At 43.5% G+C, this 69,848-nt stretch overlaps 2 protein-coding genes across 2 annotated transcripts in view; one reads left to right on the top strand and one right to left on the bottom strand.

Annotated features, from left to right (window-relative positions):
- Window positions 1–14,493: 14,493 nt before the first annotated feature.
- On the bottom strand, window positions 14,494–48,074 carry arhgef7a (Rho guanine nucleotide exchange factor (GEF) 7a). Its single transcript, XM_048238427.1, has 22 exons — window positions 47,624–48,074; window positions 46,038–46,121; window positions 33,843–33,967; window positions 33,388–33,484; window positions 32,073–32,268; window positions 31,381–31,469; window positions 28,492–28,586; window positions 27,646–27,741; window positions 26,866–26,988; window positions 25,606–25,744; window positions 25,121–25,180; window positions 24,658–24,804; window positions 24,282–24,368; window positions 23,899–23,977; window positions 23,570–23,709; window positions 22,162–22,377; window positions 21,620–21,697; window positions 20,098–20,218; window positions 19,260–19,430; window positions 16,648–16,741; window positions 16,337–16,391; window positions 14,494–15,672 (listed from the first exon to the last, which is right to left on the bottom strand). Exons 1-22 carry the CDS (start codon window positions 47,786–47,788, stop codon window positions 15,550–15,552), a joined length of 2,580 nt encoding a protein of 859 aa, XP_048094384.1. The 5' UTR covers window positions 47,789–48,074; the 3' UTR covers window positions 14,494–15,549.
- A 6,880-nt stretch (window positions 48,075–54,954) lies between these two features.
- Window positions 54,955–69,848, top strand: part of aff3 (AF4/FMR2 family, member 3) — a 36,487-nt gene continuing 21,593 nt past the window's right edge. The window contains 5 exon segments of the mRNA XM_048238426.1: window positions 54,955–55,157; window positions 58,793–58,837; window positions 67,593–67,667; window positions 67,939–67,972; window positions 68,606–68,660. Of these exon segments, the coding sequence (XP_048094383.1) occupies window positions 55,089–55,157; window positions 58,793–58,837; window positions 67,593–67,667; window positions 67,939–67,972; window positions 68,606–68,660 (278 nt within the window). The 5' untranslated portion in view covers window positions 54,955–55,088.

Genomic DNA, 69,848 nt, shown 5'->3' with positions numbered 1-69,848 from the left:
GCTGCTACTGCTGTGTGTGTGTGTGTGTGTGTGTGTGTGTGTGTGTGTGTGTGTGTGTGTGTGTGTGTGTGTGTGTGTTTTGTGTGTGTGTGTGTGACTATCTGCCTGGCCCTGACTGGGTGTTTCTGGGTCCTAAGTGCCGCACAGAAATGAAGGGACATGTTGTTGTTAAGTTACCTAGTTATTGGAAAACACACGATTGTACACACACACACACACACACACACACACACACACACACACACACATACAGAAAGACATTAAAAACTCATGCACACATATCCAAACACATATACGCACACACACACACGCAGGGAAACACACACACACACACACACACACACACACACACACACACACACACACACACACACACACACAGAGTCTTGTATGCACAGAGGGTGTAAGACAAATTCTAAACAAATCCGCAGTGTCCTACATTTCACCACACTGGGAAGCGACTAACAGGTCTATCCACAGGGACACACACATTTCCACACCTTTTTCCCTTTTGAAGAAATATCCCTCTCTCTCTTACTCCCTCTCTCTTTCTCTCTCATCCCACTAAAAAAATCTCCCAAGTGATTCAAAATCATTTTACAAAATCATTCCGATTTCCAGCAGTTGGCGTGTTCTAGGATTGGCTTTGCAGCCTTGGAGTAATTATGGGATGTTTAAAAGCGGGACCCGGTGTTTTGTGTGGCGGGCCAGGGATCCCCAGCATCTGCATTGCTTGCGTTGCCATGGCACCTTTGTCTCCATGACCCACATAATAGGTGTCACATTATGCACAATAATCAAACCCTACGGCTGTCGGCCATATTGTGACAACACAGCAATTGATATGATAAGTAATGCCTATTAGGAGGCGTGTCTGAATCTTTTTTTTTTTTTTTTAAACCCTCCCCCAAACACCACACACACACACACACACACACACACACACACACACACACCCCCCATAATACCCTGGTGGTGGCAGAGAAGCGGGGCTCTTCTAAAGCGAGAGTGAATGTTAAATTGTGTGTGTGTGTGTGTGTGTGTGTGTGTGTGTGTGTGTGTGTGTGTGTGTGTGTGTGTGTGTGTGACTATCTGCCCTGACTGAGTGTTTCTGGGTCTAAGTGCCACACAGAAATGAAGAGACATGTTGTTGTTAAGTTACCTAGTTATTGAAATACACACGTTACACACACATTATTGTACACACACACACACACACACACACACACACACACACACAGAAAGACATTAAAAACTCATGCACACATATCCAAACACATATACGCACACACACACACACAGGGAAACACACACACACACACACACACACACACACACACACACACACACAGGGAAACACACACACACACAGAGTCTTGTATGCACAGAAGAGGAGTGTAAGACAAATTCTAAACAAATCACCAGTGTCCTACATTCACCACTCTGGGAAACGACTAACAGGTCTATCACAGGGACACACACATTTCACACCTTTTCCCTTTTGAAGAAATATCCCTCTCTCTCTTACTCCCTCTCTCTTTCTCTCTCATCCCACTAAAAATCTCCCAAGTGATTCAAAATCATTTTACAAAATCATTCCGATTTCCAGCAGTTGGCGTGTTCTAGGGTGGCGCGCACGCGCGCGCGGGGGGTAATTATGGGATGTTTAAGCGGGACCCCGGTGTTTGTGTGGCAGGCCGCGGATCCCCAGCATCTGCATTAGCACGTTGCCATGGCACTTTGTCTCACGCTGACCCACATAATGAGTGTCACATTAGCAACACAACCAATCAAACCCTACAGCTGTCGGCCATATTGTGACAGCACAGCTTAATTGATATGATAAGTAATGCCTATTAGGAGACGTGTCTGAATCTTTTTTTTTTAAAAAACCCTCCCCCAAACACCACACACACACACACACACACACACACACACACACACACACACCCCATAATACCCTGGTGGTGGCAGAGAAAAGCGGGGGCTCTTCTAAAGCGAGAGTGAATGTTAAATTGATCTCTGACACGACCCATCATCAGTGGCCTTTTTTGGGGCGGCATAGAGAGACTTTTGGGGAAAACTGCAACACTTGCTCACTTCCCCCCTCCAACTTCCTGCTAGCGTACAGTCAATGAAATTGGCATTGGTCCCGCTCCGAGCAGCGCATACTGTATACTCACTCCTGATGTTTGGTAGAAAGAGAACATCACGCTAATCTATTCCCCCTTTTCTCTCTATTGCCCCCACTCTCTTTCACTCTTTTTTGGGGGGATGGCATTCTGAAGTATGCGGAGGCAACGGAAATATAATCACTGGCCTTGTGTCAGTCACCTTGAGCTTTCAGTGAGCCTTGAGGCCCTTCCTGTCACCACAGTGGGGAGAGGAGACTTGAGGAGAGGAGAGGAGGTTGTGACTCTCACAGCTGACTCTCAGGGTGTGTGAGTTTATGAGTGTGTGTGAGTGTGTGTGTGTGTGTGTGTGTGAGCAAGGAGCGATGATTAGCTCAGATGCCGCTAATCAATGAAACATTCACACGGTTTCCTGAACAGAGGTTTTCTCTTTGCTCAGTGCCGAGAGCTCTAATTGGTCTATTCTTTGCGCAAATATGAAGAGTTTTGAATGTCTCTCTCTCTCTCTCTCTCTCTCACACACACACACACACACACACACACCACCACCATCACCACCACCGATACATACACATGCACAACCACACATACAAATACAGACATAGCACACACAAACACACACATACACACACAGACACACTAACAGTCTTAATCACACATATCTAACAGACAGGGCCCAGTGCATTTTCTTAAGAAGGTCAAATCAAGTTACGAGGACCATTGGAAAATAACCCACCCTGCAACAATAGAGAATATGATCCAGGGTCAACCTCACTGACACACACATATAATAGTAAAAAAAAAAAAAAGATTGCCTAATTATATTTATATTTATAATTATATTAAGGGCTTTTGCTAATGCAAGTGCAAGAAGTACTGGCTCAAGATATGGCTACAGCGCCCCCACTGTTTGGTCAGGGGAGGTGCAGTGTGTCTGAGAGAACTAAATGTTTTTTTCCCCCATTCTCTGAAGGCTACTTTGTAATCACGGCACATCATGAGCTGTACAAAGTAAGCAGTCTCCATCCACTGTGTCAGTGACTGAGGTGGCTTCAAGTGTGTGTGCTGTCAGATGTAATATTTCTCTGCCATGTGGTCTTCAAATACATGTAAGTAAGGCCACTGAATTGTCATTATTTTCCAAATAAGATTAAGTTAAGTAGTTAATGTTTTGATATGGATCGTTGATCAGTCAATAGACTTAGGTGACACTTGACTTTAATCAAGAATTCATTTTTAAAGGTTTATAAGGTATTTATCATTATTTATGTGTTTGTAAGGCATTAGCATCAACATTTTCATCCTACGTCCCATGTAATGAACAATGAACACAGGAGATATATGCACTGTACATGCTCTGTATGTGTCCTGTGTGTGTGTGTGTGTGTGTGTGTGTGTGTGTGTGTGTGTGTGTGTGTGTAATATACACATGCAGGTGTAGTGTGATATGTGTACGTAAGCCTGTGCAGACAGTAAATTATTTGTAAGCAGGATAATGGTCAGCCTTCAAAGGTCACCACCTTAACCCAAACTCTCCTGATTAGTTACATTTTAAATATCTGACTCCACACGGATCTGACTGATTTGACTGTCACCAGATGTCTCTGCTCAAAGTTAACACTACACGCCCCCCATGTTGCCCCTATTCACATCCGCAGCGTCGGTGATGTCAGGCTGTGGAATGACGCAGTGAAGCTTTTACCGCCACCGCTGCTGTACTTCAACTTCACACCTTTGCACGAGCACTTGGCAAAATCACTCTACCACTCATGGGGAGGAGGGAAAAAACCGCCATGACAACCGTTAAAACGCCCGCCGCTTAAAGGTCAACCGATGCTGTCGCTCCAGCTGTGTTTGCATCATTATTTTCCTTTTCCATTCCAGTGAAAATTGCCCGTGTTGTGCATGCCAGGTTCAACAAGCGTTTAAGTGTAAGACAGTGGACAACAAACAAACAACATTTAGCCGTTTGAACTTTTAGTTTAAACACATCTCCTTACTGTTGGCTACTCAGGCCCAGTGTGTGCAGATACATCATGAATGTGTGTATGTGTGACTGTGTGTGTGTGTGTGTGACTGTGTGTGTGTGTGTGTGTGATTGTGTGTGTGTGTGTGTGTGTGTGTGTGTGTGTGTGTGTGTGTGTGTGTGTGTGTGTGTGTGTGTGTGTGTGGAAAAAAAACTATTGCGTGTAATAGGAAATTCAAGGCTACATAGCCTGGAAGAAGGTTTGATGTTGTGCAAAGAAAGCAAAATGAGATTTGTGCTAAGCCCAGATAAGAACACAAAGAGGAAGTGACATTTACAACAAAGTAAAAAAAAAAGTTTAAATAAAAGAAAACAAAGGAAAGGAAAAAAGGCTCAGCAGGCAGATTAACCTGTGGCCTATTGTGCAAGAGAGCTCCAGCTCATTCATTAGCCTCAGCCCATATTGAGAGCCCTGACCAGTGACAAATTAGCAGCTAATCACATAAACACACAGTGGCTAATAATGCTATCACACCACATCACCACCTCAGCTAATGGCTAATACTCCTCCTTTACAAACACACAAATATTCAAGTTTCTCTGGCAAACTAAAACACACACACACACACACACACACACACACACACACACACACCTACACACACAAAGAAAGAGAGAGAGACACACACACGGAGAGAGAGAGAGAGAGAGAGAGAGAGAGAAAAAGAGACACACACACACACAAACACACACAGAGACACACAAACAAACATATTTACAAAGGAATAGGAGATGTTCCTCAATATCACACAAAGCAAATACTCCAAAAGTACAGGAAAGATAGAGATGGATATTGTGAACAAATTCACATTCTTCAACTACACTGCACACACACACACACACACACACACACACACACACACACACACACACACACACACACACACACACACACACACACACACACACACACACACACACACACACACACACACACACACTGAATACCCCACCCACAAATTCACACACATACTGTAATTTCTGTCAGCAGGCTGGTAAGGTCGCAGCACTAATCACACATGTTAGATAAAACAGTGGAGGTTAATGGCCCGCATCATTCTGGAGGATCTAGATAAGGCTGAGACTCCTACATCAGTCTGCTGAGCATATCCATTACTCTCTTCTCTCTTCTTCTTCTCTTTTCTCTCTCTCTCCCTTATTCCTCCTCTTTGTCTCTCCCCTCGTTCTCTCTCTTTCCCTTTCGCTGTCTCTGCATCTTCTACTTTCCTTTCACTCTCCCCCCACCTCTTGCATCTTACCGTCTCTATTCAAAAAGAAAGGATTGAGTAGAAGGGGGGAGATCAATATGTTTTTTAGAGGGGGGACTCCCTCATACCCCTACATTCAGACCTACTGTGTTGCCACTGGACACACACACACACACACACACACACACACACACACACAAAAAACCCAGCGCTTTGTTCCTCTGCCACCTCCACTCTGGATTTATGATGTCGGGCTACAAAGGAGCACGACCCGGACCCTTTTTTCCATTAGCCTATCAAATCTTTAATGGCCCAACGGTGAATGGGTTATCAGGCCTGTCCTGCAGACATAGGATTTACAGCAGTCACTCCCCTATTGTTTAAAACCTGTGTTAAAATGCATGCATGTGTTTTGTGTATGTGCGTGCTTGCCTGTGTGTGTGTGTGTGTGTGTGTGTGTGTGTTTGGCCGTTTGCATGGTTGAGCATGTATTGAAAAGCAATTACACATAGTTACACAAGAGTATGTGTTTTGTGTAGACATGGTGGTCCACCTGCTTTGTGTAGTCATGCACACATCACACACACACACACACACACACACACACACACACACACACACAAAATATGCTACAGAATTAGATTCAAGACATATATATGTGTACTTAACTTCACTTGGTATTCAGATCTATGCTCTGAATTTTTGAATGACAAATAGACTGTGGCGACCAGAAAATAGCACTCGATTTCCTTTGCACTAATGCGGCCGATACGCGGTCACCCCGATCGATAGCCAGGGCCTGTGTGACTCTGACCATTACCCTGATTGAATCTACTGATGCAACTCGCATAACACACACACACACACACACACACACACACACACACACAATCCACAGAAACATATTGACACACACACAAGCACAGGTACAAAGCCACATAAACATACTGATACTGACACACATACACACACACACACACACACACACACCAGGACAGGTGGTCATCTTCTGGTAACAACTGAAGAGTTGGACCAGTGCACTGCAATGCAGTAAGTAATGGCCTCTTACCAAAACTCCATCTGCTGATTTAGGGTCCGAGCAGTATTGAGATGCTTTAGGCACAAAGCGCTGTGTCACAAAGAGTAGATGGATTATATATGAATTGAATTTCAGATGACTGGCAGTCAGATACACAAGGTTGAATCCATCAGAGGATGTGCAACACACACCGATCTCTCACTCACGCACGCATTCTGTCAATGTCCTCGTGGATAAACACGATCATTGTGTGTGTGCTTGTGTGTGAGTGGGAGTGACAGAGAAAAAATACAAAAAAGAGAAGAGACTGAGCGTGAGAGGATAGAGAGAGAGAGAGAATGAGAGAGAGAGAGCAAGGAAGACAGAAAGAGAACAAACATTCAAGGAAAAGGGATATAAAGGGGGAAAACAGACCATCAAAATGAATTCACAAAATGAAATAAATGCCTTTGGCACAGACTGGTCTCTCCTTTCGCACTCGGTGTTTGGGGCAGTGGGGTGGGGGTGTGGAGGTTGACATTTAGACACCTGTCAATCAAGCATTCAATAGGTGAGCCGCGCATGGGAGGCATTGTGTGGCCTGTCGTCGTGGCAACGGCCACATTTTCTCCAAAAGGAAAGAGGGGGGAATAGCAGCCTGCTGGGTCATGCTTTCTTCCCTACAAATGGTTCCTCAGGGTCCCCTTGGCGACTGTGGTCGAGTGGCAGTTTGAGGCTGCTTCGCCCTTTCCCCGTCGCTGCCTGCCAATTCCTCCCTCCCACCCGCCTCAAGCCTGGACGGCCACAGAGCTGCCAGGAGAGAGCCAGACTGGGGCACAAGCCTGAGACAGAGGCACTTGAACCCCAGAGAGCCGCCTCTCTCCTGGGTGCCCTCCGGTCCTCCTGCTCCAGACGGCAGCGTGTGCCATTTCCGCTGCACTAATGTTGCCCTCATGCCTAACCCCTTCCATCAGTACTTGCTGGCAGAGGACAGCATGGCAGAAGAGTGTGCTTAGACCTCCACCACCAAAAAAAAAGAGAGGAGGGGGAAAATGAGAGAGAAGGGGGGAAACTAGGCCAGTATGTGCACGCACATATGGTTGCTGAGCGGATAATTAGGCTGAGAGAAGTGGTCTGTTTAGTTCCCGCTGTGTTTCGTTCTCTGCAAAGTTCTACCTGTACCTGGCCACTGCTTGCACTCAAAAAATGGCTGAACAGTGGTCAGGAAATCACAAAAGAGCACCGCCGGGACCTCCCGCTGCCGTCTGAATGGAAGTTAACGCGAGAAGGGGGTGATTTGATATTCGGAAACAATTACGGAAACTACCTGCGGACGGCAAATACACAAAACTATTTAGTCATTTGTGTATCCCCATTTTATGTTTTGTGCAATGATAAAATCTAGGGTCTGCACGGGGAACTGTCGTCATAACGTGACAAATAAATACGGGGAACTTATGCGCAATTATTTTCAGACTAAATTTCTCAAATTTATCGCTAAATGTTTATTATTATTATTATTATTATTATTATTATTATTATTATACAAGCTGTAGCCAATACAATTGTAGGTGTATCAGTAGCGCAGGATATGTGTGGATGTCTGCAAACTGTCATTCTTTACTTTCCCCCAATAGGCTATTACCCGAATCAATTTAATGACTGTTTTATGTGATATAACACGCTTTATTACCCCGATGTTTCAGCTTCGCCAGCGCATTTCTCCACACTGGAGTGGGCCCGTCTGTCTCTCCGGCAGCATTTGTGTCATTTCGGGGATAATCTCCGATCAAATTGCTCGGATTGCTGCCACCCTGTTTGCTGAGCGCCCGATTACCAGGGTCCAACGTGCCAGAGAGACATGCTGACCGCCGTCCGCACTGTTTGCACAGCTGCTGCATGCGTCGCGCGCACCAGCGCATGGCCATTATTCTATAGGCGCTTTTATTCAGCAGTTGCTCACGGGTGGAACTGGGCCCCTGTGGTCCGCGAACACTTGCGCTTCATGACCTTCCACAAGTTACAACAAAGTTGACCACTCACCCAAACAGCTTCAATGATACTAGTAGCCTTGTTTCCTCGCTTACAACACATTTTGCTAAAACAGTTGCAAATAATTGACTACAATATTGTCAAGAAAATAACCTAACTTAATTATGATGAGAATAAATTGCTAAAAAGGGGTTGTTTCTATTAAAGCCAAAGACATAATCCTGAGCTCGACACTCAAATTTGTCATTGAATGTAGCCTACACATCATAAATATACTTAAACCATATTTGTGTAATTTTCACTTATAATACATGTATAGGCTACTTATTTCATTACATACAGCATTAGATACATCCTTATATTTTGTGTTGCACAAATGTGCAAATGTAAAACCAAACGAGAAACAAAAAGCAGGCATTTTGATTAACCAAATAGATCTTAATGCAGCCGTCGGATATTTGTTTTGTGCAGAGCCCCCTAAGGTTTACAGTGATGACTTTCTCTAAACTGCTTTATTTTCCTTCGCAATACTGTTGTATCACCTTACAGTATTTCTGCATTCCACACTGTTGTGTTGCCACGCAATTCACTTTGAGGTACTTGCAATAAGCCTAGGCCTTGTTTTACGCTCAGTCGCAATGTTTTGCGTAACCTGGACAACACTTAAGTATTACTAATAAATGCAAAAGTACTGTGTAACGCAAAAAATAAATAAATAAATAAATAAAAAATAAAGTGAAGTAATACAAACGTTTTGCTATGGAGCGCACGAATTGCTCATTTTATCATAATCAGTATGGTTTTTGCTACTCGACGTGTTTTGAAAATATTTATTTTTTTACATTTCTCTTTACAGTAACAGCTAATTCCTCAAGCATGTCCCTCTTGTTAGTAAAGCACGCCCTCAAGCGGAACGCCAGTGTCTTGCACCAGTCGTCTCAGGTGCTGAATCAACACTTGCCACTAAATGATGTCCGCCTCAAATCACCATAGTGATATCCCAAGTTTAGGGTAAATCCGTTATTACAATTTCTCGCCTGGCGAAAATACAAAACTGGCGACAAATGTAGGCTATATATTTCTAAAGGTGGAAGTATTTCACGAATAGGCAGTTTGTGATTAATTTCCTTTTGGGTCATTTACAAGTCTACGTTAAAAAAAAAAAAAAACTGACGTCCTATGAATTTGAAAATCTTTAAAACACCATTTAATATGACTTATTTTCCAAAGAAAGACCCTTGATTAATAGCTTACACACACATATATGTGTATTATATTACACTATAGGTGGTCAATTTATGCGTCAAATCGCACACCTGACCTATATTCCTTGTCCAACACTGACATCTGCTGATGCATTCTATCCATTTCTGTTCGTGTGGGAGAAGTCTAAAGTATTGAAACAGTCATGCTATTTGGCTAATTATTGGGGTTAACAAAGCTTTGCAACTCTCGAAAAAGTGGTGTATGCATATTTCATTCAATGTGTTCAGTGATCTGGTCGACCACATCACATTAGCCTACTTTTACATTAGAGTAGGCTAACATCTTCTCGTACTGAAATCATATAGGCTACTTAGGTCACAGTGCTGTGATGAAGCATGGTTTCTTTACCTACAGTTTATACATTCAGGGATGATTTGTCGCCGTGAAGCACACAACACAGAGCTCCAGTTGTGGTTGTAGGCCTACCCATTGCATGGCAATTCGAAAATACATGGAAACTCTGCTGATGGAGACAATCATTGTGGTACAAAGTGTTTATGTTAGTTCATTTCTTTAGAAATCTGAAATGTCCGGCAATGTTTCTAATAGTGCGGACGGATCTTAAGTCTTTGATGTTAACTTTAATGATAGACAGTCTATCAACCTCATCTAAATCTTTGCTTTAATCAATGGGGAGGGTGGTGGCAGCCAAATTTGATTGGCTGTTGAGCTCACATATCAACAGTCTTTCACGTAAACCGAAAATGAATCGCATAGAAGACTGACCTCTAATGGCAATGTCAATTTTTAATATTTTGTTTCTGAACCAGTTTGTCAGCTATGATAAAATGATCAACTTCTTTGTCACATGGCGTTGATAAATCAAATCCATCGGTTCAGACCATTTCTGTCCTCCCTTATCTGCAGCACAGGTGACGTAGGCTACATCAAACTTGTGAAGTTCGCTTGCACTCCCCATTGGTCTATCGCAGCGAGATAAAATGAAAAACTAGCACACATATCGGTTCTCCGTCACACCCTCCAATCTTGCTTTCAGCCTCTTACACACACATGTCCTGAGTAAAAATGTTTACTTACTGTTCATGGTCGTTGTGTGTGTCCTCGGGCATCAATTCACTAAGGTCCTCAAGATACCCGGTACATCCTTGGTAGGCTATCTCCCGCAGGTAAATGTGTTTGATACTGAAATGAACCGAGGAGCTATTGATCGTCAGCACAAATATAAGTCCAGAACGTTGTACCGCAGGATTTCGTCAAAAGAAAGGTAAAGGTTGTTTGTTGAAGATGAGCTAATCAATGCTGCATAACCTTTACAATAGAAAACAAAACAAAACAATTCCCTCATGAGTAATGCAACTCCTCAGTGTGGACATCAGAGACAAGGTAATATATCTTTGTAAGCTCTAGACTATAGACAGCTAAAATGTTTGCTTGTTTTGCAGTACATCAAATATCCAATGAAATATCCAAATAGCAGCTGTAGAATCAGGTTCAGGGAAGGGTGACACCAAAAGGACTCAGGCATGCCACTGCTTTAAAAAAAAAAGGCAGGTGTAGGTCACACCAAAGTTCAAGAAGGAATCCTGTCCAACAGTGTAAGGACTGGAACTATATGACAGATGTAAGACATTCCCATCATGCACTCTGCTTCAGGTCATGTCACTGCCAAATGCAATATCCTCCTGATGATATCTTAAAATCTAGCCCCAATAATCTGCAAAAAGTCTTCCGTTTAAGAATCACAAAAGCAAAAAAAACAACAACAAAAAACACTCTCCTCCGGACCTTTCTCTCACCCATGGGACTCCAGGTTCACATCCAGTGACTGTGGTCCAAAAGGTGAGCAGGCAAAAGGGAGACTCCGCTGAGAGGAAGTTCTGCAAGAGGCACGGCAGGTATGATGAAAAGGATCAGCGCAGGAGGAGGAGTTGAGAAGAATAGAATGAGACTCAGAGAGAAAAGTGACAGTTTCAAAAAAGCGAGGCAAAGAGCAAAAAGTGAAGGTGAGATAGACAGCATACAGAAGAATAAAGAGAGAGAGAGAGGATGAGTGAATGCCATAGCAAGCCAGCCAATGTCTGACTAACCTGGCAACTGAAAAGGCTTCGGATCCAGCCCCTACCTCCCATGGTCTGCAAAAAAAAGCCATAGTTCTCCTCTTGCCTTCCAGCCTCTCCTAAGCATGAATACATTACTATCCACACAATAACACTGCTTATTGTTTATGAATTACCAGCCTTCCGGCCAACAAAGGATATTTTCATAAGAAAACTAATTCATTTCAGCTCCTATTTGATTAGGGGAGAAGAAAGGAAGCCCTTTGGTCAAAGCCCCTGAGGACTCAATGTTTTTATTCATTCCTGTTCAATAGGGCTTTATTGCTTCCCCTTTCAGAACCTGACGGTGGAAAGCTTTTAGAGTTAAACATTGACAAAAAATTATTGGGTGGCTGTTTTTTTTTTCTCCTCCGCTGTCGTCGTGCAATAACAAACCCCTTCAAAAGGACACCGAGTCCCTATCCATCCATCCATCCCCCCCTCTCTCTCTCTTTTCTGTCTTTTCTTCAGCCAAATTGTAAAGGCTGGAAATTAATGACAGACAGTAGAAAGAAAGGATGGAACGGGCGAGAGAGGGAGAGAAAGGCAGAGCGCGCTGCTCAGCCACAATACATGTCAAATCTAAATGATCACTGGCCACTGAAAGGGACCTAAGAGGGGTGAAAAAGAGGGAGGAAGGGAAGAAAAGGACGAGCTCAGAGGTGTGTGGTGTGTGTGTGTGTGTGTGTGTGTCCACTTTTTCATATAGTAATCAATAGGTGATGTCCTAAATACCTGGCTACTCTCTCTTTCAAGGACAAGTTTCTCAGCCTAACAAAGTCAAGTGATTAACATTGAGGACATGGAGAAGGGCACCAACAGGTGTGTCTGTCTCACCTGGGCAAGTTGGACACGTGCTTCTAAGGCACCCACTCAAGTCTCTCTCAACACACACACACACACACAGCTATCCCTTGGTAGTGGACTACATACATGAAAAAGTGTGTGAGTGTGTGTGTGTGTGGGTAATTTCATACCCTTTGTTAAAGCTAAGATGGACAGAGTTGAAACACAAGCCTGAACACACAACGTGGCTGCCCCCAAGTAATGCGACTGTGACAGCCCGTTTCTCTCTCCCAAACTACACAAGAGAAACGGGACGAAAGAAAGGGAGAGAGGGAGGTAAAAAAAGAGAGAGAGAGGGAGGGGGGGGGAGAAAGAGAGGGAGTAAAAATGAAAGGCCAACCTGGCATTTATCTCCAGGTTTTATCTATACGGCAAAGGATAAATCAGGATAAATCAGGGCGTCTTTTTTTCCACAGGGCTCGGTTCCCCATTGTATTTATGCAGGAATATTTAACAGTAGACAAAAGGTGACTTTCTCCTTATTCATCGGCGAACAAGGCGACGCTGGCATTCTGAAAAGGGTGACATTTGAGCTTTTTGCCAACACTAGCAAAATTATATCCTTTCCATTGTAAATCAATGAAGTAGAATCATCGCCCACAAAAGGAGTAGATTGCCTTGTCACTGTAATAAGGCCTGCATGGTGAATACACAACCTTCAGACACACACACACACACACACACACAGTGCCAGCGCATCAGGAGGAAGAAAGGCACAGATCACAGCGACATCATCATTATCATCATCAGTACCCCACCCAACAATATAAAACTCTTTTAAGAGCTGGACTCCACTATGGCCTTTTATTACAGTTGTTCCCATTCTCATAACAGGAATGTGACCAGGGCAGGGTGGAGTTTGGAGACAAACCCTAAGTCAAGATCATCCACTCAAGTGCTGTTGCCATCTAGGTGAAGCCCTGTGCAGTAACAAAAAGATATTTTCTTTCTGTTCATGAGGTGACGGTATAATCACGCAGAAAATACTTCATTGTTGCAGAGACAACAATTATACTCTGTGAGGCGTCACAATGAAGTCTCTTCTCAGCAATATAATACATCTTCTCACTTCTTGTATTTTGATGGGTTCATTGGGAGTTGAGCCGCTACACTGCTCCCACACACAGGTATTGCATGACCACAGCACTAACACAGCACCAAGGCTGCAGGTTTCATACCTAAAGAGAACACACACTGAAAACAAATGCGTCGCTGCACTGTGCTATGAGCCATTTCCATAAAAGCGCCAGTCAAATGGAAACACACAATGATGAGCTCAGTTTCTGCACAACTATAGCCTGAACATGGACGGCATATATATATATATATACACTATATGTATCTGGAAATACAACCAAACCAGTTGGCACCAGTATGTGTACAGAATAGGCAATATCTAGCCAGTTAAAACAGACAGAAAAATTAAGACAGAAATTGTTTAAAATTGTTCCTGTGTGACTTAATTTATCATCTGACTGCCGTGTCATAGGATCAAGCGTTTCTAATCGACTTGACTTGAAATGTTAATGTAACAACAATTGTAAATGCCTGCAAGTCATTGGCCTTTGGAGACAAAAGATCAGGTCATAATTACATAGATTTGTGCTTACAAGCAGCTCCTTTGGATTATCTGATGAAGCGGTGGTAATTAATGTTAATAAGGGTACAACAGGGGCAGTCACAATCTGTCAGGGCGTATTGGTGCTCACTTGCTCACAGGTACCAGGGCATCAAAACACAGTTGTCATGGAAATATCTGCAGTGCGTGTCTTATTGTCTCGTTCCAAATGTCACGGTGACAGAGAGTGTCCTGCAATGTGCAGGGGTATTACCAGGTCCCCAGAGTCTGAGTAATAGTGACCGGTTTATTTGTTTGCCAGTCTTGAAGTAAAATGGAACTACAACAGAATGACTATAGAGGGAGGAAAAACATATAAGGAACAAAGTGTTTAGTTTGAAGTTTTAATAGAACCCATCTTGGAATGGTTTGAAAAACAGTAGAGGTCTTTATTTACAGTTTTGTATGTACAGAGGTTGGTGTTTTCAGAAACATAGTGCGAGACTGAAAAATAAATAAGCTTTTTGACTGAATGGTCTAAGACTCAGGATCACACCTCTTGGCTTTGTCAGCTGCAAGTTTCACAAATAAAATGAAGGAAAAAAAAACTACAATTAAAAAACATGTTGTTCATTCAAGGCATTGAGCTTTTCCTGCACATTGTACCTCAGGGGTCACATAAAACATAAGATTGTACCTTTTTGAGTACAAGGGGAGAGTCGCAGGGGAGAAGGCGAAACAAGTTTAAAGCCACTGAAAGTTTAATTTGAAAGAGTGGAAATGGAAGGAGAACATGCTGAGGACGGCATGTGTTTGCATTATATATATATTTACATTATTTTTTAAAAAGTCAGTTATAGAAATTTAGTACCTCTTCACCGCATCTCTCTCGACCACAAACACACACACAAAAACACACACTTGTCTACGGTTCACGCCCTAGAGTGGTTAAGACCCATCCTGAAGGTTTTGCATAAAAATCCTGTTTGGAATCAAACTGAGGTCCATAACTTGGCATAATTACTTAAGTCAGGTAATCCAGCCTGATTGAATGATGTTTATTCCTGAAAACAGAATGCGGTTGCAAGTCCCCATAGTGATGCATGGTTGTGTCCTTTCCCCTGCATTGATTGGTCAGTGAGGCTGGAATGAGAGGCACAGGGGGTGGGGCAATAGACCGCTGGCATCACTGTGGACGGTACCCTTGGTCAGTACATCAGCAGGACGGCAAGTTTAGAATTCTCACTCGCCTTAACCACATAGCACACGCACACACAAACATACTTGAATTTGCAGGCATGTACAGTTACACACACACACTTTACATGCTCACCTGTATGTTTGTGTTACCATATGCTTGCAGACACACATCCCTTCAACAGGGAAAGACACATGCAAGCAGATCAAATGTACCAAAAATGTCACACACACACACACACGAAAAACTCATAAGTTGGTCTCATCCCAGGATGGGTCATTCAGGTTCTTTAAGACTTTCCTTACAATCTTCTCCAGATCTTTTCGTGCTCTCTGCTCCTCCTCCAGAGATCGTTTCATCTTTTTATTGTCCTTCAGAGAGGAGACAACAGGCCATTAGAGGTCATCACAACAATAATGTGCAATAAAGCTAGACAGCAAACATGTAGAAAAAGCTTTTGAACTACCAGGCTGCTCCTAGTACTGACTTAACCTCATCTATAGAATTGTGCTGATTTCTCCACCTATAGATCTGGACAGTACTACCATGTGCTACCTTATTAGACTGCCAAGTAGTACACAGTCGCTGACCCTACTACTGGTTTAGTGAGACACTCTGGATGGTCTGAGAGAACATAGTTCTGGAACCTCTCAGACTTCCAGAGGAACCAGCTTGGAATTCTGGGTCTTCCAGAGGGAACATTGTTCTACTAGAACTTACTTAACAAACTAACTTAACTGTTAGAACTTACTTAACTACTAACTTAACTGTTAGAACTTACTTAACTAACTAACTTAACTGTTAGAACTTACTTAACTAACTAACTTAACTGTTAGAACTTACTTAACTAACTAACTTAACTGTTAGAACTTACTTAACTAACTAACTTAACTGTTAGAACTTGCTTAACTAATTAACCTGTTGAGTTAACCAATTAACCTGACCAGACACTTTGTGCTCCCTTTCAGGCTACGAGACGCTAGATGAGGAGAACGTCTCTGCCAGCTCTCAACAGCACACTCCACCATCTGTTACCTGCGTCAGCTCCCGCACCTCGTCTCTTAAGGCGTACACTACGTCCACCAGGCTCCTTGAAGAAAATAAGAAGGGCAAGTGAAGTTAAAACAAAAAGATCACCCCCAAGCTTTCGTCCTCAACCTGGAAGAGCATGACTGAGTGAAATGAAATGAACATGTGCATGTGTACACCTGGGATATGCTGTGTGTGCCTGAATAAAGGGATAATCAGCTAAAGTGTAATACAACCCAACTGCATAAGTGTCCCTTCAGGTGAGACTAATCAAACAGTGTCCTAGCTTCTCTGCGAAGTCTGATCAGAGGTCTTACTTCTCCTCGGAGACGGTCTGACCGTTGCTCTTGGTCTCCTCGACGATGATCCTCTCTGGAAACAGTGCGGACGGTCCCGTGTCACGCCTCGTGCCTGTTTCGAGAAAAAAAGAAGAAAGAAAGAAAGCGCCCGCAGTTTGCAGTCAGACCCCCAGCGAACACTGATCACAGATGCCTGACTGGCTGAAGAGACAGGTGGATTGATTGACAGATTGATAGGCTTTCATCATTCTGATCCAGTGTGAGGTGTCAGGAGGAGAAAAGACAAAACTCAAGTGGGGTTGTTGTGAGTGATGGGGACTGGGTTAGTCAGTCATGCAGAGTAGCACCATCCAAGAGAAGGAACAAAAGGGAGAGGACAGACAATAGAGCTTTAACAAAAGCTTGTTAAGGGCGTACAGGCTCAAGGTGATTGGCACTGGTGAAACTTCAATGTTTCTCCACCCAACAATAAGGAAAACACTGGTGTTGGCGAACCACCGAGAATGGCGTGACTGACCGGCGGAACAATGTATGAGGCTCACTCGCGCTCACAAACTCACAAAAATACTATAAGACAATCTAACAAATCAAGATTTATTCAAAACGTATAATACATTGTTTCTGTTCCTCAGTTAGGATTTTGATTTTTGACTTTTTTTAACAACCATTTTAGTACTGTTTCATTTTACGTTTTCCGTAAAACATCACTTGCAAGGTTTACTTCGTACACAGCATTGTAATAGATACGGTACAACATTGGAAAAGACCCAAAGTCCCAATTCTCTTTTTTGTTTTTTTCTCTCGACGACAGTATTGAGTCACAAAGAATAGAACACAACACGTATTGTAGACTTTATATTCTCTTATTCTTTGATCTAATACTTACAGGATGTTTGGCAAGACAGTTATTTCTATGTTGTTGCCTTGAAGAAAGAAAAAAAAAAAAAAACAACACTTTTTACAATAATAAGGACAAAGAATAGGAGGGCTCACCCGCTTCGTAAACATTGAATGTCTGGAGCTTGGAAACGGAGTGGGGGAAAGAGAGAGAGAGAGAGAGAGAGAAAAAAAACAGAGAGGGAGAGAGAAAGAAAGAAGAGGAGAGAAAATGGAGAGAGGAGAGAAATATAGAGAGAGGGTAAGAGAGAAGTGAAGTGAGGACAGAAAGACAAGAGAGAGAAAGATCAAGGGAGAAAGAGAAGAGGAGAAAACAGAAAAAGAAAGGAGAGAAAGATGGAAAGAGGGAGAGAGAGAAAAAAAGAAAGAGAGGAAGAAAAGAGGGAGAGATTTCACCCCAAAGGCTCAGACATCTGCCATCTCTTCATATTTATAGCTCTCATACTGTACCTGATTTACAACAGAATCACAACAACCCATCAAGAACAACACCACCAACATCAACACATTTGTTTTGTAAACTTTCATACCATTTCAGCGTAAACGTTTGACACAGTCATAAACTCTTAAAACACACGAGTAAAGGAAACTTACAAACAAGCATAACGTAAGTGTACAAAAATATTTTTTAAAATACAGTACACATATAAAATTAAGAATTCAGGGGGGGGAATCGTTAATACATGACAAGAGTTTGTGCAACTGTCCCAACACTACCTGCAGCATTTATGACCTTGAACAAATGTCATTTCATTATTTCTACCTTGATTTGTGCTGAACTGGTACTGAACACCAAATTTCATTTTCTGTTAACACCATGTTTCCATAGTAGTCATTAGAAGAGGAAGTTTCTTAACAATACCACCTCTCTTGATTCTGATTTCCTTTGTCACTACCCGTTGGTACTAAATTGGTTCCTAGTTGTTGAAATTGTCCAGTAATCCTTGATCCTAAAATTATGTTAACCTGGTAACTTCAACCTCAAGACAGAACCAAAATTGTGATATACACAGAACACACACACACACACACACACACACACACACACACACACACGTCAAAAGAGAGGGTCTGTAGTTGGAGAAATAGGAAGTCCAAACCTCACTATGGAGAGAGCATCTCCTGCAAGGCCTTCACTTCAGTCAGGTTTACTTCAGTTAACAGGTAACAGTAGAGCAGCTCTGATGGTAGAAGCCCATGGGCTGGTTTTTTTTAATTTATTTATAAGGATGAATTATAAATGGTCAGGGGTGGGGGTGGGTGAGGGGCATTCCCGTGCAAAATAAAAGCGGCATGAATGAATGACAGGAGATCAAAGGGAGCGGTTGAGTGATCAATCGACAGGGCATAACCGATAAGTGCATACACATAATAAACAATAAATAAATAAAATAAATAAATAAATATGTACACATACAGAGAGAGACAGAATCAAAAATCAACACAGAGACAAACATGTAGCCTGGTTAAATTGCATACAAAAATAAATAAATAAATAAATAATAATAATACAATGATGAATAAATACACATGGATTAATAGAGCAAATAAATAAATGGCAAATAAAATTAAACAATATAAGAAGCCAACTCAAAGGACTGGTCTAAGAGACTGCACTGTGGAGGGAGTGTGTGGGGGGCGAGAGGAGTGCCGAGGTCATCATTTGGTTTTCGTTTGTTTGTTTGTTTGTTTGTTTTAGTTCTGGTGGGAGATGTAGGAGCTGCAGCTCTTACGAGTCATGGGCCCCATCCTGTAACTGTGGGCCGTCCATATACTGTCATAGTCCGAGTCCTCCGACAGGTCCGAGCTGCCCTCCTGCCGCGACACGCTGCTACGGTGGCCCAGAGGGTCCACACTGGACTGGTCCAGCACGTGGTTGTGCATCAGATCTGTCCCTTGCCATGCTACGTGGGTGGTGGTGGTGGTGGTGGTGGAGGGAGGGGAGGGGAGGGGTGGAGAGCGTTGATGTGGCGGGAGAAACCATATGATGTTGGGAGGAGGGGGTGTGAACATGGCGAGGGGTGCCGAACAGACCATGTGGAAAGGAAAAGGGGATGGGGTGATCAAATGACCAAATGGAAATTAAAAAGGTTTGAAGAAATAAAATATTAAATAGACGGCGGATTTTGGAAATGATGCATGAAGAAAGTGTAAATAATAAAACAAGGGATGAATTAAATAATAGATGAAGGCGTGATGATCAGAACAACCCGAAAAAGAGTGAGATGAGGAAAAAAAATATCAATAAGATGTCAGAGTGAGTGAAAGAAGAGAGAAGAGGAGAAGAGAAGAGGAAGAGAGGATACTGTTAAAAGAGGGTAAGGAAAAGCACTGTTAAACATCTATACAGAGCCAGCCTCAGAACAGGTGAGCAGTTTGAAACAGTGGGACAGGCATCTTTAGGGTGGCAAGTTTACTAACAACACTGTGCAGTGTGTGTGTATTCACAACGAGTGTGTTGGTTCTGGCACATTTGGGCACAGCTAAAGCAGAAACAAGAAACATGACCATAAGTGTGTGAGAGTGTGAGTGTGAGTGTGTGTGTGTGTGTGTACACACATGTAAACATACTTGAGTTGAGAGTCTGTCTGGTCTTGGCACTCGTGCAGTAGGCCTCGATCACCTTCAGGATCTGAGCATCCTCCTCCAGAGCTGCCGTACCTGGACAGGTAAAGAAGAGAGGAGGAGCAGGGAGGAAGAGAGAGAGAAGAGGAAAGAACAGAGACAGAGAAGCGATAGAAGGAGAGAGAGGAAAGGAGAGAGTAGGAGAAGAGAGAGGGAAAAGTAGACAAAGAGAGGAAAGGAAAGGAAATGAGAGAAGAGAGGAAAGGAGAGAGAAGAGAGGAAAGGAGAGATAGAAGAGAGGGAATGAGAGAGAAGAGGAGACGGAGAGAGGAGCGGGTTGGCAGATAAAGAGGAAGAGAAAGTGGAAGGCAACACACAGCTTTACACATGGGGGGGTCACATGGGGTCACATGGGGGTCACATGGGGTCACATGGGGGGGTCACATGGGGTCACATGGGGGGGTCACACAGTATCAATGTTAAGTCATGTATTCATGATAACCAACTGCAGGGCAGGGATGCCCCATCAAGTTCTACTATTGATGTGCACTACAATATTGTGTCCTGTACTGCTGTGTTCTACTATGATGTGCACTACTACAATATTGTGTCCTGTACTGCAATGATTAAGTCCTGTATGTATTCATGATCTAACCAACTTGTGTCCTGTACTGCTGTGTTCTACTATGATGTGCACTACTACAATATTGTGTCCTGTACTGCTGTGTTCTACTATGATGTGCACTACTACAATATTGTGTCCTGTATGCCCACTACAATATTGTGTCCTGTAATTGCTGTGTTCTACTATGATTCACTACTACAATATTGTGTCCTGTACTGCTGTGCACTATTGATGTGCACTACAAATATTGTGTCCTGTACTGCTGATGTTCTATTGTGTCCTGTATGACTATTGATGCACTACTACAATATTGTGTCCTGTACTGCTGTGTTCTACTATGATGTGCACTACTACAATATTGTGTCCTGTACTGCTGTGTTCTACTATGATGTGCACTACTACAATATTGTGTCCTGTACTGCTGTGTTCTACTATTGATGTGCACTACAATCTATTGTGTCCTGTACTGCTGTGTTCTACTATGATGTGCACTACTACAATATTGTGTCCTGTACTGCTGTGTTCTACTATTGATGTGCACTACTACAATATTGTGTCCTGTACTGCTGTGTTCTACTATTGATGTGCACTACTACAATATTGTGTCCTGTACTGCTGTGTTCTACTATTGATGTGCACTACACTATTGTGTCCTGTACTGCTGTGTTCTACTATGATGTGCACTACTACAATATTGTGTCCTGTACTGCTGTGTTCTACTCTGTGAAATGAGTCCTGTGCTGTGTTCTGAGCACTACTACAATATTGTGTCCTGTACTGCTGTGTTCTACTATGATGGAGGGTGCTGTGTGTTCTACCATGGAGATGGGAGGGTGCATTACGTGCAACTACAACATTAAAGACTGTGCACTACTACTTTGCCTGTAGGGTTCTACAAACTACCTCATCAGATGGTTTCCTCTCAGGCTTACGCTTGGGCAGCAGCTTCTTCATGCTCTTGGGGCTTTTGCTGAGGTCCTGCTGCACACACACATACATACCGCTGGGGAAAGGTCCTGCTGCACACACACATACATACCGTGAGGAAAGTCTGGCATATATTATTCATCACACATATCATCCTAACATTGGTATCAGACTATTGTTGACTGGTATCGGCCTATCTGCAAATAACATGACATTTATCGATGGTGGCTGATGTTTATCTGTTACATCACATAAACTCTGGACTAGCTAATTGGCTGTTATGCATGGACTGGTACGTTCAGAGGCAGTGCTAAGACGTTTCGGATATCTTTTTATAATTCATATTTCTGTATCCCCGTCACATTTAGCTAAATAGATAATAAAACAGCACAACAGAGGGGCAGACCGACAGACAAGCAAACAGATAGATGGGGGCATCTCTCCCACCCAGAAATGCTCCTAGCCACACACTCACACTCACACCCCCACACACACACACACACACACTACACACACACAGCAGAGTTGTAGCAGGAGGGCCTGAGGGGGGGCGCGGGGCGGAGGCAGCTGAGGCTCCAGGGCTTCTGGGTCTTGGGCGGCTCCAGAGGGCCCCACATCATGGTGCTGTGAGGGGCCCCGTGGGAAGAGGGGTGCGGCAGCGTGTGGTAGGCAGGGCCCACGGTCAGCCCCCGGCTCTCCGACTGTCGGGACGGAGTCAGGGGGTGGGATGGGAGCTGGAGAGGGGAGGAGACTGCTATTATGGCACTCATCATCAAAGCCAAACAAACGGCCTTTAGTCAAACACATTATGATTTAGAACACTTAAGGGTACTACATACTCGCCACTCCCGACCGGTAGCACGACAATGTGACGTCAAAATTGCGTCATTTCCTCTGTCGCACGAGAAATTTCAGCCTCGCGCATGCAGGTCGTGCACGAGGTTTTTTTTTTCCAGATGCGCGCAACAAGCAGGATGAGCTTGAAGCCAAGATCAGGGAGCATGCGTCCCTCTATACAGACATCAACCACGTTCAGGCATTTCATATAGCCTAGCCCACATCTTAAATAAACATGATGTTTGAATAATCAGTTTGAGAAGAGAGGGAAATTAACTTGGCTACGTTACCAGCGAGAGTTCGTGATTTTTAAATAGTTTGCTGGATAAGTTAATGAAGCTACCAGAGAGAGATGTAACACAGGGAATTAAGATGAAAGAACTAGGACCCAGGGACATGGCAATAATCCAGCAAAAGATAGATATTTATTCAGATAATAATCCAGAAAAATATATTTATTTTCAACCAAAGGATATCTGCATGAAAAAAAAATCTCTTTCCACCTTAGGAAATTACACAAACTCATCTCTCAGCACCAGCCAGCTAGCTGAAATTTCCCTCGGGATGAATAAAGCATGGTAACGATGGTAGTTGTGAATAGCAGCTACCGAAGTCTGAAGTATAATCACAGAGGGTAGTTTTTACTGCCATTGAGGCCAATGGCAATTCAGGAGAATATTGCAAATAGTATCGCGACCACCACGCGCGAGTATAAATGGTTACGGCGCTCCTGCGACGTCACATTGTCGCGCTACCGGTCAGGAGTGGCGAGTATGTTGGACGCTTTAGAGGCCTCAAAAGGTTGATATAAGCACGTAATCATTTTTCATGTACAGTAAAATGGAAATGATGCATCATATGCATTATTATTAGAACTACAGTCAGGCTCTTCGGGATAGCAACTGAGAGACCAGGTAAAGCAAGGGTCTACTAGTACCAACGGAATAGATTTAGTAGTGGACTTGTGGATAAAGAAAGATGCAGGTCGCATCAATGTCTAGAGACCGTGTCCAAGTAATGCTAGCTTGCCATCCTTCCAGACACAGATGGATGAATGTGTTGGCAGGGCCAGGGAGGGGGGGTACTGACCGTGTGGCAGGGCACGGTGAGGGGCTTGAGGCTGGGTGCTGTCATGGAGGTGTGTTTGGTCTGGCGCGTCAGGTGATCCAGCCAGTCCTGCTGGTCCTGCTGTGTGAAGCACATCACCCTGATCCGCTCAAACATGCTCCCTGCAACACACACACACACACACACACACAAAAGGAATCAGTCAAGACACGTCAGATGAAATCTTTTTTCTCAAAATAATAAAACATTTTAAGATAAAAAAAACTTCAACAAGACATTCTAGCAGTAGCAAAACCTTCTGCTAAACAGCAACAGTAGTGTTGGGTGGGTGTATATATTCAGACTCTTACCAGACAGCTCAAAGGCATTTTTGTGGCTTTCAGACTCGTCTAGTTTGGTCACCATCATGCCCGTCAATGGCAGCTTCCCCTGAGAGAGACGCATTGAAACTCAGAAATCAAAACATCCATTTCTTCACACCATGTACAATGCATGCCAGACAGGGTTTTTTTTAAGTCCAACTGAACACGCTGTTCTCAGCAAACACTTAGCACTGCCATTGATTGAAGCTGAACTTCATCTTTTTTCCTTTTCACCAGTCTCTGTTCTTTCTATTCACCCTCATCTTCATCTCATCCTTCATATTCCCTCAGTCTTTGTGTCCACTAGAGTAGACTCTCCAGCTCACAAGTACTCTTGGTGTTCTCTCTCTCTCTCTCTCTCTCTCTCTCACCTGAAAGATGAATCCACTCATCCTGGGGCTGGCAGAGAGGAGGAGCAGCACGTGAGGGAAGAGCAGGAGGTAGCGCTCATGTCTCTCCTACAAACACAAAACAATTACCAGTACATTCATGCTAGTCTAGAACTACTGAAAATACTGATAATAATAATAATACCTATTTTTCTATTTCAAATTGATTTATTGATTGATTGTTCAAATGACTACACAACATTCTGATTTATTGTTTTTCCCCATTTTTGATGCATTGAGTTATTGATCTTCTAAATCAGCCTGCATATGTGTGTGTATATTTCACCGCAGTAGTGGGTCGTGGCCCTGTGAGCCACCCATGTGGCGGTGGGGCCCTGAGCTCCTCTGAGCTGCTCACCTCGGAGCTGTGGCTCTGCACCATGGCCTGACTGATGTAGAGCACGGAGCCCAGCGTGTGGATGTCCTCGCCCTCCCACAGCCGGATGCTCTCCGTCAGGATCTGCAGCTCCAGCTCCTTGCGCTTGCGCACCTCCTGACACTGCGCCTGTTGCCGTGGAAACGCACACACGCAGACACACAGACGTGCATGTGTGTATGCGATCGTTAAGTTGCAGTCTCCATGGAAACTAAAGTCACACCCATTATGACACAGCAGAATGATGAGTGATGTTCAAAACTGACAAGTAGACCATACAGGAGGTGCACAGGACAGCAGAATAGGATAACATTGAATAGCAACGCTTCAGTTTAAGGTTATACTGTCAAGACACTTGTGTAGTATGTGTACAGTCTGCTGTTTAACAGGGCTGCTCTTACCAACACACATATTTCTCATTTAGAGACAGTGACCAGCGACTCACCGAGAGGCTTTTGAATGTAGTCATGCACTTCTGAATGTCCGGCCTATCAGGATGACCCTCCTGAGAGAGAGAGAAAAAAAAAAAGAGAGAGAGAGAGAGAGAGAGAGGAGAGAAAGAGAGAAACAGAAGCAGTGCAGGCAGGTTAAATCTCAGCACATCACTTGATGAGCCAATTATGTGGAGAGGAGCTCTAGGCTTTCAAGAACACTCTAGAACTCTCAGTGAAGCACACACACATACACTGTCCTGCACACACACACATACACAGTCCTACACACACTCTAGTCTCCTGGGGGCATACCCACACTCCTGGGGACAGACAGACTAGAAGGAAAAGGGAAAACAAAAAAGGAAAAACACACACTCTACTCACACACACACACACAACATGCTCAGACACCTTTACCACTCTCTCTCTCTTGCAAACATACAGACTTTCCACCACTCTCAGCCAATTATAGCACATGACACACACACACACACACCTCCATGTGCCTCTCAAGCTCCTTGAGCAGGGTGGGGTACTTGTCGAGCCTCATGAAGGGCTTACTCAGGCCTGTGGTCAGGGTGAGGATGCCGGGACTGCTGGCCCCTTTACTCTCCATGAACTCCCCCAGCTCCTCACTGGACACATAGAGAGGAGGGGGGGAGAAACAGAGAGAGAGAGAGCGAGAGAGAGAGAGAGAGAGAGAGAGAGAGAGAGAGAGAGAGAGAGAGAGAGAGAGAGGATAGGAGGGGGGATAGGGGGGAGGAGGGACAGAGTGAGAGTTTAACAAATCTCTAATAGATCATTGTCTACCGTACTAACGTCAATTACACCACTAAGACATACACCACATTAACATCATCAAACCCTTCCCATGTCTCCAAATCACACTGAAAGAGATTGCCCATCCTCTGCAATCTCATCACACCACCCCCAGGCACTTGAAAATGTCATAATACCATTAAAAGTTAATGATAATTTTAATTTAGGGATTTCATTTATTTAATTTAATTAAGGGAGGGAGTGAGAGAGAGGGAGGGAGGGAGGGGAGGATAAGAAGAGAGAGGGAAGGGGATGGTGAACGATGGATAGAGAGACAGAGGGAAAAACAGGGAGAGCAATAGAGAGAGTTAGGGAGCTGCCAGGCAAAGACATAGACAGATGGAGAGATCACGAGAGGCTGAAATGAAGGAGAAAGACAAAGGAAGAGGGGATGAGGAAGAAAAGGCAAGAAAAAAAGAAAACAAAAGAGAAGACAGACTAAGAGAAAAGATGAGAAGGGAAGTGTGGACACTTGCACACTTGCACACTTGCACACTTGCACACTTGCACAGACACAACACTTCTGCTGCTCTTACATAACTTGCACCACTATGCCACTTTCTTCATTACTCAGGTCAAAACAGAACTAAGGCCTGACTTTGCACTAAATTGACTGTCTATGATAAGAAGTTTACTTGAATGTTATGTTTGTCTGTGGAAGTAAAATATGTCTTGTCTTCACCGTGGAAAACGTAATTTCGATCTCTTTGTATGTCTAACATGTGAAGAAATTGACAATAAAGCTGACTTTGACTTTGACTTTGACTTTTGACTTTGATGAACTATTAGACAGAAAGGACACAGCGACAACTGGGGGCAACCAAACATAACAATGCACACAGTAAACCCTGTCAACAACCCTCATTTCCATAAACCCGTTTCCACATCCCTCAGTCTCGCTGCACAGCCCCTGGGGTGGAATGGGAGCGTAATGCACCTGTGCTCCATCAGAACGTTGACAGTGGAGGGGTGGTTGGAGCAGTAGCACACATACAGAGACTTCATCTGGGGGATGAGCTTGAGGAAGAAGCCTCCCACCCTCTGCTGCGTCTCTGGGTGTCTGGTGACGGGAGAGGAAGACAGCCAACCAATCAATCAATCAATCAATCACTGTAGTCACACTACAGAATCTGTCATGGAAATTATGTAAATGCATATGTGGCTTTCCATTTTTTATGTGGCTTAATTTGTGAAGTGTTGAACTAGATGAAGTGGGATTGACACCTGTTCATTAAAAACGTTCTCCACTAGATGTCAGTAGTGAGCTGTAATACCCTCAGGAAACTGTGCATAAAAGTGTGGTGAATCTCTGCAGTGCAAAACAGCCACTCCCTGTTCAGCCAGATGATAGCAAAACAAGTTGGGAAAGTCTACTGTGTCATAATGTATGGAAATCTGTCTGGAATGCTTAGAGTTGTTCTTTAGCCCAACTGACAAAGACAGGCAGTCCTGCAATTCCCAGAATGCATAAGTGCTGATAAACAAATCACTGTAAGTTATTTCAGGTAAAAGCACTGCTAAATAAATGGAGGGTAAAGCTTCAAGCATCTTTAGCTATGGGTTCTGGGATGGGCCTCTGGGCTAGGGGGTGAGTGTGTCCGCGTGCATGTGCATGTGTGTGTGTGTGTGTGTGTGTGTGTGTGTGTGTGTGTGTGTGTGTGTGTGTGTGTGGCTGTGTGTGCGCACGTGTGTCTGTGTTTGGGGGGGCAGGGGCTACCTGGTGATGTCCTCCAGGGACTGGACAAGAGTCTGCTGGAACGTGCTGATCTCCTCCAGATTCCCCAGGATGACGCTGATGTCTGAGCTACTGAGCCTGACCAGGAAGGGATGGAGCGAGAGAGAGAGAGAGAGAGAGAGAGAGAGAACGAAAGAGAGGAGAGAGAAGCGGACAAGTAAACAAAAGGATGAAAGTAAAGTCGAGAATGTGGGGGAAACGGAAGAAAAATAAAAATGTGTGGGAGATGGAAAAAGGTCAGACCGACACACCATCACATATTGACTCATATGTCTGGTTTATGAGCAGAGTGAGAGGATGCAGATCTGAACAAAGACAAAGGTCTAATCACCCCCCACCACACACACACACACACACACACACACACACAACAGTGTGGCTGATAAACCCCCAGCGTGGCTGCTTAACAGGGCATGGTGTGAGGACAGTCAATGTTCTCAATTAGACAAACAGAGCAGAAGAAATAAAAAGAACACTCTACTCTTCCCTGAACAAAAACATGTCAACACTAGAGAGAGCAATAAGCAAGAAAACAAACAAAAACACCCCCTGCAAAGTTGTTTGTTGGCAAAGATAATCATCCCTGTTGACCTGGTAACTGGGTAAACGTTACTGTTACACACTGAAACGTATACTGATGCATACTGCATCCTCCATACTGATAAAGCATATTGAGATCATGATGATGATGATGTCCCCAATCATGTGGAATGACGCATAAAACAGGGGGCCATGTGTCGAATCTGTTGGTCTTGATTTTTTTTTTTTTTTTTTTAACATAACACAGGTGGAATGTCAAACTGCTGTTTCCATGACAACAAAACTCACTTGTCTGTGTTTTGGAGCGAGCGCAGGTAATTGGACAGAAGGTTCTGCAGGTCTTTGGAATATTCCGTCTCGGTCTCTAGAATGTTCTGAAGCACCTGGCAAGGCAGAGAGAAATTCTTGGTTTTATTCAATGAGCTTCCTCAAAGCAAATAAGACCCATTATATTATATTATATTATATTATATTATATTATATTATATTATATTATATTATATTATATAGCATCCCAGCACAGGCCGTCTGTCTGGTCACAATATTTCCTTGCTCCAGACTAGGGGTGTAAAGGTGTTTATACCCAACCGTTTAGGCACAGGATGTTAGGTTCAATACAGATGTGTCCCGAATGTACCAAATGCAGTCTTCCCACAAGTTCCCACACAAACATAGTGGTGGACCATATGTCAGTTTAGATAAGTATTGTGAAAAAACATTTGACACCTTTTCAAATGTTATTCCTGCTTATATGTGAAGAGCAATCAGTAATATTGTCAATGTTAGACTAGCAGTACTGTATCAAATTGTCATTTTTGTGTACCATTGCACCCTTAATCCAGTTCAGATTAACCAGGACATGGATGACAGTGCACCATTGAAGACAAATACTTTTCCCAAAAACTACACACCCAGGCCACTCCTAACTCTGGCTTATGACCTCATGTCTCAGCAAGCTGCATTTTACTCACACTTAGACACAACACATCTGGCCTTACTTCTCCTCAACTTCTCACAGTGTCACCTCTTACTCATAAACACACACACACACACACACAACAAAACTCATTCATGCAAACACACACACATACACTTTTCACCAGTCTCTGACCTCATCTCGCCATACCACCTTTTACTTACACAACATACACACACACTCCTATTTACACACAAGCATGCATGCGCACACACGCACGTGCGCACACACACATGCACACACTTGTTACCCCAGCCTGTGACCTCACCTCTCCCCTACCCTATAATTACTCTTCTCTTCTCATCCCCTCCCCCTTTATCCATCCATCATGCTGGCAACACTAGCCGAGCGCCTACAGGAGCATGACTCCCCTCAACACACACGTCTCGCCTGCTCAAGCAGGCAGCTGAGGCGAGGGAACACACACACGCACAAATGCAGAACCAAGAGACACGCTTATAGAATCAAAACAAAAGGCAAGTCAGGTAAAGAAGTTAAGCACAGAAACCTGCTTGTTGAGCGAGTATTACAGGGACAAAGACAGCCTGTCAAACCAGGCCTGCGTTCGGGAGGAGATCCTCTCATTCCCTACACAGTGAACTCTGGTCTGTGGAAGGTACACCGCTACAACCCAGCTCCCTCAGCTACAACCCAGCTCCCTCAGCTACACCCCGGACCCTTTACAAGGGAAATATGCCGCCTCTGTTTGCAGCAACAAAAATAGTTCTCGACTCGCCTTAAAGCAACACCAAAGAGTTTTTTGTACCTTAAAATAATGTTTCCAAAATCGTTTCAGTGGTTCATCAACATGTAACAGGGTGAACGGCACTTCTGCATTCGCTTCGCGGCCCTCTATCGGCTATAACCGCACTATGTAATTTTTGCCGGATCGGGTAGCGGATCTGTAGTTTGATGGAACGAGACATGAGAAACTACAAATTTGACTTGCATCTGATGTCGCAATACATCGTACTTTCATAAAATAATGCAACATATTCTACCTTGTCTGTGGACATTGTTATTTGCAAAGCTGGTGCTTGATAAACAAATAGTGTGTGCAACAGAGGAAAAGTTATTTGGTGTTGCTTTAAAGATGCAATGCTGACGAAACTATGAACAAAACAGATTTCTGTGCATTCCTCAACATTGTATTTATCTTGATACTTTGAAGTGTTTTAAATATGCATTTTTTACATTTTCTGTTGAAGCACGATAATGACAATTTAATGTGGCTGACAGCAAGTCTAGAGTACAACATTAATATTAATACAATGCTCAAGAATGCCACGAGACCACATCTTTCATTCATGCATTCAGCATCAAACAAAGAATAGCAAGTCTAGAGGCATTGTTGTTTGACAACTCAGAAAAATGCCATTTCACCATCTGCCATTACACCCTCTACAACAGCGGTTATCAAACTATGGTATGGGCACCACTGGTGTTGCCTGGACTCTCTAGTGGTACTCCAGGAGTTTTCAAGATGTTCTATTCTTTTCATAAAGACTAAATAATCACTTCAAATGATATCAAAATATATAATAAAAAAAACCTTAACCATGCAATCACTGAAGTTAAATTTAAATGAGTTCTTGTCTTTCTTTAAAAAAAACAAAAAACAATGCAAAACAATATGTACAATGTAAGATATGTAGTTAAATGGGCCTACGCTACTGTATTTTGATGCCGGTCATAATGGTGGTACTTGGCGAGCCAATTGTTTAATGAGGTGGTACTCATTGTGAAACGTTTGAAAACCACTGCTCTACAACAAACAGAGACCCTGAGCTTAGCATTATATACAGCTTTGAATGGGGCGTGGTCTAGGCACACTCAAAATAGAAGTCAAGCCCAAAGAGTCACTCCACAAGGCAGTGGCAGAGTATGTTTGCTTTCTGCCTGTTTGGTGTTAAATAATAAACAAATCGATGTATTAACAGCTCACTCAGTAGTAGACTTTTCCGGTCACATCACGACTCTGGGATCAAATAAACAACAGCAGCTTACATTTATACAACAACAGATTCCATTTATATTGCACTTTATCTAGGTACCCAAAGTGCTTTACAGTGGAGGGGGAACATCAGCCACCACCTGCCCATAGCTCATCAGCAGAGCGGGCAGCGACACACTCCTTCACACTGCCCTCCTCAGGGCTCTCCAGAGAGGCCCCATCACGCCATCATGGTGTTCTTGCTTACCAGGTTGTAGTAGGTCTTGCTGATGGCAGTGGTGTCAAACCCTTTTGGGGGGCTCTTCAGTGTACCAGATTTGGGGGACACGGGCTTCTCTGTTGGGAGAGCAGAGAGACAGCACAGGTTCACCACACATTCATTAACCCAGAGTCACATCAATATGCCATTTAACACAAATACAGCATTTTAATTGTAGACCACAAGTCTACTTCAACCGTTCAAGACCCATTTTCTTTGCTCATCATCTTAATCTCATATCACTGTAACGATTTAATCTGCTATGGAGTTAAAACTCTTGGGCATTTTGGAATACCAGTAATCAAACTTCTGATTCAAACAATTCTGATTCAAACAGCTACCTCTCTCTCCAAAACATCCTAAGCATCAGCAGAAAGTATTCAGGCATCCAAATCCTTTGGATTCATCAGAGATACCCGAGGTAGCAGACACACTCTGCACCCCACCTCACTGACTCCCATCCAAGAGGCTTTCAAGAGGCAGCTCACTGGGAGAGGCTGTGGAGTAGACCTTACCTTACCTTCATCATCTACAGCTCTGAGGCCCATGCTCCAATTTCCCTTCTCCTAATCCCAATCTTACTTCCTCTCATTTCCTGTCTCTCTGTGCTGTTCTATCTAAACCCCTCTCCCCACAACAACAACAACACACAAAAAAAACAAGACTGGACTTCCTGTCACCTTTGATCTCGCGGACGTAGTTGCTGGGGAACCAGCCGGTCTTCCCGTTGAAGCTGCCCTCCCACCAGCCTCCCTCCTCAGTGCGGATGACATGGATGATGTCACCCTTGGAGAAGGACAGCTCGTCCTCATTGGTCTGCTGGAAGTTGAAGCGAGCCTTCACCACCAGCTGGGCATTACTGTTCTCAGTCATGTCCTACGGCACAGAGACAGAGGGAGAGGGAGAGGGAGAGGGAGAGGGGGGAGGGAGAGGGAGAGAGAGAGGGAGAGAGAGAGAGAGAGAGAGAGGGAGAGAGAGAGAGGGAGAGGGAGAGAGAGAGAGAGAGGAGGGGAGACGAGAGAAAGCGAGACAGGGAGAATGAAGAGAATAGACAGACAGACAGATAGAGAATGGGAGAGAGAGTCAGGTGGAGAGTGAGAGACGGAATGATAAATAAAAAAGGGATATGGAGAGTCTACCAGACTCAAAACAGCTACAGTACTTAAAGAGTTTAGGATGGTACCAAACCTGTATCGGCTAGCTAAGGGATTAGGTAAAGCACAGGGACAGGAGCCAAGCAATGAAATGGGCAATATTCAGTGTACTGGGAAATGGCAAGTGCAGTTTTGCAGTTGACTGAGAAAGTCAGAGAGTTGTTCAGTGACTATTAGTGAAGCCCACAATTATGACTATGCCCCTATGAAAGGTGACAAGCACTGTCATGTGGTGGTGTTGTTTTTTTTGGTTTAACAATGCTCATTAGAGGATGTATCAGAGCTATTTTTACATGGCTCCTTAGACTCCACAACAAAAACAGCTTTGACAAGTGATTCTGGCTTGCCTGCTTGTGTTCTCAAACACAGCTCCATGTTGTCTGCTCACTTAGTCAACCAGCTTAATGTGATGGCTCCCCGAGCAGTGCCAACACCACCATATAACAAACTGACAATCTAAAAAGGTCAAGGGATTTACCATTTACCCAACGTCACATCTTTCTCTTTGAAATGCAATGTTCGTCTTAAGGTGGAGCCTGTAGTGGTTTTCGTCATCAACGATTTGAAATGCTACTGGAGTTGTAATGATGATGCTGCTGCAACACTGACAGTGCCATAAATAAGCAGTGTTCCCTAATGGTGTAGTGCACTTTAAAGGACAGCCGTCCCATTTATCAAAACAAAAACACACCACTTATGTATCAACATGCACACAAGACAGGAAGAACCTTCAACTATTTTCCATCACTCACTCCATCACAGGAAACATGATGTTCCAGCACAACAAACACTCTCTTTTCCTTTTAAACACATTTGCTGTGTGTGTGTGTGTGTTACTCACCAGGCTCCGGAACTGGTTGTGGAGAGACTTAGAGGATCGTGCCAGGGAGGATTGAGAGGACAGAGACTCAAAGGACTTGATCCGACACAGAGAGACAGAGTCATGAATATACGTTCATGGAGAGAGAGAGAGAGAGAGAGAGAGAGAGAGAGAGAGAGAGAGAGAGAGAGAGAGAGAGAGAGGAGAGAGAGAGAGAGAGAGAGAGAGAGAGAGAGAGAGAGAGAGAGAGAGGGAGAGGGAGAGAGACATAAAAACAAATGAGTGACAGGCAATGGGGAAGTAAGGGAAACAAAGAGACATTTCAAAAACCAATCAGACAAAAATGGGAAGAACAGTTTATGACGGGTAAACAGAGCTGAAACAACATCAACACAATGCCTCACTGTCTGAATTTCTAGCACACACATGATGCACATGCTTGAAATGGTGACTGCATTTGCAGTATCTTTGGCATGCGTGCACACACACACACACACAAAAAGTGATTTTGTTTACCTGCAGTGACTTTGTTGAGAGCCACCAGAGTGCTGAGGACCTTGGTAACGTTCTGACCCTGCAGCAAATCACTGGGCTCAAAAGGCTAGAGGGGGGGAGAGAAAAAGGTTAAAAAGCAGAGTTACACAATGTTTTCCTGCATGTCTGGGCATCCATTACATACAGCAGAGGAGTTGTCAGTTCAGTTTCCCTCAGCACATCCAGCAGAGAGGGGCACAAGCACATCCACAAACAGCATCAAACCACACGACTCTACACCAACCACATAAAACACACACACGCATCAACCCATCACTAGGACATGACCAATAGGGTGGTCCTTATTTTTCAACTTTTAAAAGTTCATGCGCTCACCCCACAAATATGTTTGAAAAAATAAAAAAAACAATTTGGGCAAATTTTTATCAATATTAATCAATATTTAGAGGTTGCTCAAGACCTTTGAAGTTTTAACACAATATTGTGCAATGTGCATATATTTAGAGGTTGCTCAAGACCTTTGAAGTTTTAACACATATTGTGCAATGTGCATATATATTTTTCGCGTATTATATGATACATTGTGCTAGCATGTATAATTGTTTAATAATATATGCTTATGACAGCAATGGACTTATTTGACCATGCAGTCAATGACAATGTGTATTGATTATTGGTGACCACATGTGGTGGTTTTACCTACATCACCTAATGAATCTTAAAATGGAAATTCCATATTGTCCATGCAAATTTACAATGATGATTTGCTGATCTCATCTGCTGATTCCGGTATTTCCCAATAATATGTTGTTGTGAGCAATTTTCATAGCAACTCCTGTTTTAGTTGTGATATGTCTTTCAAAGCAAGAACACTTCAATGTGAATGAAGCACAGTAGACAATATACACTGAGACAATGGCTGAAGCAACACGAAGCAAGTCCGCTATATGGTTACTCGGATCAGAAGAGAATGAAATAACTGGAACAAAGTTACCCTCCAAGAAGCAGGTTTCATGCGTGTTGTAATATCAATTTCAATTTAATTTCACTTATAGAGCGGCAAAACATTACTCATGTGTCATGACGCTTTACAGAGTGTTAAACATTTAAAGAGAGCCCATGAGTAACAGGGACGAGGAAAAACTCCCTAGAATTGAAGATACATATAGGAAGAAACCTCGAGCAGATCCACGACTCAAGGGCCAAACCCAAGGGTATCACATAAAACATTGAAAAAAAACGTCATGAAAGTGCAACCGCGGTGATAAAAGAAGGGTATTCTTGGTATTCTAGGACAAGGCTAGGATTCCCGTTCATCCCCAACATCATGCCATAAAACAACTGGAAACACTTGAGGACAAATGGCAGAAGCCAAGAAAAATGCCAAGAGAACTTCCAAGACTCAGCAGTCCAATGTAGAGGCCTTTGTAGACCATTTAGTTTGATATTGCATTTCAGGATGCACTCATTCATCTCAAGAATCCATAAGATAGAGACTTTCCTCTGGCCCAGAGTGAAAATGGACGTCTCAGGTGTACAACTGTACAATATGATGATACTATACTATAGTGGAGTTCAACATTCTGTCATTACGTCATACAAGCATGACAAGTGATTTTGGTTTGTTTGCTTTCTTTCTTTCTATGATTTTGATGTTGTATGTTGTTTACCACACTACCACAGTGCCTGTGTTATTAAACATAATATTGCATTTTATTTTATTTTTGTGTTCTTAAAATGTTCTGCAAAAATTAGCGATTCTGGAAATATAAAGGCCTTGAGCAACCTCTAGATATTGTGGGAACAATTCAAAATTTTGCAGTGTGTTTTTATTGATATCCTAACACATTTAGGGGGTGAGAGTTAAACATTTCCCAAAAAATTTTTTTTACCCCATATAAGGACCACCCTAATGACCAAACACACACCAACGCACAGTGACTTTTCCACAGTGCTGCTGCAATACCCTGTAAGGCTTGTGTGTGTGTGTGTGTGGAGCAGAGCTGGCATTCTGTGTGATGTTTTACAGTGCACCACATTGGTATTGGCACACTGCCTGTATGCCTTTTCAGTTCAACAGTGGTAGTGGAGAGAGAGAGAGAGAGAGAGAGAGAGAGAGACAGAGACAGAGACAGAGAGAGACAGAGAGTCTCCATGCCAAATCCTCATTTTCCACAGTAAATCCCCACTAACCATGCTAAATCCCCACCGCACTTGTAAAGCAATCTACGTCATCTCATTTCTACATGTGTTGCCTTGGTCAAGAGAAGGTAGTTTATTTGTAGTTTATGCCTTTTATGCATTTTTTCTATATGGATATGGATGGCGACTGAGTTATGCATGTATGGATGTAGATCTGGACGTGGTGGCGACTGAGTTACGTGTGTGTGGACGTGGATGTGGATGTGGTTGGGATAGAGTTACGCGTGTTGGTGAGTGATCGGGTGGCTTTGCCCTGCACTGTGGCGATGGCAGCAGTGGTCCTGAGCCAGCTAGGAGCCAGGGACCAGGGACTATGAGATATGGGTTTCCCTTTACTTTCCGCTCTGATTACAGATATGCCCCCAGAGAATGGGGGGGGGTATGAGTGTGTATGTATGTGTGTGTGTGTGTGTGTGTGTGTGTGTGTGTGTGTGTGTGTGTGTGTGTGTGTCTGTTGTGCTATATCAGTGTCTTTTTGTGACTGTGTCAAAATGAGTCTGTGTGTCTGTGTGTGTGTGTACGTGACAGTACTGCCCCAGTTGCGCAAGAATAGCCAGCCAGGTTCATTTCCAGCTGAGGCTCCAGACCCAGTCACGTTGGTGGAGATAACAACGGCATTTCATCAGAAACCTGACACACACGCAATTCATTTGCCCCCCTGGCACAATGACTGTTATAAAGCCCTAAAAAGCCAAGGGATGAGTGTAAAAACAAGCCCCCTCATCCAGCTAATCCTAAAACTCACACTAATAGTACAACTAATACAACTAATAGACAGCCTCAGGACCTTGCCACCCTTTCTCAAACAATTGGGCCTAATCAAATTATAAATGCAGAAAAACAAAATTACTTATCATATTGGACTGAAACAACAAAAAGACAAAATAAACTTCAATGTTATTTGGCCCTAAACAGAGAGTACACTGTGGCAGACTACCTATTCACAGTCACTGATACCAGACAGAGAAAAACCTTGACCAGGTACAGACTAAGCAATCACAGTCTAGCTATCGAGAGAAGACTGTGCATCAACTGCAACCAAGGTGCCATAGAAACAGAGCTTCACTTTTTGGCTAAATGCTGCTAATGAAAAGAAATATGAGATCAATTCTTTCCTAAATTCAGAGAAATGCTTCCAGACCTTCAAAACTTTAAGGATCCAAGTCTAAGAATATTATTAGGAGAGGAACAAAAGAGCGCAAGAGTCGCAGCAAGATATGTAGATGCTTGCCATAAACAAAGGGAGTCACTTCATCAGTGAAGCACACAAAAAGTCAAACACATACACACACACACACAAACGCACACTTACATGCATTCCCATCCACACCATCACATACACACACACTGCCGTTGCAGTAATGTATGATGCATGATGTTTTGTTTTCTTTCTTTACACACTACTATGTACATGTATGCTTTGGCAATACAAATTGTATTTTTTGTCATGCCAATAAAGCTCAATTGAATTGAATTGAATTGAATTGACTGGGAACAACCAGACCTAGGATGACTGAGCATGTGTGGGTCATATTTCAGACAATATTTCTTTGTTTCTATAACTTCATTACCCTGGGAATCCAGAGTTCTCGCTGAAGCATTTCCTCAGCGAGAGACTCTGGCAACGAGTAATGATGCGCGTAACTTTTGCCCCTTGCATCGCGGGGAACCAATCAAATCTGTGTATCTGATATAGGCGGGCCAGAGGTAAGCTAAACAGATGACAGACGTAGTGTTATCCAATTGTGTCGAAGTCCGGAATCAGTCAGTTAACATTGATCGTATAGTGTTATCCAATTGCGTGCAGAGAGGTTTTCAAATGCGTGCTTGGTGCCGCTCCTCGAGTTGGGCCATTACGTTATTTGTGTTATAAAGTTATAGCCTGGAGGACCAGACCCAATCTGAAAGATTAAGGGTCTGGTCCTCCAGGCTATAACTTTATTGAATTCAACATAGAATTTAAGAACCTTGAATTGTTGCGGAACGGAATGTTATGTTAGAATGTTCAAAAACGCACGCCTTTAAGGTTGTTAAAAAACCTCTACTGTAAGGTCATGTGTGATAGCATCATGTATTAATATTTAACACTTTATAATTAGCATGCACACATTTGCAAATATGCAATTGAAGCCCTTCTGCAAGGCACAAAAACACATTCAGTAAAGAATACTTGTGAGGAGAAACTGGCTGTAACTAACATCCTGAAGCCTAATTAGAAATGAATGACTAGCCTTGAGTGCTGTAAAGTAGCAATTTGCACAAACAACACTGCTACTGCTGCAGCAGTTAGATTATACAACAAAATCGAAATGCTATCGTCAATGCTGCCAATGACTAACCTTTCTATTGGCCTCTGTTCAAGAACAATAGATTACGGGCCTCTGCGGACAGGCTACCCTATACCATACTACAATAAGACTATATGATACTACACTGCTAGTATACTATACAACTAATATACTATACTGAGATACTATAGCACAATATTATTCTTACCCCTTTTTACTGCATTCATTCAAAATACAAATCAAGTATGAAGTGCTACTGACTTCATGTACCAGAGCAATGCATGATGGGCCTCTGCAGTCTTGTTTATATAACTTCTCTGCCCTGAATTTAGTTGACCGGCTTTAATATTAATGACTGGTAAAAAATATGAGACTAGCAAAAATACATGACTATGCTATGGTGCAAAAAGTGCCTCTTGATCTGGCCAGTATTCATCTGGATCATCACAACTCACGTTCACAGAGAGTGTGTTCATCATATGGAAGACAAACACACAGCCTTCACAACTGAACTGAACCATGAGGTCCCGGGTGATTCTCACCTCTCAAAGTGTAAAAGTGACTCACACTCCAAACTCAAACACACACAATTAAAAAAATAAATGACTGCACTCCCACTCTATCCACAAGCCAAGGCCTGTTTTTGTTCCCCAAATTCCATCCTGATCAGTTTCTCTACATCTGTCAGACGCGGTGAGGAATCACTAAGATAAGCAGGAACTAAGCTCAGCTGTCCACTGCCTCATGCGTAAATAAAAAAACGAGTCCAGACACAAAAGCCACAATTTCACCACAAGAAAATCAATGAGCCTTTTAAAAGAGGATTCCTACTAAATGACACACGAGTTATTAAATGTATACACAAAGAGTCAATATAGATAAATCTCCATAGAGGACTGAATTCACAAGTTCATCATTGAAGTATGTGAAACAGTGAGCACAGCACAGGAAAGGGGACAGGACTCATCACCCAAAGACTGGGAGGGGTCATGCACAGAAGCGAGCAAGCTAGCGAAGCGGTCATATAAGGGATTGTCATAGTTTTTTTTTTTTTTTCGTCATATACTTCCTGAATTTTTGGTCAACGATACCCGGGACACCGAAACACCGAGGCACATGAAATTTGGTGGGTATGTAGCCCCACTAGACTTTTACGAAAGATTTCGTTTGGTCCCCGGGGGCCAAACCCCGCCACCCCCGCCACCGCGCTGGGCCCCCCGAAACCCAAAAAATGCAGTTCAGGTAGGATTAAAGGAAAACCAAATATTCATCATCATTTGGCTGCATTTCCAGTATTGGTGTTACGTATATAGTCGTTTGTCCACCAGATGGCACATCGTTGTGAGACAAACGACTGAGACGTAATTTTGTTGGAAGTTAAAAAAAGTCTAAAGTGGGTTTAGACTTGCAACTCTCCGAGTGGTTAGTGGTGTTCGTTGATGTTCCAAAACAAGTAGCGTAGCGAAATACAGTTTCTGTCGTGTTTTATTTGGCATTTTGTAAAATCCCATTGATTTCTGTTGGAAGATTCATTGCACGTTGATATTACTGCGCCACCGTCTATGCTTCAGGCTCAAATATTGAGCGGAAGTTTATAGACAGTTGTGAGGTGCCTGAAAAAATAGTTCCACAATAGCAAATAATATTTTATTTTAATAATCAACGAACACCACTAACCACTCGGTGAGTTGCACAGTTTTGAAAACTAATGTTAAGGGTTGTTTTAGGACATGTTTGAGCATGCCTGTAGGCAGCCACTCTGACTAGTCAAAGGCAATTCAAAACGAGTCAGAAAAGTCAACATTTCGGTGTCTACCACTCTAGTGCATTCAAAACAAACCAGAAAAGGGACTTAAAGTGCTAAATACCGGAATTTTCCTTTAACAGTCACGGTTTTGTCATAACTCCCTCTATGCATTTTTGCATTTAGAATAGCTCTGAAACCGGGGGGCGAACAGGTCGCAGAGGGGGCGCCAGTGCATGGATATTTCAATCGCAAAATGAAACAATATTTCTATCGGGCGCCCATGGTGAACCCAGCCTGATCTGCCAGTGATTTCTTTTCCGATTTCTTAAAAGATTGAGCTTGGTCTGGCGAAAGCCAGACTTACCATGGACCTCACAGTTGCAAAATGCAAGGGAACATGAATCAGCCTATATTTGCACGAACAATAACGGACAGCAGCTCTTCAACTTGGCCCGTTAAAATGTGTATGAACAGTCTAGCGACGCATTTCATGAAGGCCCTTTTGGACATGTCAGTTATTTGCAATATCATATGAACTAGATCAGTGGTTCTCAACTTTTTTTCAGTGATATACCCCCTGAAATATTTTTTCAGCCAAGTACCCCCTAACCAGCGCAAAGCATTTTTAGTTGAGAGAAAATACTTAAAACAGAGCACTGTGCCATCAGTGTCTAATTTATTAAACTTTGGAACTGATAAACACATACAACGTATATTTTCCTGAAATATTTATTAAATAATTGTTTTTTTAAGTATTTTTGCATGGATTCTACTTTTTAAATATATGTATATTTTAACCCTTAGTACTAAGCTGTTTTTAGGGCATTTTCACTACATTTATTCATAAGGATTTATTCTGGTCATTGTAAGTGCCACACACACATATTATATATTGTTTTTTTTCCTGGGTAAATCTAGGCTATCCAGATCTGCTATCATTTCATGTATTAGTACTAACATTGATTTTATTTTGATTTTTAAAGAATTAAAATATAAAAAGCGTATTATAAAAAATATTATATTTTGACATGTATCTCACCACAGCAAGCTCATAGCTCTACATGCATTTAATGTGTGTATAGGGCAGACTGTCCTGAATCTGGCAACATCATTGCCATGGTGGAGGGATTCTCTGGGGATGAGCAATTTACAGATGTGGTGTGCGCCTTACAGAAATAAATGCCATTTTTTTTATTTAGTGATTAAAAATGACCTTTCTGCACTCCATATCTGTAACACGAACTGATCTGACCTGACCTGACCCCCAAGTTTATGTGTTAGCGTGTGCCTGTCTGCACTCATGATTCCTTGAATTGGATGCCATGCAGGAATTTACTAGGATCTCAAAACCGGATTATGAACATTCTTTGCCATAAAGAAACACACAATAGCGTTGGATTATAAACATGCTTTGCCACAAAAACAGACAAAAACGTGAGATAAATCGAGCTATATATGAAGTTATAATTTGTCACTTCATCTGTTTTATAACCCAGAAGGATATACTTGGTATCAAATGATAGCTCTGTGTCTCCTCTTTTATCTGACATGCATGGCATATCTATCCGATCACAGGTCCGCGAGTAATTCAAACGAGAGTAATGGGTTTGCAGTTGGTTTTTGTACATGACGTTATTATTTTGCAGTCACTTCGTGAGCCAGAAAGATCGACATACTTGCTATCTATGCGTTCACGGGTTCGCGAGTAATTCAAACGAGAGTATGGGTGCGCAGGTGAACGCAGAAAAGTATACTGTAAATATGATGCAATTTGATTTAATTTCATGATTTTCTTTTTAATCTTCATACTTTAACGTCGACAAATGCGTGGTCTCGTTGGAAAGCCCCTCTTCTGCTCTGTCATGTAATCAAGGCTTCATCTCGCTGCTATGAACAGCGGAGCAATGTAACAGAGAAGAAAGGATGCTTCTAAGGGTTAAAATCTCATGTACCCCCAGGGGTACGCGTACCCCCATTTGAGAACCACTGAACTAGATGACTAAACTTTTGCATATGTAGAAAAAGAAACATTCACAAAAATCCATGACTTGACCTCTCTTCTTGATAGCTGTTGAAAACTGCATGGAACTGACAGGGATTGTTTTGTTTAATAATAAATAAATAAATACATTATACTGCTATAATACTACCTTCTGCTTTTCCCAAATACAATGCAGCCTACAGGTGTACCTTTCATCAGACCAGTTGCGATGATGGACTGTGATGAACTGCCCTACTTGTGATTGTTTAGAGATTTTAAAGGTTTTATAACAATGCTACAAATTTTTTGGCAAGTGCTACAAATCTATTCACCTTTGCAGCGCCAGTAGGCTACTTTCTGTGCGGCCCGCAAACACACATGCCAAACAAGCATACACAAAAGTTTCAAGAGTGGGGGGTGGAGTAGAAGATGGAGACAAATTGATTAATGTGATTTATTTTCGCGGAATGGATGGACAGGACTCAGCGGCGGTCATATTTTGTACCGCTATGTGGTACATCTAGTCATCTGCATCATAACAGAACACTAGGACTAGAAGGAGTCGTCTGCACCCAAACACTAGGAGGGGTCATCTGCACCCAAACACTAGCATAGGAGGGGTCATCCATAACTAGAACACTAGGACTAGGAGGTCATCTACACCAGACCTGACTGCACTGTAATCACACTAGAGACGTCATGGCCGTCATGCTAAAACAGCCAAGTGGGAGCCCTCAAGGCCACCGATCCGAACCGCACAAAGGGAAGCTTGTCTGGGCACCCCCCAGCTGGGGCCTGAGCACTGCCAGCCCAGCCCTGCCCAGCCCGGTGCACTGCAGCACACACCAGCTCTCTATAGAGAGACTGAGGAGAGGAGGAGGAAGGAAGGAGAGAGAGAGGGAGAGGGAGAGGGAGAAGAAAGACAGAGTCAGACAGAGATAGTGCAAGCGGCTCAGATGAAGACAGACAGAGAAATAGAGACACAAATATAGAGACGAAGATATACAGAGGCACAGATATAGAGAGGGGTAGAGATGAGGAGGAAGCAGCAAGAGGTGAAGAACACATGGAGCCAGCAGATGAGTGAGAGAAAGAAAGACAGACAGGCAGATTGAGAGAGAGAGAGAGAGAGAGAGAGAGAGAGAGAGAGAGAGAGAGAGAGAGAGAGAGAGAGAGAGAGAGAGAGAGAGAGAGAGAGAGAGAGAGAGAGAGAGAGAGAGGCACAGCCTGAGGTGCTGCAGGAATGAGACGGTTGAGAGATATTTCTGAACTCTAGATCCTATATCTGAATCAGACTCAGCTGGAAGACATGGGGGTCTTGTCTGAAAACCCAAACAAGACTAGGGAAGTGGGGATGCAAAGCCTGACCCCCTCAAGCACACTCCAACACACCCCAACAATCCACACTTATCACAAACCATCAGACAACACTTCCTTATTGTTTGACGGCAAATTCCACAGCCTGAGCAGATCCTACTAAGCAAAAGCAGGTGGTGTGTTTGCATTTGTCTGTGTGTGTGTGTGTGTGTGTGTGTGTGTGTGGGTGGGGGCTATCCACCATCTCTGCTTATCTGAGAGGCTGAAGAATGTGGTGCTGGGTCTGCTTTAAGATCACCACATGGGCCCCAGTTAAGGCCACATAGCTCCGAAAACAGCATGAGGGGCCAATGCCCACTGACCTGAATGGGAGTATATGACCAATCCCTCAGCACTGACAGTGCAATCCAGTAGGACAGAAGCAAGACAGTAGCAAGAGGAGGACTAGGGGACAGATCAGGACCTGAGCATGCATGGCTGTCGGATCAGAACCAAGTACCAAGACCCAGGTACACACAAGAGTCAGCTGCTAACTTAGTAGTCTTGCACCTTGACTGGCGAGAGTTTGGAGGCAGCCAGTGTAACCTGCGTTGTGTCGACCGCGTGACTCAGCCCTGCACTAGCCTGGACTCCAACTCGCAAACTGCAGCACCTCGGATTGGTAGTCAAGCGGCCGCTAGCCCTCTCAATAGCACAACTCTTCAGCTGTCAGGAGGGAGGTTTACACAACGCACATACTGCACTGCTACCTACTGTTGCTGGGGGCTATCTACTGCCTACTGTTACACCAGGTTAATGCAAGGAAGCCCTTCACAATACAAGAATTACACTGTAAGATTAACGAATCTCATAATGTTGCATATGTGTGCTGCGACTCTGTTGTCTATGTTTCCTGCCGAAAGTTAAATCTAATGAAGCAATTTGGCCTATGGAGGCAAGCGAGGCACACTAACATCTAAACACCAAATTACCTGATTGAATTCCCGGGGGCCCTCAGGCTCCGAGTACATATAATACACAGAAGCGCTGAATCACCCTGTCCCTATTAAACCATAAAAAGCCTGGCGGGACACCTCCTAATTGCTGTTGATAGCACCTAATTTGATATTTTGGGACTGAAATATAAACGAGAGAGAGAGAGAGAGAGAGAGAGAGAGAGAGAGAGAGGGAGGAAGATAAAGGGAGAGAGGCTGGATCACGAGGTGATAGATGTATCCAACTCCTCCACTTTCAAGATCCTCAAAGATGTGAGGAAAATGTATGTTTTCTCCATGAGAAAAATAAATTCTCTTGTTTAACCTCTCCTCAAGGAGAAATTACAATTATATTACCTAAAAAAAAAACAATTGACAGTCCAACACAGACAAGACGCTGATAAGACCAGGGCAGAAGAGAGGCAGATTTCAGTGGTAGTAAAGTGGTAGTAAAATAACAATCTAAATAGCCTTCGTAACAGAACTGTGCAAGAGGACCCCGGTGCTCTGACACTATATGAAGTGGCATCCATCTGGGTTTGGGGCCCACCCCAGCGCTCTGTGCTACAGGGACCCCAAACAAACATTAAACCACCAGGCCCATCTGCCACATAATGAATGCGCATAATGCACGGCTGCCTGGCCCTTTGTGCCTCACCTTCAACATACAGACCGTTTCCTTATGGCTGCTTGGCTATCCTTCATATCAAGACTATGACTAGTGTTTTGTCATATCTGGCTCCAATGTGACTCACTTCCGAGTAAAAAGGCTGGTCTTGAAGGGACAAGTTTTGGTTTAACAACAAACTTACTTGCTAAGCTTACAAAAGGTTAGTAAGGTTAAGCTACAAAAATAATATTCTTCAAAAAAACTACTATTTCTAGCTCATATATCTAATCCCAAGATAAAAGAAGTGTTTAGAATTCTGAATATGCAATTATAACTTGGAATGCACTTTAGGTTAGTTCATATAGATGGAGTGAGACAGTGTGTGTTTGTCAACAAACATACAAATAGTTGTGTTGCCTTGAGTGTAATTTGGTGACTCAAATGCAAGAGTAAAAAAAATCCTCAGCCCAACCGTTTGACGATCACCTTCTCTGACATTTTCAGCAAAGCAGATCCAGGGTAAATGAAGCGATAATCTTTGCTTGCGGCCAAAGTAATGACTAGTTACTGTGCCTAGGCTTTGGAAGAGGCCAGTGGGAAGAAGACACTACAAGGCCACGCGCAAATACACAGAAGAGGGCTTTAGGATAAAGTATTCTCCTCGGCAACATATAGAATACGACCGACCGTAATAACAGAATTAAAAGGCAACCTAATTACTACACAATGTGTTCTTAATTGTTGCAACTGTTGAGGCAAATATATATCGATGTCTCGATGGTGTTAGTTTTAAAGGCTGGCTGATCATTGGCAAAACAGGGCTTTCTTTCAGATAGGTGCATGAGACTGCACTCGGACCAATTCAGCCTCCCACGGGCAGTCTTCATCCCATGTCCCCTTTGTTGATTGTTTGCTTGCTATCCAGCATTACCAGTATAGTCCGAACTGCTCTACCCCCAAAAGAAACAAGCTGCTGGATAACATACGTATCACACAGACGGAATGTGTCAAACCAATTTGCTTAAACACACACATGTATACATATATAATAACTTACCTCGACCCGAAACGTGGTGCAGCCTTTGAGAAACTCCTTGATGTTGTTCAAGCACTCGTTGTCGTTCTTAGGTTCCTGGTAAATCTAGATTTTAAGTAAAACAGCAAATTTTCAGCAAAATTCCAAGTTAGACGCGGGTGTGCTTTATCCCTAACCTCGATAACCATTCAACAAATAAGAGGACGCGAGCCGAGTAGACTTGGACGTAGCGTCCCTCGCCTTTCCAACATCTCTTGCACTCAAACAGTCCCTCGAACAAATCCCGTCTTAGGGAAGTGAGAGGTAGAGGAGGGGAAATGACGTTTTCGAAAAGGACACCACAGAATGGCACTGCGTTACTAAATAGACACTGGAAAGGCGGGATAGATGAATCCTTATTTATACAATCTGAACTCTGCAGTGGTGGAGAGAGGACTACTTAAAATACTGAAGAGAAGTAGAAAATCTGAATCTGTGAAAGATCACATTTTCTGCATAGCCTACTTCTGTCTAAATGTATTATGGACTGTGCAGTAGCCCAAGATGGGTTGGAGTTAATTTATTCGATTATGTTTAGTCTGTCAAAATATACACAACCATCTTTTATCAGTTGCACAGTTCTTCGTGATTTGTGTCAAATGTTGGCCAAACTTGACTGTCTTATTTGCAGCCTGTGGTGCTAAATGTCTGGATGTCATTTCACAATCACATGTGCTATGCTCCCATTTGTCCTTGGCCAAAATAACAACTATTTGTTCAGATATCCTTTGGGGTAGCCTGTTGGCCAGTTGGTATTATACTATCAAACTTGACTATGACTGTGAGACCAACTGTGTGCACAATTGTAGGGGCAAACAATGTTGTGTCATGTAGCCTAGTGTAGTGTAGTCGAAGAAACCGACCCGACCCCTAAAAAACTCTGCCCTGTTTCTTTAAATGTGGAAGGGGTCCTTTGTGCTGTCTTTTCGCAGTCAATGGCGGCCCACGCTTGTAGCCTATGTGAAATGAATCTGTAGCATCCGTTAATCTGTATCATATGTAGGTTACATTCATGCAAACCACTCCGAAAACCCGTGTAATGCGATTTACAAGGGATTCGCCCCTGGCAGTCAGGTTACGCTATGTCGAAATAGATAGGCTCGCAAATAATTGTCTATATGGAATATAATCGTGGACTACACGACAACACGCTAAAATCAATGTCACGATAATGTCATGATATATGAGACTTCCCCCTATAAGCCTGTTTGTCTGTTGGCTACAACAATTATCCTTTCTGTGGCTTCCCGCAACAGACCAATATTTACGCGCGGCTCTGAAAAAGGCTCGCGCTCAACACCTTGGCGCATATTGGGCTAGCCATAATGCGGGGTAATGTGTTGACTGTGTGTGCTGCTGTCTTCTGTTGTTTATATCGGATAATAACCAATGTGGTTGTGACCTACAAAAATATCTAGGCTATCTCATGAGCCAGTGGACTGAGAGAGACAGGATATTCAGGCATTATGCCGCGGACACAGAAAGCGGCTGTTTGGATAAACACACATACACACACATACAGAATGAGCGGGGCTATGCGGCAGGATGAGCCGAAATCATGTCCTTACTTTCTCTGTAGTGCCTGGACGCAGTCGCTCCAGCAGCCTGCATAAAACCACCCCATCTTTTAACGATGTCTGCAAAAAACCTTCGGGGTCCGAAATGGTCTTTTTCGGCGATTCCAGCACGCCGAGGGTGATGAGCCATGTCACCGTTTGTTCAGCCGGATTCATGGCCACATTGACGACGAAGCCTCAACCAGCGGTGCGTCGCTAATAAAAAAAAAAATCCTACCTCTAATGAAAATCAGCCGTTCGTCAAAATAAAAACCATATCCTCGTTAGGTAAGCTATGTACAGGGCGCAAAGGCAAATAAACACTCCCTAGCTTTCTATGGAGGCAGATGACGCCTCTTTCCTAGTAATGAGCCAGCCAGGGTCTATTCTCCTCCGATTTTTTTCTAGCCCACTGGCAAGCTGTCAAACGCCTTCCCCTGAAACATAACAACCTGCAGCAGCCGCCACTGCACATCTTCCGGCAGATGACATCACAGGCTCAGACAGGTCCATTTGTCTGTCCGGCCAGAGTGAACCTCAGAAACTATTTTGCATGCTACCTACATAAGCATGCAAAATAGTGATACTGATACAACCTACATAAGTTTTTGCATGATATACGGAGCCTGCCACTGGAAGGACGAAGGGAGAGTTTTGAATAGGGGGTGAACAGTGACATCCATAATGCGGTCAATCAGTAGGCCTATGTTAATTTAGGATAACATCTCTCAAAGAACATGTCTATGTGTAAAGCTTGTATGGTTGTAGTCCATAGGCCGAGCCCCAGGTTCACATACCCAAAAACTGTTTGTTTCTAAATAACATTCCAACATCATTAGTTATTTATAGTAATTGGTCTAACCTCTGTGCTATGTTTAAACCCGTGATTTATATTAGCTGCTCCTCATCCCAATTTTGTTTATTTATTCATTAATTCATTTGCTTGTTTAGCGGGAGGGTTTTCATCATTTCAACATTGGATATTCTGCCACACATTTCACATTCAAATTCAGCGCGATTCCTAATGTCGCGTTTCAGACAGTATCCAGAAGGTGGCACTCTTTTGCCTTGTAGTCTGTTCAATTGGCTTCTCCGCGATGGCTGCCTCACATACTTGACCCTGCGGGCTTGCGGCAACCTATCGGTCCCTTTTCGTTTCGTCGACATGTTTTTTCCCCCTTTCCTAGCAATCATTTGCCGTTCCAGAAGAAGGTGTATCTCCAGCTGCAAATTTATTCGGACTGGACACTCTGCCAAAGAATGTTGTAATGGTAAGCATACTGCAGGCCAAAGAGGACTTGCACCACATTAATGACTTGGCCCTTTAGACTGAGTGATGATAGATATGATAGATATTTTCTTTACTTAATGATTTGATTCTGATTCAGATCACATACTTTTCTGTAAATGGCCTACCTATTGAAAGTCTTTTGGACACTCTATGTCCCAGTCCAATAACCAGTGGGCTTGTGAACAGTATGTACTGTTGTGACGCACAACACTGAACAAAGGTCTGGTCTTAATTATCTCTCCAAAGAAAAAGCTGGTTAATAAAAAAAAGTACAGATAACCTACGTAACTGCAATCTAAATCAAACAAATGCCATCTGGAGTTAGAGAAATCCCCTAAAGGCTCCTTTCCTTTCCTGTGGTGTTTGTGGTAGGCTTTGCTGTTTACCCATACTTTTCCATTATCAATACTCTGATGACTTAGTGTGTCCTTGTTTTGACCTTGTTGTCTTCACAGCAGAATACAGTGCAATTGTAAATGGCAATGGAGAGATACCTTGTGCATGTACTGATTGTATAGTGTGTGTGAGAGAGAGAGAGGGAAAGAAAGAGGGAGTAGTCTGTGTGTGTGTGTGTGTGTAAGACAAAGACAGAGAGTAGTGTGTGCGTGCGTGTGCGTATATATGTTTGTTTACATCCCCTCCTCCCCCTCACCTGTAATCCTGTGGGCCCACCTGGAGGAATCTGCATTGCCTGCTGGTAACCATGGAGACTGAGGGATGTGTGTTGGTTGGCGTGGAGAGAGGCACGCTGCCATCACGCAGGTGAGCATCGAAGGGGCTGGAGACGAAGTCCTCAAAGGCCCCCATAAGGGACGACCTGGTCTCCAAGGATCCGCTGTAACCAAGGGTGCCACCTCAGGGACTTCCCCTGCTCTGATCTCTCTCTCTTAACCCGGCCTCTCCCCTCTGCCCCCATGCTGCTGCCTTCATGGTTTAATTTTCACTCTTTCACACATTTCTAAACTGTGCTTTTGAAAACTACGAAACATGTTATACCTATAAGGTGTAGTCAGGGATTGCATTCACATTTGTTTGTGTTTCTGTTTATATTTAAATGTATTAGCAGACACTTTTGTGCAAAAAAAACCCTACATTATATTTTCAATATAATTTCAACGGATTTCAATGTGACTTGGTCAATTAGTCATCATTTAAGATGGAAAGGATGACTATGGCTATTTCTTTGAAATGGAATAGACCTTTGCCCATTATCGTCGAAAGCAGGATAAGTCTGGACTAGTAGTTCACGGATCAGAGATACAGACCATGTGTACTGGAATAAGGAAGTAAGTATATGCGTGGGCGCATGTGCGTGCTCGAATGACTGTACTTAAACTCTTTCATCCACTTTCATTAGGGGGACGTAACAGTTTTCATCATGGCAGGACAACTCAACTTTCCTTATAACTACCCCTTCTACACACACACACACACACACACACACACACACACACACACACACACACACACACACACACACAAACACACACACTTACACTTACTCCACCTTCCTTTGAAACCTCCTCTACAGCGCCGATGTGTGAGCAAACAGCTTTTTATTGATTTTTATTACTCTTTTATGGCTGTCTTCTCATCTCTGATTTATCATAATGCACCAGGCTCCCGCATCCTGTGTGGGAGAGATAATAACTTCATAACTCACAGTAGTGTTCTGACTTCTGCATAAACACACAACACACACACACACACACACATGCAGGCCCCATGACATGCACCGCTCACCACTTTGCCTGTCATCTACTCAAATAGTGAGAGCCTTTTAAACAGGGCCTGCATTTATGTGTCCCGCTCATTCTCCTGCATCAGAATAAATGGACAGATAAAAAAAACAACATGGAGAACTACCTGCTTTTCTCTTTGCACTTATCCTCAAAGAATATTATCTCATAATAAAGCTGTTTGTTCACTGCTCCAGACTGAATGTCATAAGAAAGACATCCAAGTTAACTTAACTAAAGAGGTATCCAAGAAAAGGTCCAACAGCAACAACAACAAAAAGGGGAAGGCAGAAAGTCTCTTTTTTCAAAAAATAAGCTTTATTTACACAAGGGGCCTGTGGGAAAGCCCGTACAAGTCTTATTTGTTCATTTCCTGCACCATGTAAGCCGTTCATTATTCCACTGTTAGGTTGATACAACCACGCAAACACACCTACTCTGTTCGGTTGCACCTCAAATGCTATCCATTATCAGTAGAGAGAGAGAAGTGGCAACGCTAGCAGCAGAGAGAGTTGACTATGTAGCCGTTGTGGTTAGGTGCGTTATTTTTATCCCCTGTATTGAAATGTGTTGTGTTGTGTTTCGGCTGCAGGTGTTGTGGTTGCAGCGCAGCATGGCGCGGAGCGTGGCGCTCCCCCGAGGCAGTGAGGGACGATGGAGGGGTCACGGACATCGCCCGGCAACGCCTGAGTTATGACTGCAGGGGCGGAGGAGGGAGGGAGGCAGGAGAGCCACATCTGGACAGATAGGCCACAGGAAGACTGATGCACTCCCCACCTGCTGAAACACACACACACACACACACACACACACACACACACACACACACACACACACACACACACACATACACACAACACACACATATATAGACACAACACACACACATATATAGATATATAGAGATATATACACACACATACACATATACACATAACAAACATGCACACCCATATACACATACACACATGCAAACACAGACTTGCACAGAGACAAACACTCACTGAAACACACACACACAGAGACGCTAACAGTATGTGTATGCATGTGCACAAACATACACGCTAACCCACATAAACACGGATAGTCGCACAAAAACACGCACATGGAGGAACCTGTATACAGTGAGACTGGGTTCATACTCGCGTATGCATCTGTGTGTGTGTGTGTGTGTGTGTGTGTGTGTGTGTGTGTGTGTGGTGTGTGCATGTGTGTGTGTGTGTGGTGTGTGTGTGTGTGTGTGTGTGTGTGTGTGTGTGTGTGTGTGTGTGTGTGTGTGTGTGTGTGTGTGTGTGTGTGTGTGTGTGTATCTCTGAGTATGTAGTTGCCTTTGACACCTTTCATTCACTCGTTTCTGTTTTTGGTTGTGAATACCCAGCTTCACACCTCCACAGCAGCAGCATTCTCACTATGTTTCACAAACTCACCCACAGTATACAGTCTATAATTCTGTTCCTGTTGCTCCCTTGTTCTCTCTCACACACACATACACACACACACACACACACACACACACGCACATTTCTGGCAAATTACTCTGGAAATTGGGCCTGGATCCTTTAGAGAACCCCCCCCCTCATGAAATACAATGAGAAAAGAAAGAAATAGGAGGATATTTCTGAAAATGATGACTCACAGTTAGTTATTCACTCGGCCCTCATGCCAGATGTGCCGAAATGAGGAAGCAAAACAGCATGTGTGTGTGTGTGTGTGTGTGCACATGAGGGTGTGTGTGTGTGTGTGTGTGTGTGTGTGTGTGTGTGTGTGTGTGTGTGTGTGTGTGTGTGTGTGTGTGTGTGTGTGTGCATGCAATAGAGGTAGGAGTGTGACTGTGTGTGTTTGTGTGTGACTGCACATGAGGGCACGGATGAGTGTATCTTGAGTATGTTTGTTTATATGTGCATGCTTTTGTAAGGTCAAAGAAGCCGACCTACTTTGGTTTTTTCTGCTCTTTAAATATTTGTTCTCACTGTCTATAGATCATGGCAGTTGTGCCATAAGTATGACAGTCAAGATTCGGGAGGATTTCTTTAGACAGTGGTTGGAGTCTCTTCAAATAAATGCAGATATAACTCTACCCAGTTGTGATGTGATGTTGGGAGTATCTGTAAACTGTTTCGTGGCCAAGATCTTTCTCACATTTATTGAGGAACTGCAAAAGAAAGATGGGAAGACCATGCAGTACGCATGCCTGATAAACATAACTCCCAAAAACAGGTCCTCAGAATTATACGCTGACCAACAAGCAACTGGAGGTCAGAAAAAAGCATTTCAAGGAAGGCATCAAGATACACTTAAAAAAAAATCCAGAATCCTGGGAAGCCCTTGCTCAAAACAAAACCGCATTGATAAACAGTTAACATGAAGGAGCCGCGTTCCGTGAAGACAATCTTCAGCAGGCTGCCAGCGTCAAGCTGCAGCACAGAGAGAAGAAAGTCCCCACTAAGAACAGGCCCACATTCCACTAACAGCACCTCACTGCAAGAACACTTGTGGTCACAGAATTGGCCTCTTGTGTGTTTGTTTGAATATTTATGTGTAGGGTTTAGAGGGTTCATATTTTCTGTCTCTGTGTGTGTGTGTGTGTGTGTGTGTGTGTGTGTGTGTGTGTGTGTGTGTGTGTGTGTGTGTGTGTGTGTGTGTGTGTGTGTGTGTGTGTGTGCTTGTGTGTGTGTGCTTGTGTGTGTGTGTCTTTGTGTATGTTTCCCATGGGGAATTTGGGATAAGCACTTGTAATATTGCACTGATCCATCCCTCTGCAGGTGTCCCTCAGGGTGGGGTCCAGCACCAGGCAGGAGAGGAAGGGTGGGTGGGGGGTGTCCCCCAGAAAAGAGCACCAGAATCCGGGGCCTGCTCAGGGCTCAGCACCCCACCTCCCCAAGGTTCCCCAGGACCCGCTGGCACAACAGTCAAACTTAACCGCAGGAAACGTGACACCTTCCTCTGAGACATGTTGCTGCATTGCACTGGAGAGAGAAGGGCAGAGAGAAAGGGAGAGAGAGAGTCTGTGGTTTAGAGGGGAGGGGGTGTTTTAAAGAAAAACAAAGATGTTGTTTTTTTATTATTATTTTCTGGGCCCTGGGAGGTCAAGAGATGAAAGCATGTCTTTCATTTTCATTGTGGAATTGTAGGCACTGGGGCTCTGCCTACACACACACACACACACAGTCTCTCCGTCACATAATAACACATACACACAGTGTCGCTGTCACCAAATCACACACATACACACACATACACCCAAACAGTGTCACACACACACACACACACACTCCCATGTGGGCCTCTCAGTGTATGAGATCAATAGACTGAGACAGTGAAGGTGTGTCTGGTCCAACATCACCATAAATCTCCCTCTACTCTACTAATGTGCTTTTCTCAGATGTGTTTCTGCTACCTTGTTTTTTTAGGGTGTTATTTATGGTGTTTAGCGGTGATCGATAATCCAATGGCACAGGACACAGTAAAATCACCCCAGCATAGTAATGGGGAGAACCACACATTCTCTCTCTCTCTCTCTCTCTCTCTCACTCACTCACTCACTCACTCACACACACACAAACTTCCACATTCCCACAGTACATCACGTTTTCTGTCTCTTCCAGCGCGTTGTGTATGTGTCTGCAACATATTAGTAAACCACAGACCCCCCCCGATTAACCACACACGCACCCAGACAACACTCTGGCAGCTCTAAGCGCCACGACAGCGGGGCGTAAAACGCTATTTATGATGTTTTCCCGTCTCTATACTCGGCTGTGTCGGAGTAGCGAATGAGACGCCGGCTGATGCATGGAAATCGTTCTCCGTCAGAGGGAGGGATGTCTAGGGGGAGGATGAGGGTGGCGGTGGGGGCTTCCTCTGTCATATCTAGCAATACAAGCAGTCTATACTGCCCGGCTGTAATCTGTTTAGTGTCCACTCTTCATCACTGAAAACTGGAGTTGAACTGGAGATGCTCTTTAATAACACAACACAGCACGGGTATTTTGAGAATAACATGCACTCGATTGGTAATTGATGTCCAGTTGATGGTCATGAATCACTTTCATTCATCCATTTAATGGAGGGAAATCTAAAATAATGTAGCCTAAAGCTTTTCCTTGAAATTACCAATATGTCCAGATTGAGTTTTTAATTCAATAACAGGATGGTACGCTATCCGTTTCCAGACTGGTCGGCTGTTATGTGTTGTGATTCTGCCCTCCTCTGTTCCTGAGTGTATCATGCAAGTGACTCGACACCGGGGGACTGGTGAGCGCGAGGTTCTTTCGCTGGCCCGCCTCCACCCTTCGCAAGCTCTTACGGAAACACCGTCTCCGTGATTCTTCGATGCGTGACACCCTGACGCTCTCGGCAGTCCGCGTTGTGTGCTGATTGTACGCCCCCGTGCTGGCTCGGTATAGCTTTACTGAGATGGGCACAAGGATCGACCAGTAAAGGAAACATGCCGACTGTGTTCGGAAACAAGGGGAAACTTGCAAACGTTTGCTGTATGCTTCGACACACATTTCAGGTGAGGCTTAGCTTATTTCCCATTGTAGTTTTTTCCATTGTCAGACCGCCGTGCTTGCGTTTTTAAAGAGTTGTCTATTTATCTGTCTGAATGGAAAGGGTTTTGTAGTCGGTTTTAGTTTATCATGATAGCCTATCATTCAGCACATAAGCTGTTGTAACGATGACAAAACTCCCTATCTGAAGAATAAGATATGCATCACTGTCTTGGAAATGTTGGACGCACAACTTCTAAATCCAGGATGTCTTTAAATGCATTTAGCAAAATAGGTATTCTGATATTTAAATCCCTTATGTCTTGGTGACTGGCTGTGACACCCATGTTGATTGTAGCCTTCTGTGGTTTGACAGTTTAAACGATTTCCGTCTCCAGTGACTCCTTTGAGTTTTCTTACTTTTTCAGTTTTGATTTCTGACGGGGGGAAACTTATTTGTAGACACATTCGAAACATATTCAAATTTGAACTCATTCGCCAACAGTTTCTAAAGACAAGCTGTATCAAGCAAAAGAAAGCCGCTGCATAGCTTTTAACATTGTTACATCATGTTTATGCTCTACCGTGGCGCTTGTGGGATTTGTATTTGCCGCTAGAGACCAGCGCCTGTCAGGGGATTCTCGCTCTCTTCGCCTCTAACTTGTGCTGTGCTGCTGATGAACGTGCAGGACTCGTTCAGGTGGGCAAAAATATCCTGAAGGCAGAAAGGGACGAAAGGTTTTAGAGTCAGAGTGGAATTTTAAGCAGGTCGATGCACGTGAAATAAATTATTGTTGACTCTTGAGGATTAGTGTGAATAGTATTGTATATGTAGTATAGTGTGTGTGTGTGTGTGTGTGTGTGTGTGTGTGTGTGTGTGGCATATGACACTGGATGACTTAGATATGTGCATAAAAGATTTTGAAGGATTTTTATTCTCACCAAGTGTGACACACACACACACACACACACACACACACACACAGATATATTCACACAGACACACCCACCCATATACTCCTGCATTTACTTCTTTTGTTACTGTCTCCCTCTCTCTCTCTCCCTCTGTATTTCTTGACTCACGACTGCACACGCTGCTGGAACAGCTCGTCTCTCCGTCACACCGGTGACTCATTTAGTCAGACAGGAAGAAATATTAGGGAGGACAAGAACAGGCTCAGGTGTTAGCCGAGAAGGAGAGAGAGAGAGAGAGAGAGAATCAGAGAGAGAGAGAGAGAGGAGTCTGCAGAAATGTAACAGGGAAAATAGAGATAGCTGAAAAGGATGGGCAGCCATAAAAGAACGAGCACATCCAGGCTGTGTGTGTGCGCACAGGTGTGTGTGTGTGTGTGTTTGTGTGTGAGTGTGTGTGTGGAGGAGTGCGTAAGTCAGAGGGGAGTGAGTGACAGAAAAGTAGAGGAGTGAAACAGGGACAATAAGAGAGGAAGTGTGTGTAAGTAACAGAGGGAGGTTGAGACTGTGTGTGTGTGTGTGTGTGTGTATAAATGACAGAGAGTGTCTGTGTGTGTGTGTGTGTGTGTGTGTGTGTGTGTGTGTGTGTGTGTGTGTGTGTGTGTGTGTGTGTGTGTGTGTGACAGAGAGAAAGGAAGAGAGAAAAAGTGAGAGTGATGGAGAATCAGGAGAGCATGTGAACAGCAGAACCACCATGATGTGTATCTTGTGTTATCTGTTGTGATTGTTTGAATATGAGTCAGAGCTCATATCCTGCGCTGGGCCAGGAGGTTCTGGCGCTGTTGTGGTCGACCTCAGCAAACACACAACATGGCTGGAGGGCCGCCGCGCCGGGGAGCCCCAGTCTGGGGGGGGGGGGCGGGATGGGCACTGCAAGTACTATGCCAAGGTATGCAGACTTCCCAGGAACACACACACACACACACACACACACACACACACACACACACACGCTTTGTCGAACTAGAGGCTCTATTGGTGCCTATGATGAGAAAGTTTGATCTTGTGCGTGCATGTGAGCACACACACACATTCACCATTCACCACACGCACACACACACACACACACACACACACACACACACACTAATTGCACTAGTTTTATGGAATTGTACATTCTCTCAGTGTGTTCTGGTAGACTGGATTATGCAAAGACACATACAGGAAAACAGCAACAGAAACACAATCACACACACACACACACACACACACACACACACACACACATATTGCATGGAACGGTAAAATTCTCCTGGTGGATTCTTCTGGTGTACTGGTTTAACACACGCACACAAAAACACCAAACACATACGCAAACACACACATATATACACACACACACAAACACCAAACACACAAACACACACCTGCTTTCTGCTTCCTGGCTGTCAGTAGCGGGGCAGGATCACTGAGGTGTGAAGGCTGGATGGAGAGATGCATTGACAGTCAGATGGCAGGTGGAAACATTCATTAGCACAGCATCCAGAGAGAGAGACCAGGGAGACCAGCTGACTCTGAAACGGCCTGGCTCTGATATGGCCCTGATATGGCCCTGATATGGCCCTGATATCGCTCTGATATGGCCCTGATATGGCTCTGATATGGCCCTGATATGGCTCTGATATGGTCCTTGTCCAGTGCGTCCCACTGTGTCCCAGAGTCATTTCCTACCCAAACTGTATCTCTATACTTGTCTCAGAGGCACTGTTCTGTCTGGGGCCCCTATGTTTAAACCCACCCTGCTCTTGGTTTGGTAGCTTTCTTTCTTTCTTTCTTTCTTTCTTTCTCTCTTTTTTTCTTTCCTTCTTTTCATATGCATTAAGGCCTCTCTGTTGATTGTTTTTAACATGTTTGTCACTTGGCATCCTTAACATGTTTATAAAATATGCAGTGAAAGCACTTGTTTTGTCTCAGTTGTGACTTGCAGGGAGAGAAATGTTGATGCTTTAGGCTTTAGTGTTTGATTGATCGGTTGGCTTGGGAGCACTCACACTGGTGAATCAGACCACCAGAGACTCACAGGCTGATCAAAGACATGACAGAGATGTAACGGCTTGATGACGACCTAGATGTGTACATTTGAATGCTGCTGTTTATATTCGAAAATTGTGTGTGTGTGTGTGTGTTTGTGTGTGCTAATGCATGTGTGTGTGCACAGCATAGGTGTGTGTGTGTGGGTGGGTGCAAAGGTGTGTGTATGTGTGCAATACTGTATGTGGTAAATGGTAGGATGTGGTGTACTGCGAGTGCGTATGTCTGTGTTGCTGCCTCCCAGGTATTTGAAAGTGTCTCTGTGCAGTGCAGAGACGACCATGCACCGGGTGGCTAGCATCTTTCATGCAAATCTATTTCCAGTTGTTTGTATGTGTGGCTGTGTGGTTGTGGTTGTGAGTTTTAAATCATCCATGTTACTGCTTAAATAGGCGAGTGTGTGTGAGTGTGTTTGTCTCTCTCTCTCTCTCTCTCTCTCTTGGTGTGTGTGTGTGTGTGTGTGTGTGTGTGTGTGTGTGTGTGTGTGTGTGTGTGTGTATGTGTGAGTGTGTTTGTGTGTGTGTGTGTGTGTGTGTGAGTGTGTGTGTGTGTGTGTGTGTGTGTGTGTGTGTGTGTGTGCGTGCGATAAAAATCTTGGATTATTCACTTCTATAACACTTTTTTGTCTATTTGTCTGTCTTTGTCTTCTCATTTACAGACCACAGGAAGTGAACCCAGCTGTGGTGCTCAAGACCTTCTAGGGGTAAGAGAGAGAACACAGGAGGGGGTTCAACACAGGGACTGCATTATGTGACATAAGGTGTGAAGGTGGAGTGAAGCTGTATGTGACAGGACTTTATGTGATGTGTTTGATGCAAAGCTTGTGTGAATTTGTGTACATTCTTCTGTCTTGCCGTGCTCCGTCTCCAGTAGAATGCAATGTGCATTCAGTACATGTAGTTTCGTGCTTTTATGCAAACTACGTACCATTGTGTAAGCGAAACAAAATAATGAGAAACTAGTTGTGGAATAGACAAGATAGAAGAAGAGACATAATGTGATGTCATAGATACATATAATATCTGTTTGCACCTTGAAGCAATACCCTGTACCTGCTGTGCTTATACGCGATAAAGTTTTACATCGTATTATCTGCACATAATGGAAGATCCTCACATGAAATGTCTTTTGATATTACCGGCATATTTTATTGTATCCTCCTGTGGGGATTTCTGTGTTGAACAGGATCCACCTTTTGATGAGATAGTAGGTAGCAGTGATGTGCTCCTATGGCGCTTGCCTTATGTTATCGCAAATATGTTCTTGTTAAAAACAAAGAGATGATTCAGGGAGAGAAAGAGGTAGAGCAAGAAAGTGAAGGAGGGAGGAAGAGATGGAGGGAGGGAGGAAGAGATGGAGGGAGGGAGGAAGAAAGATAGCAGCTTTCTCACCTGGGAGAGCTGGTTGCTGAGTGAGGAGCGAAGAGAGGGATGAGGCAGGGTCCTTGGTGACACGAAGGAGAGGAGAAGGACGAGGAGGAGGACGAGGAGGATGAGAGCATGCGAGAGAGAGAGATAATGAAGCAAGTGGATGAGTGGAGGGGGGGAGACTTCAAGACTGCACTCCAGAGGGAGAACTGTGTTTGTGTGGGAGAGATTGCCGGAGGACAGGAATGGATAGGTAGAGACAGCAAGAAAAGAGAGAGAGAAAGAGAGAGCAGCAGTGAAGGAGAAAGGTGGCGAGAGAATAAGAGACACCCACTTTGTCTTAACTGTACATTTTGTTTGGCGGGGTTGAGGCTGAGTGTTATTTATGAAGGCCAGGGCCTCGGTTGGGCTCCCCAGTCCATTCCATCATCCTTCCTATTTAATCTAACACTGGACAGACCTCCACCCCCCACTCTCCATCATCCTACATGTCCACTCCGCATTAGCTCCACATATCTATATTATACACACATATCACCAGCACATCTCACATCTATATTATACACACATATCACCAGCACACATACACATATATATTATACACACATATCACCAGCACATCTCACATCTATATTATACACACATATCACCAGCACATCTCACATCTATATTATACACACATATCACCAGCACACATATATATATTATACACACTTATTACATGGCTCTTCACAAGGCAAGTAGAACGCTCCATTGACTTGAATGGGCTTTCCCAAAGTTCTACGGTAAAATATTTTCATGTAATTACCGCTGCAACATATAATTACCGCTGTCAATGGCAACGGGTTTTGTGCTTCTGATACGTCTTTCATATCACTACGCAAGGACTGGAACTTCATTCAAAAGTGAAAGCAGACGGTTGATCAGCTGTGTTCTAAAGAATGTTTGATTCAAGTTCAGCGTGTGTTCAGCGAACTATTTGTTTCTCAGCAAATGCCACGATGAACGGTAACAAATAGGCTAGGTTATGTACAGTAGGCTAAAGTCATATTGTGGGGAGTTTATTATTTCGTTTTGGCAAGTAGCCGTGTAATAAGCGGGATAATGTATAGAACGCCGGTCATTATTGGGAAAATAAGTCCCTTCAGGATGGAAAAAGACCCCTCCGCTGCTGGTGGCACAGGCCACCCTTGAGATTTGATTGGCCACCCCAGATGCCACCCCCAAATCCTAGTCTACAATTGGCCATTAACATGATCTAAGGTGGGACCTTTCTTCATGCACTTGCAGCAGTTTGAAGTGTCAGACGTTAGAAATGTAAGTGGCAAACACGCTTGCCTTTATTGGCCTACAGGCTACTGCTTGTTCTAACACGCAAAGATATCTATTTACCTATTGCACCTGCCAGTGCCTATTTATCTAATCACACACTTAAGTCGCCAACATTTGCTAGGTCATTAAGTGTTAACTGTATATACTTTTGTAAAAGCGTTTAATGACAATAATGTCCTAATCTAATGTTAAGAAAACTTTTAATTTATGGTTCATCAAGCTTACTCATAAACACTCGTGGCATCTAGGCTACAGGTAGTGATATTCTGATGACATGTATGACCATTCAACCAGTCAAGCATTTGTTGTAAAATATTAAAATTATGGGAAGTTTACATAGCTTAGGCTAAACTGTATGTTTCTTTTGTCCTCCATGCCTGTTTTATTCGTCCCGATCAGGAGGGATTAATGAAACATTGCGCACGTTCCACTTTTGCTTAAATAATTCCTGAACGCAGAGCTGGACTGGCCATCTGGCATATTTTTTTTTTTTTTTTTTGCCTAAAGCAAAATGTTGAACATTTTATTTAATTAATAATTTGCCCAGACTTATCATATTGAGATTCAGGAAGATGATCCAGTGCAATATGAGTAACTTGTAGGTTTCTCACACACACAATACACTCCCTCATACCAGCCTCAAGTTTCTTGAGAACTTTAATGATCAGTTTATTGAGAACTTTAATCATCCAATTGGAACACATGGAGCCAGTTATGTGGTTTGCTCTGCAACACTGCTCAATCTGGGCATGCATTGACGATGTCAGAGACTTGTCTTCACTTTGTACCGCTTGACAAGTTCAGTTGAATCATATCATATATATATAATATCAATATAATATTAAATATTAATAAAATAATAAACAAATAGACAAAAAGCAGGTCAAATTATTTTAACAGCTACAAAAATAGATGGCCATAGATAGCATAAGTTATTGTGGGGGGAAATGTCTTGGATGAGTATATTTGTATATCTTCATTTAATAGAATAGAATAGAATAGAATGGAATATATTTTAATATCCTCATGATGGAATTTGTTTTAGCACAGCATAGCCCAGTAACAGACAACTTAGATAATTAACTTTAATACGTTTGTTTATTTGTATTTGAATTTTATTGTGTGAGTATAGGTATTTGTGTTTTGTTGTCCTTCAATTTTAGTATGGTGTTTGGTGCCTCGTTTTCCTAATGTATTTATGCTAATTTCACATCTTGAGCCTGTTTCTGTTTATCTGGACGTTTTGCCTCATGCCACCCTTGAATTTATCAGTGCCTCACTAGTGCCACCCTTGTTAAAAATGTCTAGAATCACCACTGATGACCGGCGTTCTATACATTATCCCTTACACAGCATAGACATATATTTGCATCACATATAGACACAGAGACATATATTAGACATAGGCATGTTGTATTTTATCAGCACTTATAGACAGACCACTAGACATGTATTATTAGCACCTCATTATGTAACGTAACGTGTGCTTATTTTTGTGCATTGTGTGGGGATGGATCTAAGAAGGGATGTAGAATCTGTGCTGATGGGTTCTGGTGACAAGAAAAGGTCAGCCACAGAGTGCTTCTCATTCCATCATCTTACGAGGGAGAGAGGGATGGAGGGAGGTATAGAGGGAGGGATGGAGGGAGGGGTGTTGGAGTTTGGCTTCTGCTTTATGAATGACCTCCAGAGCTTGTGTGTTTGTGTGAGTGTGTGTGTGTGTGTGTGTGTGTGTGTGTGTGTGTGTGTGTGTGTGTGTGTGTGTGTGTGTGTGTGCACGCATTCCTATTTGTGTGCATATGCATATGTTTTGTTTGTAGTACCTAAAGTACAAACCTGTTTTTGTGTTTGTGTTGTCATCAGCTCTCCTCTCTGACTATATCTGTGTGTTTGCACACGTGTCTCTATATTCGAGTGTGTGTTTGTGTTTGTGTTAGTGTGTGTGTGTGTGTGTGTGTGTTTGTTTGTGTCATTCCTAACAAATGGTGTTTTGAGCTGGTATTTTCTCCATAATTATATTTGGCTCTGTGGTTGCAGACAGCATTCCATCCCTGCCTCTATCGTATCATGCTTGGCCATCTGTTCCCGTGACAACCCCAATCGTCATAGCAGATTACACATGACCTTTTCCACAGACCAGTTCCTGTTAGTGACCACGCTGATGATGCAGCCTAGGGCTGCTGGAGGCTAACAAAGAAACTCACACACACACAAACACTCACACTCAATCAAAACTAGCATACACACACATAAACTCTCTCACACATGCACGCAATTGCAATCAAAACTATGCACATTCACACACACACACACAAAATCAAAATGACCATACACACACATACAGACTCGCAAACAAAACTACCACGCACACACACATCATAACACAAAATCATCAAAATCATGCAGTCATGGTAGCATATGTTCTTTCCCTATATAAACAGGATGGCTGGATTACCAGTGATTATTGTTATTGTACATGTGTCTTTGAAGGGTTTATCAGGTAGGAGATTAAGATTCAATCATCACAGGACATCCACTGCATGGGTAGTATTTCCCTACTCTACTGTGGACAGCAAATGCAATCTGTGTGTGTGTGTGTGTGTGTGTGTGTGTGTGTGTGTGTGTGTGTGTGTGTGTGTGTGTGTGTGTGTGTGTGTGTGTGTGTGTGTGTGTGTGTGTGTGTGTGTGTGCGTGCCTGCATGTTATTATGTGTTTTGTATGGTCTTGAGAGGCTGGATTTGGCTACCCTCGTTGAGTCTAGACTGCTTTAGTGTGTGTGTGTGTACACTATATGTGCATGTACATCTGTGTGTGTGTGTGTGTGTGCCTGTGTGTGTATGTGTGTGTGTGTGTGTGTGTGTGTGTGTGTGTGTGTGTGTGTGTGTGTGTGTGTGTGTGCATGTATAGCTGCTTTCAGACATGTCCTCCGCAGTATATGCGCATCTTTGTCAAACGGAGGTCCGACCCTTCGGGTGATTCAGATATGATGCTAACATGCTGACATTATGCGGTCATATGTGTGAACGACACCGACACACATTAACAGAATCTCTGTGTGGTTGAACAGGTTGAACGTGGTTGAACACGAGTGTTTATGTGATTCCATGAAATATTCCCCCCATGACTTATCTCACACTAAAACACTGATGTTCATGAGGTCCATCACTAATCCATGTGTTATACGTGTGTGTGTGTGTGTGTGTGTGTGTGTGTGTGTGTGTGTGTGTGTGTGGTAGTTTTGATTCCGTGTGTATTATTTTTTGGTGCATGAGGCTGTTCATGTGGACTCTTCTTTGTCAGTCTGTGTGAGCCTTTTTCGTGTGTGTGTGTGCATGTGTGCGCGCATGTGTGTGTGTTTGTGTTTTTGTTTTTCTGTCGTAATTAGCAGTGTTTTCACGCTCAGTATAGTAACGCAGATTGTCATGTTTACTCCACTGACTCATTCAGAATTGCTGGTGAGACTCAGAGGCTTAGAGGAGGATACACTAACGTGTGTGTTAATGAGTGCCGGCAATAAAGGTGTTTCAGAGGCTTAGAGGAGGATACACTAACGTGTGTGTTAATGAGTGCCGGCAATAAAGGTGTTTCATTTGCATGATCTGTAACCCCTGTGCAACCCCTTCCTCTCTTACAGCTATGAGCCCTCTAGAAAAAAAGGGAAGTTAGTTAACATAACAAAGTGGCAGTGGGTTGATAATGAATACATACCAATGTGATTATTTAAAGAAGATGTGAAAGGTAGGATAAGTGATGCTGATTTCTAACACGTAAAACATTTTTGTAATGTTTACAATCTGCTAGCTCTCCATTATCTGAGAACACTGTAAAAAAAGCATCTCCTTACTCAACCCTGGCTCCATGAACAGGAGACAAACAAAACACTGTGGGGAGGGGAGCACTGAAGAGAGGGGTAAGCTACCTCTCTGGTGAATTTTGTTTGGCCTTTGGTTCAAATATAACAAATATAATTGCTTTGGACAAAATCGTCTGCTAAGAAACATAAACACAAACACAGACAAACATGACATCCTCTATGTCAAATCACCCTAGATTAGCAGACGAATATATTTAATATTTATATGGTTTCTGCACATCATATTATTCCCCCCTAACCTCGCTCCCACTTTATGGTATCACTTACAAGATTGGCTCAGATACAGCAGGTTTATCAGTAACAGTAGATCAACCTTTTCAGAGTGCTCTCCTAAGACCCCGGGAGTGTAGGCAACTCACACAAAACGGGAACCTGATCGGAGTGGCGGCGTGGTGGTTTTGATATTAGAGATTGATATATGCACAGAACACTTAATGCTCTGGGTACGTCTGGCGGGGAGGCGTGGTCTAATCTGTGCTGATAATCAGAGATGCCAATCGGAGCGTTTCCTCCCATTAGGGAAGTGAGTCCCGCAGTGAGCACAGCACTGACAGTGCTACTAAAGACAGATTATTTACAAAGCAGACGCTATCAGCCCTACAGCGCCGTAGCAGGATGAATGACTGAGCAGCATGTGTGTGTGTGTGTGTGTGTGTGTGTGTGTGTGTGTGTGTGTGTGTGTGTGTGTGTGTGTGTGTGTGTGTGTTGCTTGTTATCTCGTCTCAGTCTTTTCCCACTATCACCTCCTCTCTCTCGCTTTCTAGCATCCATTCACAGCTACTCCTCTCTCTCTCTCTCCATCTATGACTGTCTTGGTCTCTCTCTCTCTCTCTCTCTCTCTCTCTCTCTCTCTCTCTCTCTCTCTCTCTTCTCTCTCTCTCTCTCTCTCTCTCTCTCTGTCTCTCTCTCTCTGTGGTGTGGGTTTGGGCTGAATAAGCAGTGGGTCTCTGTGTTCAGCTGTATGGGCTTTATGGGTTTTATTCCCTCTCCCCACCAGGACCACAACCTCCCAAACTGTTTCAATCAGACCAGTAGACCACATGACAGGAACAGGATATGCATTTCACTAGACATGACTGGGACATATTACAGTTTTTCTCGATTGCTTTGACCTGCTTAAAGAAGCTGGGAAACTGGCTGAAAGCGAACAGTGATTTGACTACAAGTTGGCTTTTGCTGCTTGTTTTAAATGTTTTGAGAGTGTTACAATCTTTTGCAAGCAAAATGTGTCATTTTGGCCAGACTGATTCTGTTTAGACCTGTGTGTTAACTGTTTTGACAATGTGATGTCAGAGTTGACGCAAGCATCAAAGCGATTGAGAAAAACTGTAAAGCAATCAAGAAAAATTGTATTAGACAAAGGGTGTCATGGCAGATAAATGACATGATATAAGTAAGTAAAGTAAGTATATTTATATACTCTTTTGATCCCGTGAGGGAAATTTGGTCTCTGCATTTATACCAATCTGTGAATTAGTGAAACACACTCAGCACACAGTGAGGTGAAGCACACACTGATCCCGGCGTAGTGAGCTGCCTGCAACAACAGCGGCGCTCGGGGAGCGGTGAGGGGTTAGGATATAAGTATATATACTCTTTTGATCCTGTGTGGGATCAAAAGAGTATATATACTTACAGTTTTTCTCGATTGCTTTTACCTGCTTAAGTAAACTGGAACCCACTTGGTCTTCATGACCCAGTGATGTTACCCCAAACAATAATAGAAGCAAGTATTTTCTGTAGTCTTAGTGCGAAGTTGTGTTTCTCTGTTTCCATGGATACTTGATCTTAGTTGACTCATCTTATGCAAGTAATACCTAGACGTTATTACTGTATTAAAGATTATTAACTGGCATTACTTTAATGTCATTAAAGATTATTAACTGGCATTACATTGACATTATCCATTAACAGGTACTAGACAGACAAGAGAGGTGTTCCTCAGACACTAGGATGCTTGAAGCTGCTTATCAATTGTAACTTTAGGATGCTAGGCTATCTATGGACGATAAGCCCACTGACCCCTCAGGGACTGCTCTGCTAACTGACTGTGGCTGAGCCGTTTGTTGTTTTATGAAAGATCTACCTGCCTATTCAGGAATGCTGCTGATTTTTAACCTCAGTGAGTTAGGCTGACACCAAACACGAGTGGTATCTCTATGTATGTAATAACTGGGAAGCATTCTGCAAATTGAGAGCTTGTAAGCTCATGGACCACCTATACTTGCATTTTATTCTTCCTTTAGGATGTGTAAAACCTCACACCTTTTAAACCTAATACAATCTGGTTATGGCGATACACAGTGTCACACACCTATCAAGCCCAGACTGCAGACATAAAACATAAAACTGACTGTAAAACAGTGTTATGACATTTATTTTCTGTCTCACTTTCTTCACCCGGCTACTCACTGCCTCATTAATGCTCTAGTAATATATCTCATTTCATCCTAAGAATGGCTTGTCATAATTCAGTTTCATTACCCTGAAGTCCGCCAATGTAAATGTGCACTGATCTCAGCCTGTCTGCTCAAAGCCCCTTCAAAGAGCTCTCAAGTGCTGGCTGTACAGTGTAACTTCAGCCGTCATGTGTAAAGTACCCAGTCACGCCCTCTGGTGGTGGCCAGAGACCTTTACGAGCTCATTCAGTGAAGTTAGCATGAAATTGACATGACCACAGAACAAACTCTGACCAATAAAACCAAATATGTAGGGTCGTCAAGTGCCTCCGTGGGACTTCCCCCCCACCCCAGACCGCCCCTGCTGCGTGCAGCTTATCGCTACCTGTGGTGTCATTTACAGAAGCCTTTCATCCTTTACGTCTGCTGACCTCTCACCTCTTGACCCTTCCTGTCCCCCCACCCCACCCCACACCAACCCCTCAGGACATGACCCATTCCTGGCCTTCCCAGCAGCCCCCTGTGGGAGGCGGGGCTGAGCGTTTCCTGCACACCTCCAAGGTACGCACAGTCATCATCACGTTTCACTGGTATTTAGAAAATTCCCCTTTGGTGGTATAGAGCCAAATGGTTGTCCATCCAGACATTTTTGTGTGTCTGTGAAGTGAGGTGAAGAGTGTGTAATGGTGTTGCAGACGGATATTTAAGAGATTTAAATGTCTGTGTGTGTGTGTGTGCATGCGTCCGTGTGTGTGTGCGTGCGTGCGTGGGTGTGTGTGTGTGCGTGCGTGTGTGTGTGTGCGTGTGTGTGTGTGTTCTTTCTGTGTGACAGGAGGCGAAGCAGTGTGGCGCACAGCACAAGCAGGGTGAGTTTCCCACGCGGCTACTCTCTTTCAGGGTCTCAGAGTGAGACATGCATGTGTGTGTGTGTGTGCGTGCGTGTGTGTGTGTGTGTGTGTGTGTGTGTGTGTGTGTGTGTGTGTGTGTGTGTGGTGTGTGTGTGTGGTGCTAGCATGCATGTTTGTGTGTGTGGTGCATGCATGCGATTGTGGGTGTGCATGTGTGGGTGTGGATGGCTGGGTGTGAACGGTGCATGTGTGTGAGCATGTATGTGTGTGGGTGAGTGTGTCCATGTGTCCTAATTTCATGTTGATTTTTCACTGCGCCTGGGTGTTGAGTGTAAAGTTGTACGTCTCTGGCTGTCACTGCATATCTCACTTTACTCCGTCTTTCTGCCTGCTGATCATTTATTTCTCCATGTATTTCTGGAAGGATCCATATATTCATCTACGTACCCGTGTCTCTTTCCCTTTCTATGTATCCCTTTTGTCTATCTGTCAGTCCTGTATTTATGTATCTTCCCAATATTAAGTTCTCAAAAGTTAGTCTGTGTATGTATGTATGTATGTATGTATGTATGTATGTATGTATGTATGTATGTATGTACTGTATGTATCTATCTATTTATTCATGTATCTATCTCTCTGTGTGTGTGTTAGTTCGGGGTAACCCTCCCGCGAGGATGACACACCCACATGTGGCCCCACACAAGTGGTAAGTGGGACAGCCTGGGATAGCTGATCTGACCGGGTAACTGACCGGGTAACTGGGCACCGCTGCTGTCCGCCGGGCCTGCTGAGGATAGGACACACACACACACACACACACACACACACACACACACACACACACACACACACACACACACACACACACACACACATTGACATTTGCGCTGTCTGCTGACATGCATTTAGCCATGCTTTCGAACTCTCTACCTCACATACGTACACACTCTGACATGCAGGCATGTGACTGGAAGCATACACACACACACACACACACACACACACACACACACACACACACACACACACACACACACACACACACACACACACACACACACATATATTAGCACACAGTCATACTCCAGAGAGGACTCAGCTTACACACATACTCACACAGACTCATACATTTGTGTACTCATCCAGATTTTGTCAAGGATAGAGATTAAGAGCTGTAGAGAGAGAGAGTGTGTGTGTGGTGGTGTTGCTCATAAAAACTCAACTTGACTTGATTTGAATTGTCGTTGAATTGAGCTGAATTGAATTGAGAGAGATGGAGAGAGGGTATGGGATGGAGAGAGGGTATGGGATGGACAGAGGGTATGGGATGGAGAGAGAGGGAGACGGAGATGGAACATGCTGCTAAGAATGCTGAAAAGAAAAGGCAAAAAACAGAGGGAGAGAGAGAGAGAGAATAAAGAACAGAGAGAATAAAGAACAGAGAGAATGAAAAACAAGGCTTCAGAGAGCCATGAGGAAAAAAAAGAGTGATGGAGAAAGTGAGAGTGGTGAACGAGAGAACGAGAAAGAGAGTGAGTGAATATGTGGAAATGACAGTGAGACAGTGTGAGAGAGAGACAGAGAGAGAAAAGAGAGAGAGAGAGATTGTGAGCGAGTGAATAAGAATGAGTGAAGGAGAGAGAGAGAGACAGACGGAGAGCTGTAGTGTGTGAAACAGGAGGCCGTCCCCAAGTCCCCACCAGTGACTTTACAGCCGCAGCATAACTGCGGTCGGGAGCAAGAGTTCACGCTCGGGGGTCAAGGCCTGCGTTTCATCTACACTGCCCCCCCACCCTCCTGACATGACATGCACACTTCATTAAACTCATAAATTTTATAGAGTTTAGCATGTAATTAAGGAACGAGAGGGGTGTGTGTGTGTGTGTGTGGTGGC

The sequence above is a fragment of the Alosa alosa genome, chromosome 3 (genome assembly GCF_017589495.1).
Source record: "Alosa alosa isolate M-15738 ecotype Scorff River chromosome 3, AALO_Geno_1.1, whole genome shotgun sequence".
In the NCBI taxonomy this organism is placed as follows: domain Eukaryota; kingdom Metazoa; phylum Chordata; class Actinopteri; order Clupeiformes; family Clupeidae; genus Alosa; species Alosa alosa.
This window is presented reverse-complemented; position numbering and strand designations above follow the sequence as displayed.

Excerpts from the sequence above, each read along its gene's own strand:
- arhgef7a (XM_048238427.1), bottom strand. The coding sequence starts at position 47,788 with ATGAATCCGGCTGAACAAACGGTGACATGGCTCATCACCCTCGGCGTG. Across the intron at positions 25,181-25,605 it reads AGCTTGAGAGGCACATGGAG|GAGGGTCATCCTGATAGGCC; the intron begins GTGTGTGTGTGT and ends TCTCTCTCTCAG. Across the intron at positions 23,710-23,898 it reads AAATGCCTTTGAGCTGTCTG|GGAGCATGTTTGAGCGGATC; the intron begins GTAAGAGTCTGA and ends TGTGTGTTGCAG.